At 30.6% G+C, this 71,623-nt stretch overlaps 7 protein-coding genes, 1 non-coding gene and 2 pseudogenes across 13 annotated transcripts; 4 read left to right on the forward strand and 6 right to left on the reverse strand.

Annotated features, from left to right (window-relative positions):
• Positions 1-6,819: 6,819 nt before the first annotated feature.
• On the reverse strand, positions 6,820-10,665 carry LOC114408964. Of its 4 annotated transcripts, none has more exons than XM_028372207.1 (6): positions 10,458-10,663; positions 10,120-10,268; positions 8,627-8,829; positions 7,926-8,013; positions 7,518-7,584; positions 6,820-7,216 (listed from the first exon to the last, which is right to left on the reverse strand). In XM_028372207.1, exons 2-6 carry the CDS (start codon positions 10,173-10,175, stop codon positions 7,163-7,165), a joined length of 468 nt encoding a protein of 155 aa, XP_028228008.1. In that variant the 5' UTR covers positions 10,176-10,268; positions 10,458-10,663; the 3' UTR covers positions 6,820-7,162. The 4 variants fall into 4 exon arrangements, with proteins under 4 accessions (XP_028228008.1, XP_028228011.1, XP_028228009.1 ...); XM_028372210.1 differs by having other exon boundaries at positions 6,824-7,216; positions 10,120-10,242; positions 10,458-10,665; XM_028372208.1 differs by having other exon boundaries at positions 6,824-7,216; positions 10,120-10,265.
• Positions 10,666-11,922: 1,257 nt separating this feature from the next.
• On the reverse strand, positions 11,923-13,003 carry LOC114408966 (annotated as a pseudogene).
• LOC114408965 lies at positions 12,942-14,955 on the reverse strand (annotated as a pseudogene).
• Positions 14,956-22,218: 7,263 nt separating this feature from the next.
• On the forward strand, positions 22,219-23,760 carry LOC114408967 (ethylene-responsive transcription factor SHINE 2-like). Its single transcript, XM_028372212.1, has 2 exons — positions 22,219-22,466; positions 22,598-23,760. Exons 1-2 carry the CDS (start codon positions 22,387-22,389, stop codon positions 23,094-23,096), a joined length of 579 nt encoding a protein of 192 aa, XP_028228013.1. The 5' UTR covers positions 22,219-22,386; the 3' UTR covers positions 23,097-23,760.
• Positions 23,761-32,315: 8,555 nt separating this feature from the next.
• LOC114408968 (RNA-dependent RNA polymerase 6-like) lies at positions 32,316-38,343 on the reverse strand. Of its 2 annotated transcripts, none has more exons than XM_028372214.1 (3): positions 37,922-38,343; positions 33,979-36,705; positions 32,316-33,591 (listed from the first exon to the last, which is right to left on the reverse strand). In XM_028372214.1, exons 2-3 carry the CDS (start codon positions 36,691-36,693, stop codon positions 32,692-32,694), a joined length of 3,615 nt encoding a protein of 1,204 aa, XP_028228015.1. In that variant the 5' UTR covers positions 36,694-36,705; positions 37,922-38,343; the 3' UTR covers positions 32,316-32,691. The 2 variants fall into 2 exon arrangements, with proteins under 2 accessions (XP_028228015.1, XP_028228014.1); XM_028372213.1 differs by having other exon boundaries at positions 33,979-36,714.
• A 1,413-nt stretch (positions 38,344-39,756) lies between these two features.
• On the reverse strand, positions 39,757-39,861 carry LOC114410982. The gene has a single exon (XR_003666371.1). It is a non-coding gene; the product is annotated as a small nucleolar RNA Z279/snoR105/snoR108 (small nucleolar RNA).
• Positions 39,862-39,901: 40 nt separating this feature from the next.
• LOC114408969 (SPX domain-containing protein 2-like) lies at positions 39,902-42,366 on the forward strand. 2 transcript variants are annotated; one of them, XM_028372216.1, is made up of 4 exons: positions 39,902-40,095; positions 40,770-41,034; positions 41,123-41,249; positions 41,738-42,366. In XM_028372216.1, the coding sequence occupies exons 2-4, from the start codon at positions 40,792-40,794 to the stop codon at positions 42,118-42,120; spliced, it is 753 nt and encodes a 250-aa protein (XP_028228017.1). In that variant the 5' UTR covers positions 39,902-40,095; positions 40,770-40,791; the 3' UTR covers positions 42,121-42,366. The 2 variants fall into 2 exon arrangements, with proteins under 2 accessions (XP_028228017.1, XP_028228016.1); XM_028372215.1 differs by lacking the exon at positions 39,902-40,095 and having other exon boundaries at positions 40,743-41,034.
• A 317-nt stretch (positions 42,367-42,683) lies between these two features.
• On the reverse strand, positions 42,684-44,408 carry LOC114408971. Its single transcript, XM_028372217.1, has 5 exons — positions 44,216-44,408; positions 44,012-44,109; positions 43,811-43,886; positions 43,246-43,342; positions 42,684-42,948 (listed from the first exon to the last, which is right to left on the reverse strand). Exons 1-5 carry the CDS (start codon positions 44,262-44,264, stop codon positions 42,870-42,872), a joined length of 399 nt encoding a protein of 132 aa, XP_028228018.1. The 5' UTR covers positions 44,265-44,408; the 3' UTR covers positions 42,684-42,869.
• Positions 44,409-48,750: 4,342 nt separating this feature from the next.
• LOC114408972 (DEAD-box ATP-dependent RNA helicase 56-like) lies at positions 48,751-53,689 on the forward strand. The gene is made up of 12 exons (XM_028372218.1): positions 48,751-48,908; positions 49,045-49,160; positions 49,248-49,348; positions 49,779-49,951; positions 50,040-50,271; positions 50,366-50,484; positions 51,108-51,164; positions 51,259-51,443; positions 52,100-52,244; positions 52,336-52,419; positions 52,499-52,562; positions 53,342-53,689. The coding sequence occupies exons 2-12, from the start codon at positions 49,048-49,050 to the stop codon at positions 53,350-53,352; spliced, it is 1,284 nt and encodes a 427-aa protein (XP_028228019.1). The 5' UTR covers positions 48,751-48,908; positions 49,045-49,047; the 3' UTR covers positions 53,353-53,689.
• A 13,359-nt stretch (positions 53,690-67,048) lies between these two features.
• LOC114408973 (probable sugar phosphate/phosphate translocator At5g25400) lies at positions 67,049-68,617 on the forward strand. The gene has a single exon (XM_028372220.1). It carries the CDS (start codon positions 67,129-67,131, stop codon positions 68,167-68,169), a length of 1,041 nt encoding a protein of 346 aa, XP_028228021.1. The 5' UTR covers positions 67,049-67,128; the 3' UTR covers positions 68,170-68,617.
• Positions 68,618-71,623: the final 3,006 nt, after the last annotated feature.

The following is a 71,623-nucleotide window of genomic DNA, read 5'->3' on the forward strand; positions in this document are numbered from 1 at the left end:
AATGTGTTTTATGTTTATATACACTTAAAATTAAATAAGCATGATTAAAATTAATAAAAATATGTGTATAATATGCTTTTTGAAATAGAACCACTCCTTTTTACAAAACATTAAAATTGAATAGAATAGATAATAAAAGTATTAAATTAGAACAAACATTAAATATAAATGTATCTAAATTAAAAAGTATAAATAAGAAAAATAATAAACATATGCATGATAATCAAACACATGTAATTTTTTTTTTATTATTTCTCCTTATTGCTTCAATTTTATCATTGATTTTTTTCATCAAAATTAATTCTACCAAGATAATCAAACACATGTAAAATTTTGGCCAAAATTAAGTTCGACCCATTTGATCTTGTTTCACCTTGATTTTAAAGTCAATCAAAATACTTTTTTTTTTTACTGCAATCCAAACACACACTTAATATTTGAATTCTTGTTTATCCATTAATATAATTTTAGGTAAATGTTTATTTATTTTATTCAATTTTTTTTTCAAAACTAGTTATGCATTTAATTTGTATTCATGTTTTTCTAAAAGAAAAATTAACCAAAATACACACTTAATATTGCTATATTACTTTTTCTAAACTTATATATATAAAAATGTCTGAATTTAGTGGAGTAAAATATAAGCAATTTTTTAACTAATTTAATTTTATTTAATTTCATTATTCTAAAAATACCTTTAAGAGTTAATTTTTTTATATAAGTAGGAATTTGTATTAAATTTATATATTTTGTTCAACCAACTGAACTAAACTTTTTTATCCTTTAAGTTAATTCAAATGTGTGGTGAGGCTATCTCCAATAGATATGATTAAGGATAGTTTATAAAATATATTTTTTTCACGTGAGATTAAGAAAATTAAACAAATTTAACTAATATGCTTAATCATTGCAAAATTAACTATGTTTGCTTGAAAGGTGTACTGTGTTTTTATATATCATAATTGGTACGCATTAAGTTTGTAAGAGAGGTTTAACTTAATTAGTTCAACATGATCCCTGAGTTATCGGTTGAATCAAAATGATATTCATTCAAAATTTATTTTTTTGGATTTAAAAACTATCAAAAGAGAGGACTTTTTTTATAAAAAAAAGTAAAACCAGAGAAGAAAACATTATTATAATTTTGATTACAAATTTATTGTGTTAATCCACCCTAATATTTCCTCCGTGACTTTCAAATTTAATCCCAAAAGGCCAAAACATAAAAACTTTGGATTTCATGCCTTCCAAAATAAGTTTTGATACTGAAATTACATAATGGTATGGATTCTATACCAGAAAACAATAAATAAAAATGTTAAAAAAATAAAGTAAATTATACTTGGACTTCCTAAAATTTTGTGAAATTACACAATTTTTCTTATTTTTTTAATATTTACAATTCCCTGGAAACATGCTATAATGTTTTATTAAACAATTAAGATGGATTATAGTAATATATAAGGAGTGCTTGTGTAATGTTTTTCAACCAGTTAAAGGAATCAGTGTGAGGGTAAAAAAAAGCAGAACAAATTTATATAAATTCACTAAATCTCATGAATATTTAATGTAATTTACTAAAAAATCCTTCAATATGCATGTTATAAGTTCATGATTTCATTCATTTTTAGCGGTATTTATTTACAAGGCAGGTCCAATGAACATGGAGACATAAAGGAAATATTAAAATTATATATTTTAATGAAATAAATTAATGAAGTTAATTCATTCATTTTTACAAGTTTTTATTTACAGAGTAGGTTCAACGAACATGGAGACATAAAGGAAAATTTAGAAATGAGATATGATTTATAGTTTTAATATAAATTTAATGAAATGAATTTATTATTTATTCTAGTTTTAACGAAGTTAATTAATTAATTAATTAATTCATTTATTTAATAAATATTTTAAGAATAAAAAAATATAAAAGATACTTAAATTAGAAGTTAGTATTTTAAAAATATTATAAATTACTAAATAAATTTATTTAATGAACAATAAAAAACCTTTTCGACTAAAAAAAAGCTAAAAACTAATTAGATAGCTTGTCAAACATAACCTTACTTAATTCCAAAACATGTGAACTTTGGATTTCTTGCCATACAAAATAAGTTTTGATACTGAAGTTAAATAATGGTATGGATTCTATATAAAAAAAAACAAAAATAAAGTAAATATACTAACATCTCTTGAAATTTTGTGAAAACACTAATTATTCCAACACTCCTTATATATTATACTAATTCATCTTAATTGTTTAAAAAATATTACAACAACGAATGATTTAGTTAACTTCATTAATCTATTTTATTAAAAGATATCATTTTAAATTTTTCCTTTATGTCTCCATGTTCATTGAACCTACCTTGTAAATAAATACCGGTAAAAATGAATGAAATCATGAACATCTTATTTTTAGTAAATTACATTAAGCATTAATGAGATTTCATGAAATTATATAATTTTTTTAAAAGTAACTATTATAAAATTATTTTTTATACATGTCAATTTATGATTAGACAAGAGTAAAAAAAATTACTGTTTTCAATATATTTAAATTAAATTCTTGGTATACCTATTAATTTAAAAGTTTCGTTTAAAAAATAATTTAATTAAAAAATTAGAATGCAATGTATCGCAAATTAGGGGACAACTCTTATTTTCTATAGGTTAATTTTTAGGGTTAAGTTAGACACAAATTTAAAGTTTAAGATTATTAGCCAACTTAACTTAATTAGTATAGTTTAGCTAATTAGAGTTACTAAACTCAGTTTAGTTAGTTATACCAAGTTAGTTAGAGTTGGTTGGTTAGTTGAGCTATAGTATATAAACTCTTGTATCAACTTCTCTCACAATTAATCAATAATAGCAAGTTGATCGATTCTGCTAACTCATCTTCTGTCCTCTTCTTTACACTGCAAGCTACTGTAGTTTTTCTCCTCCATGTTCATGGTGATATTTGTGAAAGATTATATCATAATATCTGTTAGGACAAAAGATAAATGATGTATTCTTAATTGTTTTGATTTAACAAATAAAATGCCTTATGTAATAAGATATATTCTATGATCAACAAATCAAGTGTTTTGATTAATATACCTAAAATCAAAATGTCTTTTATAAGGAGTTATGAAATAAGACTCATAATTTAGATGAAGTACTATGATCATTACATATCCATGTCTTTTATTGTATGTATGTATATCGTCTGTCTTAGATGCATGATTTTTTTGAAGCACACAATTAGTTGTATTCTGATCGAGTATCTTATACGAGAAAGTGCAAAACTGTAAATAGGAAGGTCAACAAAGTATATTACATATCAAAAGGCTTGCTTATGAATAAGAAAGAGAATGTCAATATACTTTCTTATTCAAAAGGAAACATCGTCTCTACCACAAGATTTCGTGGATGAGAAATAAGAGATAACACATGATGCCTTATCTTATTAAAATAACTAATTGGTAAAAAAATAACATTAAATGCTATGTTAAATGCTTTAACCACCATTTTTCTCATCTTTTTAAAGACAGACAAAAAAGATGAAGGAAACTCTCTGAAAAAGCTCATAAGAAATATATTTCAAGAAGTTCCTATAAATACAAAAGAATATTAATTTGTACAAGATATACATAAAAGAGTTGGCATTGTTGAAGAGTCTCAGTGATTGCTTTTTTAAGCTCTATAGACCTTGTAAAGTTTCCTTGTAGTTAGTTGTAAATCTAAGAGAGAAAATACTAGTGCTTACAGTACTTGTAATATAAGTTATTCATTGATTGTTCTCTCTCGGGTTCGCACGTATTCTTTAGTATGTCCAAATTCCAGGTTCGTTGCTTGGAGGTAAATATCACCACACCATCCTTTGTTTATATACGAGTCTTTTGCCTGCCAACTAATTTTGACCCAAACTAGGGACTTTCCTGTAATTATAATACCAATCATGCTCTTTCACCCCACAAACATGCAATGTACTTGGATTATTATTATTAACATAGCATAACATAATATAAACAGAAAGTGATCGCCTTTGCCCTTATTCTCGAATATTGTCGTCCACTTGGGTTAATATATAGTGATAGTTTGCAAGTCAATTCCCTTCTTGAAATCGCAACCTTGGACCTAGCTAGGGCTGAAAAATCAATATTCCAATATCTTTCGTGCGATATGATGTTGCCAACTCATCCAAGATTCGCAAGTGTGGTGCTGCGTACCTGCTGTATTTGACTATTCTAAGGTATCATCCCTTGCTTCTTTGCAATGCTTTTTTTATCCTCCATATTTTTCTTTTAATTTGTTACGTTTCCCCCCTTTTAGGTTAATGATAATAATGATTAAAACAGTCAACTTGGAATAGAAGTTTATTTACGCTGATGATTGTATATTTGAATAGTGAATAAATAAAAATTAATTTAAAAATTTATAAAAGTTAATTTCTGAGAAAATAATTAACTAATTTATTTATTTTTATATTGCGATTCTGAGATTTTGTTCTTAAACATGGGCTATTTTCTGTTTAATTTTTTTACACATGATTTTATAATTATTTAATAGTATTTGTGTTTTTTAATTTTAAATTTAACAATTTCATCATGACTGTCTCACATTGTCAGTATTCTCATGATCAACTATATCGTTGTTGTTGTTGTTGTCATTTTTACTGTTCTTACTGTGACATTTTTTTCTATCATGATTACATTGTTGCGAAGGATACATCTTATGTATACAAAAGAGTGTTGATTACATAGTAATGGATTTGGCTTCTCAGCTGTCCCTTTAAAATTATATAATTTTCATGATTTTTAAAATTAAATGTCACCATTAAATATTAATACAGTTGTTATGCAGTCAAATTGATGAGGCAACACGAGAACAATATACAAAGGGACAACAAAGAAGTCAAATCCCCATTACTATATATCAACTTTAGTTCTTGAGCACTTATATTACCATACTAGTAATTATTAAGACACGTTTAAATCAAGAATCAAGAAACATGTTAACCAGCCTTTAGGTCCAATTTGGAGGCTACAGGCTCACGATTATTTATTCTGCAGTTCTCTCTTTCACACCCCTCTTGCTGATTTTTTTTCTTCTTGTTTTACAAAATCACATGCAACGTAACTACATGCTAAAAACTGAAATTCAAGACTATTAATGAAGTTATAATAACTTGGTCTTAATCTATTCACATGCATGTTATAAAACCCTTTAGGTGTTTTGTCACTCGCTGCCGTATATTTTGTCTCACTCTCCTTATTATCTTTGACTCAATGTTACAAATGCTGCCTATGAAGCAACATCACCATGGTGCTGTACGTCTGTGACACACAAAATAAAATAAAGAAGCGTGCCGTTTCTTCTTATTTCTCATGCCATCACATTCACAACATCATGCCACTATAAGTCACTATCGGAAGCACACAGAATTTCTTCTTTCAAAACTGCTATAACAAATAAAAAAGTTTTGCAGAAGTTAGCATTTCATTTCTTTAAAACCATACATTATAATTTATTAATGAATAAGATTTTGGCTTCACATTTTAATTTATATGTGTATATTTTTATTATAATTTCAGATATTAATTTTTTCTAATAAATAATTATAAGTGTAACACTGTACTTTATTTTTCAATTAATATACACATTTTCATTTAATAGAATGATAGAACACAAACTCTTAATATTTATCGCACCACCAATAAAATATTATTAACATGCATGACAAAATTTATTATATTTATGCCATTTGATTTTATTATTTAAACTGATTTTCTATGTAAAACATTTTTAATTTAAAAATCGTCATTAACCCCAGATGTTATAGACTTCGTCTTGGCAAAGTTTGAATTTACCATCCTGGGAGCTTTTAGAATTTGATGCAGTTCCTGAAGTTTATTTTCTTCATTTTGTCAACTGACAGTGCTTGTGTTTGTTTTCCCCTAAATTCTATTTAATTTGGGCAGGTTGTCCATCACGATCTTTTTATGTGGAAATTAATCTCCTCTTGCGTGAAACTATGACTACGCCACTTTAACAACTAAATCAAATTAAAACAAGATGAAACGTCAGAATTTAAAAGTGACACTCCTAGTCCTAAGTTAGAACGCATATAGATTCTGCTTCTGCTTGAGGTGGAATTTGACAGTATCCTTATTCCTTGGAACTTTGTTTTCTGAAATCTATACAAAATTAGAAAAGAGATGGTAGTCTTCTACTGAGGCAAGAAACAGATCCGTGTTCGCATGTTTTTTATGGTAGAATTTTACTTTCATGCTAATAAATTCATTTTCTCGTCTGTTATTATAAGTTTTTATTTATTGAATTGTTGCAAGCTCCTTTCATGACAAAAGCTGAAACCATAATACAAACTGCTATTACTTAATGTTTTTAGTTAATGTACAATTGAGAGTACTGTTTTTGCAGCATTCTCTAATTCCACTCAAATCGGATAAGAAATAACAAATGGCTCAAGAACATAAACAAGTCCTTCTGCTGATAAAACCTCTCGTGTTAGTTCTCAATATCAGCACTTAGGACAGAAGCTTGCATCAGGTGAAGCATGAAATTAACATGACATATATTTTTAATTTCCGTAATGATTTTAGTCATCTATTTTTTTTTATTGGTTTTAATTTTCATAATTTTTTTTTAAATAGTTCTACTTACCATTTATTAATGACGTGACATGTATCCAAACACGTCACCTTAAAATGGTTATTGACACGACACAATTAGATACATACCACTTCATCATTAGGTGATGATAAGGACCTTTTTTTTTATAAAAAATATGAGGACCTAACTCAATAAAACAAATTGGAGAACTAGAACTACGCTTAAATATATTTACAATAACTATAAACATATTCATATGTCCATGAATCACCTTAATCAGAGAATTACACAATTGATTACTCCCCAGGAATATATTTTTTATCAAAACACAAATTGGTGTAATATACTTAACGTAGAAATGACGCCCCAGAAAGAATAAATAAAACAAATTAGTTAAGAGTTTCCCCATTTAGCTTTAAAAATAAAATAAAGTTTCCCCATGTATGTACAACTATCCAGTGGGGATATAGTAGGAAGAACAAATTCTACCTCCCTCTCCCTCTCCCCTAAGAAATCTAAGAAGAAAAAAACCTGATTTGTCTGCTTAGTCATATAGGCCTTCCATCTCCCAAATATCAACAAGAAAATCAACCATTTCCTGTCAGGTATGATATTATAATCAGTTAGGGCTTAGGGGGCATGCATTTACTGATTCCCTTGTACATGAATATCAACAAAAAATAACCAAGTTATAATGCAAGAAAGAGAATAAATCTTCTCATGTTCAAATTTTATAAAACAAAGTCATGTGTTTGTCTCTAATATTTCTTTCTTGATAAACATTAAATGAGTGGGGCTTTATAAAAATTATTAAAGAGAGAAATAGATGCAAAACTTGTACATGACCTGTCATGTACATGGACACGAGAGGAGACATTCCAATGAATGCAAGAACTTACTCCAAGAGGAATTGGCCGGGGAAAAGGCTTGTTGGTCCCCATTAGACTCTCATAGGTGGCATTCCAACTGTAAAGCAAAAACTATAGAATTAGAACTTGACAAACATTTTGAAAAGTGACTTTGATCCCTGGATTGAATGCTATAGCTATAGACCAATTCCCTATTTGTATTGAAATTTGAAAATGCTCTTGCACCTGATCCGTGCATATCTTACTTACTGTGGAAGATTTTTATGGTCAAAACAATAAAATTCCCACTAATCAATGAAATAACAAGCACAGACCAAGGAACAACTGACCAAAGGAAAAAATCATGCAATACTATCAATCTGCCTTGCGAAATGTTCATTTTAGATTCTACAGCTCAATAGTTAAGACTCCCCGAAGAAAGCTTATATATTTATTTACCTTATTATAGGTTCTCCAACTTGTTTCTTATTCTCATGCCTTCTGTTTCCAACCCACTGTCGTCTCATCTGGTTCCAGAGAAGAAGACCTGCATACATTGCAATAATAATCAGCTGGAGATATGCAAGAAAATGTAAAAAATGCAAGAATGAAAGAAATATTCTAGAATAGATGCAGATCAAGGAAAATACTGGAAAGTAGTTTTTAACTTCAAGTTCCATAAATGGAAATTACACATGTAATTAAAGAGATTACATCAAGATGAAAGAAAACACAGTTTACAAGGTACAAAGAGAAAGGAGTAATATAACAAGACAATATGACAATCAGTGTCTGTGTAACCAACTTGCCTGAGGGAGAGACAAGAGAATGAAAGGAAAAAGAAAAGCATAAAGTGGCTGCTGCATTGCAGAACCAGTGTTAAAAGTGTGGAATTCAAGCTATTTCAGGGCAGTGGGATTGTAACTGTCCCTCCAGGGTCAAGATGTTGAATATGAAAAATCTATGACAATATTAAGATACCTGACAGTTAGCAAATAAGTCTGGCATGATTCTATTAACAGTTTGAGCAAGATTGTTTCCACATCAGAGAAAATGGCTACCAGGATGATACAAGATTACAAGCACCCTTTGATAACGTATGAGACTAACTAATAAGCCAACAGAGATAATAGATAAGCAGACTATAACAGAATACTTGCCATGATTGACATATTCAGAAGAATCAATCTGAATGTCAGCACTACTTTGAGGATCAGAAGGTATGCCAATTGATGAGATGCTTTTCTGGGACTGAAGTGCACTCTGATCTATTTCAAATGCGCTGCTGCTCCAAAAATCTTCTGATCTGTTGTCTTTATTTGTTGCATGGCCTTTTGGATTTGGGAAGCATCCCAGACAACCTCTGCTCTGTTGCAAAGCAGGTTTAACCACAAGCTTGATTAACACAAATTATTAACTATAATTAGCCTATGAGCTTGGATTAAAAGAAGACGATGTTGTGACAAAGAATTGCAGGAACCAGCAGTTCTTTTATAAGTTTGTTTTTAAATTATAAACTCTCTATGATAACTATTTCCTGCACATATAGATAAAAAGAAACAACCTCTCCCTACAGAATTTTAGGGTAAGAAATATGGAAAATGATAAAGGGACCTGCTATATATTGGAATGAACAAAAAGTTCACATGGGCAGCAAGAGAGAATAATCAAGGGGTTATCAATTAAGATAGAATCAATAAGCAAAGATAGAACAAAAAGCCAACCCAGGCTTATGATAAGAGGCCAGGAATATAACATCAGGTTCACCTTTAAAACCTTCAGAGATGCTCAGAAACAACTTCTTTGTCTTTTATTTCTATTTTATCCACCAAAATCCATGATATTTAGCAGAAAGATACATCTTATAAAATGGTAAGAAGATGTCTTCAATTTGAGCAACAATAAATTTCCTGAAACTAATTTCTCCTAATACTGAAAAGGTCCCAGTAATTGGGGCCTTATCTGTTCCATGGCAGAAAGCAGAAGAACAAAAGCAAGCATGGCAAAACAGTAAAAATGAACAACAAATTTCTTCGTGGAGCATCTTCTCGATTGAGTTAACAAGCAGCACCTAGAATACTATGAAACCCTATAGGGACAGAGAAATTCTATGCTTCATATTACCAGCATCAGAGGAATACAAGAGTAACAAACTGTAAAGCCCCATCAAGTTTCCCTGATCTCCAGATCTCACACTTGCTTAGAAAGCAAGCAAGTACAAACAAAGATTCCCATATATAATTTAAATAATTACTAAAAACTAGAGAGAAAGATCTAAAACTAAATTACCCAGAAGAGGCAAAACAGTATAAAAACATCAAACTTTCAGTTTCATATAATTAGAGAAGTATAAAATCAGCAACACCCCATCAACCAAGTGAAGCAACCATTTCAATGCTTTCCTTTGAGGCAAAGGCAAGTGATCTTACATCCCAATTTCTAAGTTCATTTTCTTCCCTTAAATTGTTCCAAAACCAAAGACCCAAAACTCACCGAGGAATCTGAGCAAACTACATATTTATTGAAGGGATCTCCTCACGGTTTAGTCAAATTGGGAAGAACATACAAGTATATTGATGTGAAAAATTCAATCTTTTATAATTTTTCTTTTCTGGGACCAATGAAACAAGGAGAGAGAGAACAAATAAGTTACCCCATGCAAGCGAGAATCTGACAGAACCAAGGTGGAACATATCCACAGATATGCATTTATGGAAGTCCGAGCAGAGATCTGTCACCTAAAATTCTGAATCCAGGACGAAGATCACTCAGGAACCTGCATGCACAATTTCATTCTTTCTTCTTTTTTAAAATGAAAATTGAAAAAGCAGAGAATCTCTTATCAGAATTTAATAAAGCAAAATAGTACTAACAAATAATAAACGGGGGGACAAAAGCCTTTATTCTAGTTGTTTGGTTCTTTGAATTAAGATAATAAATCAATAGTAAAAGATAAATATTGGAACAGAATCAACAAATTCAGTAAGAAACCTCAAATTCTGCCAGTTTGGTTACACAAGCGAACCATGGAGTGATTCAGAAAAGAAGCCTCAAAGATGACAATGACATGCACGAAGGGAAATTTCAGTGCCCCTTCCTGAAATCAAGGGTTTATTTTCAAATGCTTAGATAAGATGAATGGAATTTTGTGCTCTAGAATGGGAAATAGAGACGGTAAGCCAACAACATTCTTTTCTTTTCTTCAATTTTTCTTTCAGAATGTTTACGAGAATCTTTAAATCCATAATTAATTAGTTAAAGGCATTTTTTTATATAAAAAGTTATGAAAATCATAAATTTTTATATATTTTTTAAATTTATTTATCGACTTCTTAACTACTATCTTAAAATATTCATTAAAATATTTTTAATAAGAAATTTTGCGTTTTACTTTTCAATTCATTTTCATGAGACAATTCTGTGTACCCCTATTAGACCAAAATCTACTTGATTATGATATTATATAAATAAAAAATAAAAAATGTAAAATAACGCTTCCTACTCATAGGTAGTCAAGCTTTAAAATGAAAGAAATTAAGGAGGAAAGTTTAAATGGTATATGTTTAATTTTTATTTAAGTTTCGTTTAAAATTTGAGTATTATATATAAAAAATTCACTAAAAAACTATATATGATAAAACATATCTATGATCTAAAAAGAATACATTCTCATTGTAAAGTATTTGAAGTTTTCGTTAAGAGAGAAATTAAAAAAATAAATGTTAGTAAAATATTTAAAATAAATAAAAGAAAAAGAGAACTCTCTCAATATATGAATACATGGTTTTGATGATGTCAAAAAATAATCAAACAAAGTTACTTTCAATATTACTTAACAAACATTTAAAGGTTAAGCATTACTTCAAGATTAATACAAGTTGTTTCAACAAACAAACATTATTTCAAGATTAATTCAAGATCAAACTTTTGCCTCAAAATAAAGTGTTTCCAAGATACAAGGTTTTGGTAATCGATTACTAAAAGACAATTTTGAAAAACAATTTTTTAAAAGAATTTTAAATTTGAATTTTGAATCATGTAATCGATTACCAGATGTTTGTAATTGATTACCAGCAACAACACTTCAGAAAAACACTTTGAAAAGTCATGACCCTTCAAAATATAATCGTGTAATCAATTAGGATCTTCAATTTGTATCATGCACTCTAAAGGGGTGAAATCTTTCTGTTCATCTCACAAAGTGAGTTATAATCAAGAGATTGGTTGTCTTTTGAATTGAGAGAATTCAAAGTCTGTAAAGGGGATTTAAAGAGATAGTGAAAAATCTCAAGTGAGTTGTTTGAGGACTAGACATAGACATGAGAAGTGGCTGAACCAGTATAAATCGAGTTTGCATTTTATGTTTAAAAAACATAAGACGTTACATTTATTATTGTACCAATGGTAAGGATCCTTTTAAATAAGTTCTGATATCATCTTATGGATGTGCATTTGGACCTAACTCAATTCTAAAAACTAACTAATCTCTCACTTATATATTCTATCTTGATTTTATCTTTAATCAAAGTGGGGTTTGGGTTTTTTCGAATATCAATCCCAATTTCATATGCTTGCCAACCATGTGAACTCCTTACGAAATGGTTTTCAGTGTAGATAAAGTTTTTGGCACGTCGAATAGCATTTATATAAGCATCATGAATGCTTCTATCAGTGATGTTATCTTTCCCACTAACAAGGCCTAATTCAGCCGCGTCTTCGGGATCTTGGGGGAAGCCAGAAGCAGCACCACCATCAATGGATCTGAACAACTGAACATTCCATGTCTCATTTTCATTTGTTGTTGCCACCGTGGATCGAGGGACAAAGTACTCATCAAGCTTGCTTGAAGAGAATAGGAGCTGATTCCCAACCTGCTTCTCCCACCTTTGTTGAAAATTGAGCAAAACATCCCAAGCAACAGACCCTTCTAACATGCAATGAATGTCATGTCATGGCTCTCTTGGACTACCTTTCTTGATGGAAGCACCAGAGAAATTTGGCTGATGGAAATCATCTTTATGCACTGTATCCAAAGTTGAAAATAGAGGATGTTCCTGAATATCATATCTCCCATCACAAAGATCAATGCCACCTACAAAACTTAATATTGTTCTCTTTTGTCCTTGTTGTCCCGTAGCAGCACCAGCAACTTGGCTGTCAACAACTAGTCTTTTGGTGATGAGTGAACATTGTTGAAGTTTCAAAACCTTGCACTATGCTTTTCCCATCATCCGGGTTCCGTGGACACAAAACACAATTCACCTTTTTGTTTTTGAAGTAATCAGCAGTTTCTTGATCATGAGCTGCCATCAAGCCATTTTTCTTGAAATCTAGCACAGAGGTTCTGTCATCCCAAACAAGCATAAGAACCTTAACACCTTCCTCAGCTTTCATCTTGGGCAGTTCCCCAAGGGTGATTCTTGTTCTAGGCTTCATTGGGTCCCTAATCAAGGTTATTTCAGTGTACACAGACCAACCAGTTATATGTAAATAAAGTTCCTAGCACCCATAATGGCATTGTAAATATCCTCCCAACATTTCCTATATTACAAGGTTTTCCACTTGACAAGGAGATCCATGGCACAAAACCATCTAAGATTCTCGTCTAAAATCTGGAACCATCTGTCCACTAGGGCACGCAAAACTTGCTCAACTGGGACATAAGCTCTTCCAATTAGAGTTGCATCAATTGGATCTTTTTGTTTGACAGTGAATATAACATAGGAGATCAAATGGGCACAATATATGTGAAAGGTCTCATTCCATGTGGGATTGGAGGATTGATCATTTAACAGTTTAGTCCTTCCAACCCTTGCCTCATCTAAATCAACTGTTGCATAGAGACCCGTCTCGACAAACTGTGAAACATTATTACAAATTGAGATTTAGACTAATTAGCTAGAAGGAAATGTAATTAAGTATGGTGCTTAAAATAAAATGTCAAATAGCTTAAAGCAAAGTATGTCCAGAATATGAAGATACCTCGGGCTGGCATTAGCATTGACAGAGCAAACAACTCTTGAGTTGGGAAAGAAATCTCTTCCTCACGCTTCTACTTGTACCCTTGTTTACAAAATTTGAAACCAGACATGATCAAAAACGCAAATAAAACTTCAGATAATCCTCTTCACTAGAACAGATACTAGACTATATATTTGACACATACTGAAGTAGTTCATATTATGATGACGAATTTTTTAGAAATGAATTGTAACAACAAATTAATAAATATCAAACAACTATGCACGTACTTGGAATGCAAAGCTTATTGCTAAAGAAGCTTTAATCCATCTACATTAATTAAACCGGAAATAATTAAGTTGAGTTATTGTATATACAAGCATATAAGCATATAACTAGTTGAGTTTTTTTTTTTCAAAAAAAATTTAAAATTTATTGAATTTTAAAATAATTTAAATGTTAATTTATGATTGAATAATAATGTAAAATTATTTTATTAGCACATAGACATTAAACTTTTTTTTAATGGTTGAAATTAACTCTAAATTTTTTACAGACTAAATTCCACAAAGGAGGAATATAACCCGTAATTTCTGTTACAGATTGTTATTGAGTGTAAGTAAAGAGGAAGGAAAGGAAAATGACGAATATATACAATAAAAATACTAAATTTTCATTTTTTATTTGTGAGAAAAAAATAGGAAAAAGAATTTTTTTAAGACCTACAAGAAAAAAACTTACCTCCAAAGTGACATGAAATTGAGTGGTAGAAGATCTCTCTCTTTTTCATTTTTTTTCTAGTTTCATAAAAAATAATAGATTTTTGTAATATATCATATAAAGAATTCAAAAATACAGTAATAAATAATTTAATGTTAAGAAAAAATATTGAAGTAAAATTTTTATTTTTTAGACTAAATTTAATTTTTTAAAATTAGTATAAAAAAAATTCATGCCATTTTTCTTACTACTTCTATTAGGGAAAATTTTGTACTTTTTTCTTTCTTAATTATTTTCATACATTGAAATTACAGATTTTATTTTATTTTTATCCTCCTTATTTAATTTTTCCTTTTCACTTCTAATCTAAGCAGAGCATTAATATATATACTAGTCTGTAACTATATTGATAAAAGAATTGAACAGGAGAGGGAGTTTTTCAATTGAGGCACCTTGCAGCAGAGATTGAAATTCCACTCGTTAAGACTTGGTAATGTGTCGATCTCACGTATGATCACATCGAGCCTCCCGTGCAGCAAATGCCGCATTATGTTATTTACTATTAAGTTTGATCTCCCTTTCTGTTTTGTGGGAAAAAAGGAGTGCAATATATAATAAGCCAAGAGAAGAAGGATGCGACCATATCAACAGAATACATGCATGTTACAGATTTTATGAAATAGCTAAAATCAATGACACGCAACAATGCAAAAGAGAAATTAAAAATGTTCTTACATGGAAATGGAGGTTAAGGAGTGGAAAATGTAGACGATGGTACGGTCCTTAATCATAATGAAGGGCTCTTAATATAATGCATTTATATGCAGAGTATTGGAGATGATGGGTACTGAAAAGGAGGATATGATACATATTGTGTCTTAATTCTCAAGCAAGAGATATATACTGTGTATAAACATAACTTTGAAGAATAGAGATATTCTTTTGCGATTTCTCAACTTGGAATTAGTTCCCGCCTTAACATCCAAGGAATGAAGGAGGCTTAGGTTTCCATTGGACTATGATACACTATTCTAATGGGACCTGGATGGGTTGGAAACTTAGAATGTCTCAAACGTTGGATTTGGATGGATGTGTTGGAAATATATATTCCTAAGTCAAAAAGTATTTCAAGCATTGTAGCAAAAAGTTGACAACAGAGCATAACAGGCTGTGATTTTGCCATGCGTCTAACGTATTGAAACTCGAAAGGAGTCACAGTCACGAAAAGATCACACAAAATCTAGGCAGTGTCCTGCGTGAGAATGGGGAGCATCTGCAGCAAAACGATGTTAGTATTTACAAATGGCAACTAATGTTTGAATCATATTAATTGACTTGTAATTATTTTAACTTAATTAGTAGTTTTTTATTTAATTATATTAAATATTTGGAGGGAAAATTTTGTTATTTGTAATAGTCTCATGAACTTGGACATGATTGCTTTCCATTAAAAAAAAAAAAAAAAGAAGAACCACCCTGAATTCTCACGGAAATAATAACTTACCAGTAATTAAAAAGTAAGAACCAAAAAATAAGAAAGCTATGTGTAACTTGTAAGAGCATGCCATGTGAGAGCTTTTATAATGACCTTATAATACTTCACAGTTTTATCATCTTCATATTTCTTTTTTATTTACGACATTTTGTTTGGTTTGATTGAATTTGAACATAAAATTTAAAAATAAAAATACAAATAATTTGTTATTGGTTAAAAATCCAACTAAAACCACGTTGTTAAAATCACAATAATGGAAATATTTTATAATCGGTAAATAGTTAATTTATAATTATAAGTGCCTTTAAGTTTCTAGTATATACTTTTAATTTATACAGAGTGAACAAAAGACGAGCATGGCATAGAAAAAATTGATGCTCAATTTTGTAATCAATCATTAAAGACTTTGATAAATTAATTATTAGTTTTTAAATATTTTTTTTGTGAAAACAACTTGTTAGTTTTTATTTTTTACCAATTCATTGTTGTCCCAAGAAGTACGTATCGACAATTCTCAACATGATCGAGTAAGATGGGCTTAAAAAAGGTAAGTGCAAGCCCTAGAATATTGAAACTGTTTCTCAGATCTTAGATGAGGCCCCTCCTTCCTGCACCCAAAATCAAACCCCCATCCCATTAGCTAAGGCCAAGAACATTCTAATGTGTAGTTTTAAGACTCAAATTCCTGGTATTACAAGTAAGTTTCTGATGAAACCCCCAAATTATGGATCAATTTTTGGCATCTTTCAAAATTTAGGAATACGAAAAGGTGAAAAAAAAATATAAAATGGAATATGTTGCCACTATCAAAGCCCAAGTGATAAGTCAAGGAGGAAAGATTTATTTGATAAGAATCAAAATATTCAAATCAAGAACCAAAAGAGAACTTTTCTCACTTAACACAAACTAACTTCAAAATTAATCAAAAGTTCCTTACAAATGTGTTTAAGGTCTATTTATAATATCACTAATATTTAGTTTATCAACTTCAAATATAGCTACCTTAAGAGTCCCGTGTAGCAGCTGAGGCCTTTTGTTTTTATGCTATGATCTGTATCATAATAATCACACAGGGTAATCAAATTGAGTGAAATAAATTAAAATTCGAATTTTCACAAATTGTAGGAAACTTTTGAGGAATGGCTAAATAAAGCAGGGATGGCTTTGTTAAATGTGATGAAAATAATAAAGGGTCACATTTAAGTTGATAATGATGCATAGGGAGACATGGAAAGAGAATCTAGGGAGGGTTCTGTTTCAAGAAAGAGAAATGTGTTTTCAGAACATAAAACAAAATCCAGAATCAGTTCCCTTCTTGGCTTCTAAGGAGCACTTGCCTACTTGAAACGGAGAGTCCGTTTTGCCAAGGTAGGTGGCTTGTCCACGACCCAAGTAACCATTTTTTGCGTACGGAAGAATGCAGTTATTTGCGATTAATTGCAATTTCTTTCAATAATATACGGTCTTACTCAACTTAATTTTTTTAAAAAAGTAATATTTGTATTTAGTGGGTTACCTGTTTCACAAATATCTCTACAAACATATATATGAAATTAACCCTTCTAAGTAAAAGAGCTTAATTTATATGTAATTTGAGTGGAAAGATTTTTGTTAATTAATTAGAAATTATTTAATGTGCTTTTGAACATGTTATTATAAAATTAATAAGGATTAAATATGTTTTTTGTTCTTTAAAAATTTCGCAAAATTTACTTATTATCTTTTTAAAAAAATAGTATTTTTGTTCTTACATTTTTCTTCGTTAACATTATTGAAATATGATCATTAAAAAATAGCATAACTTATCACGTCATTAGCTAGCTTGATGTAGCAATCAAGTGTAAAGTTTTGCTTTTTTTTTTAACTACCATTTTAGGGCTTTTATCTTTTCATGAAATTCACTTTTAATTCTTCAACAACAATTTTTTTATTGGCTTTAGACCCTTGTCTTTTATGACCTGTTTGGAACAATGAAAAAAAATGAGGGAGTAAAAAAAAGTTTGAAATGTGAATTAGAGGAAAAGTAAAAGAAAAGAAAAAATTTAATTTTATTTCTAGCGGTCAACAGTCAACTGAGCAAATCTAGGAAGTTTTGCTTGGGCCTTATAAGCTTCCAAAATTGTTCCTTTCATTCTTCGATTCCTACACCAAAAAGCTTAAAACATCAAAATGAAATCCAAAACTAGCAAATTATCCTAATTCCATTTTTAGATTTCTATCTAAAAATGGCTTTAAATAAAAGAAAATTAAGATGATCACTTCTATATGTTCATGAAAATAGACTAAACTTTTTTTTCACTTTAAAAAAGATGTCCCTAAAAAGGTAAGCATAGAAGATGGTTATCAATTTTTAATGTAAAATAATTTTATATTATCATTTAATCATAAATTATTATATATGATAATTTCTATTCTAATTATTTTAAAAATTATATCAACAATAATTTTTTGTGACTTTACTACACTAACCATGTCATTAAACTCTTCAAATAAACTATTTCAATATCTAAAAATTTTAAACTGTTATTATTCTTCCTTGTAAAAAATTAAAGCTGTGATTAAAAAAATTGAAAAATTAATTTAGTAACAAATTATTTTTTTAAAAGATAAGTTTAGCATAACTGTTCACAAAAACAATAATTTTTTTTTTATGAATTTGATTGATGGCTAAAAATTTTAAATGACCAATAACGAACTGGGACTTTTCTCGAATATTAAAATGATAACATCCTACTCCAAATTTATTATTCTTGGCCCATATGCATTTTGTACGTCTCTACCGTCATTATCACATTATTTCAACAACAGTAAGTGAAATGGACTTCACATTAATAGAGGTTGAGACAAGATATATTTTTTTTTATAAATTTAAAATAAATAAAAAAACTAATGGAATTAAATTTCCATTTTTTAATAACATAGGGGAAAAAAGGGCCGGGCATTGAGGAAAAGTCCAAAATTTTGGCCCACCAATAAATTGACTGACCAATAGCTCCAATGATAAAGAGACATTTGGTTTTGTGTAAATAAATAGTCAACAATCATCAATAACCTTAGACTAGACCTATTCCTTTGCTAACTAACGCCAAAAAATGAAAATGACGAATTCAATTTCCATATTAATCACACTACCCTCACTCACGCTTCCGTTGCACATGATTATACCCATAAATGGTTCATTATGCCTTAAGCCACACGTATAGAGGAGGGTAAAAAGGGAAAAGCAAATAAACTCGTACAATTAATTTATGTCCTTTGACAGTACTCCAGTCTTAACGACTTTGAAAAAATAATCAGCTAATTGTTTTAGGGTTCCTTTTTTTTACCTTAAAAATCTATGCTTTTATCGAAAGGTCTTTTTTAAAAGCTATAATAATAATGTATTTTTTTAAGTTAAAAAACTCAAGAAAAAAACTGTTTTCCCTACTTTTCTTCATAAGTTAAAGAATAATATCTTTAAAATAATAAATCATAACTTTTTTTTTTATAATTTAAACAAAATGAATCTTTAATCATGTAATTAAGGAATATTGTAGCAAAAAAAATTGATTGTGACAAAACAAAATTATGTGAAAAATCAGCATTTTTTTTTATAAAGCATTTGTTAAAGTGTCGTTGCTAGCTAATTGACGATTTGATTTGTCTACAAAAGCTATTAAATTCAAAGGTTCATACCACATGGTTTATAAATAAAGATTGGCTTTTATATAACTCGGTTTTTTTACTTTTAGAATTAAAATTGAAGAAATAAAAAAAATGAGAGCATATAATGTGAAAACTCTTAATTATTGTAAGAAATCAAAATAATAAATGCACATATTTAAATTGTCAAGAATAAAATACATGTTTTTTTAAGTGATCACATTAACGTGATTAATAACTCACTTTTAATTTTAACTACTTATACATAATTATATAACTCAAATAATTAACATTTTTGTATCCTATGATAATTGTCATAAGACATATCTTATAAGAGATTGAGTTTGAATTTGATCGACCGATATAACATAAAACAAAAAGTATAACTCAAATATATTTCCTAAAGACATGGCCGGTTAAGAAAGTTACGAGAGCATTTCTTTTTATTAATTTTAACCATTCAATTATAATTTACTGGTTTATATTGATTTATAACTCATTTTTTTACAATAATCAATTGTCTTCAAAGTATATATAACTTTCATCTTAAATGTGAATCCTCCAATCCCATGGTTCAGAAAGTTTAATTCTATTGTTAATATTTAGAAGCCAGATGCCAATTTTTCTAATTTTTTTTTTATAATATATTATACAGAAGTTGAAAGTGATAGAAAAAGAGTGAGAAAGAAACATGTCATAAGACGAGTACTATAATATAAAAATAGAGAGAAAATTAAGCATTTATGTTGTAAAAGTTGTATATATGAAACTAGTATGGTACTCGTGCTATTGCACAAGGCTGCATTGATTTTTATATAAATTTTAAAATTATTTATTTATATAATATAATTCAAAAGGAATATTATTACATTTTTATAAATGTTTTGTAATATTATTTTGGCTAAACATAATTATTCTATATATAATAATAAAACAACCGAATAGTTTAATATAAAATATTGGATAGTTTTTATGCAAAATACTAAAGTAAGAAAAAAAATTAAAAGATAAGTAATTTTCAAGATAAAATACATGTTTAAGATAATAAAAAAACTAAGGAACTAAAATTAGTATAAAAAAAAGTTTAAGAACTAAAAATAAAAATCCTAAAAAAATTTTGGGATTAAAAAGACAATAAATCCATATTAATTTCTGTAAGACATAGTTGTAAAAATTAGGGATTAAAAACTAGTTTATTTATGATGATATTGAAGAAATAATTTAAAATTATTTTCCAATAAAAATATATTTATTATGTATTTATGTATACTTTTTTAAATTTCATATAAATTAATAGAATTATTTTATATTAAATTATTAAAAATAGAAACAAGATATTACTCTTCTAGTACATAAATTAATAGATATGTAAACTCTTTTTATTTATGGAATTATTAAAAAAATAGTTACATTTAATTTCACAATGCATACTTTTAAATAAAATATTAGTATTTGTTTATATAAATAATAATATATTTTACTCACTGCCACAGAACCAGGCACATTAGTATATTAATTTTTTTTAACACAATTTATACAGCTTAATTAGTTTTTTTAGTTTTATCATTATATATATATATATATATATATATATATATATATATATATATATATATATATATATATATATGTATGTATACATTACTATGCATATAAATAAAATATTATTCAGTAGTGTAAACACTATAGAATGTATTTAACGCAACTAGTATTCAAATGAAAGTTTCCCTCACATTGCTTTCACATTTTTGCCTTGGAACGCATGAAATGTCTGTCAAACGTGATACAAACGACTATCCAAACAGAGACTTGTTAAGAAGGTGAAAAAATGGTAAATTGGTTGACCGGGAAAACTTATCATCATGAAACTATACGTAGCAATTAACTAGCTAAACTTTCTATTTATTCTTATTCTTATAGTAATAAAAGTAGTAAATAGAATATAAGAAGTTTAGTTTAATCGTTTAAGCACTGTGGTGGGGATAAATGTTAAAAAAACAATAAAAGTTATTTGTTAAAGCATAAAAGCTTTAAACATGATATAGATAAATATAAATATATTATTTATAATGAATTTGACCGTGTTACTTTGTCTTAGACATGACAAAGAAGTCACATCTCCAATGATGTGAAATATTTATTTTCATCAAGTACGAATATGAATATAGATATTAAAAAAAAACTTTAAGAACCAAAATTAGCCTTTTTTAGAGAATGAAGAGATCAAATTGAAAGAAAAATATTTTAAAAGAATTAAAACTAATCATTTTAAATGTTAAAGGATGAAAAACAATAAATAAATAAATTATGAAGTCTAAAATCAAAACAAACTTATTCTATAAAGAAAAAATAATTATGTATGAACAGCATAAAAATTTACATAATTATTTTATTATAATTTATATAATAAATTTATTGATTTATAAAATAATTATTTTAAAATAATTTAAATAAATAATAATTTGTGATGATTAAAAACATTTTCCACTTAGATAGAATTCACGTGATGAGTAGGGACTTTTGATCGCTTTCACAGTTTCACGTAAACCGCTCCCCTTGCTAGCTCTAGACTTAATATGGAAGATGTCCGCAGGTTAGTCTTAGCTGAAAAGGTGAAATTACAGTCTTTTTTTGGGTTTATTTTTTTCACATTCCGTGTTGCAAAAGAAGCTAACCACTCTCTCCAAGTTTTTCAACGTGTGGATGGAAAGAAAATTGTAGAGAAAAAGAATGGAGCACAGCTTGTGATGCTGTAATATTTGTGGGCAGAAGGAGCCCTACCCGCTTCTCATCATTTATTTCAGTTGTTAAGAAGCCATGGATTGATTTATCAAACTTGTGCAGGTAGAAACTTTTATTGCATGTGTACTGTTTTCACTTCCACTTTCCGTCCATTCCTCACCGACAACCCATATAAATTTCGTTATGCAAACACTTTCACTTGCACACACTTGACGTTTGTACCTCAAATACCCCCTATTAATTCCCTTCACCCTCCCCCTCGTACTTCTCCAACTCTCTTCTTTTTTATTTTACACACTTCTCTCTCTCTCTCTCTAATCAACATTATTCACTAATTTCTCACGCGCCATTAACAAAGATATGGTACAAGCAAAGAAGTTCAGAGGAGTCAGGCAACGCCAGTGGGGCTCCTGGGTGTCAGAAATTCGCCACCCTTTACTGTAATCATCTCATTAACTAATGCAACTCACACAATGCTGCTTCTTTCATACATCATTGTTGCATTACATACACATATATATAAATTAACTTTTCCTTTTTTTTTTTATTTACTTTTGTTGGGTACATGCAGGAAGAGAAGGGTGTGGCTAGGGACATTTGAGACAGCTGAGGCAGCAGCAAGGGCATATGACCAAGCAGCCATTTTGATGAATGGTCAGAATGCAAAGACCAATTTCCCCACCTCAAAGAACCAAGCTGAAGCTGATCATGACAACAACAACACTTTCTTATCTCCAAAAGCTCTTTCAGAACTACTCAGCACAAAGCTGAGAAAGTACTGCAAAGACCCTGCTCCTTCCCTCACTTGCCTGAGGCTAGATGCTGATAATTCCCACATTGGAGTGTGGCAAAAAGGGGCAGGACCACATTCTGGCTCCAACTGGGTCATGAGGGTAGAGCTTGGAAAGAAACAAATTATAACCGAGGGTGAGTCAACGGGGTCACCCCAAAGTACTAATATTGGTGCTGTTGAAAATAATGAAGTAGAAGTAGAAGTAGAAGTAGAAGAAGAAGAAGAAGAGGATAGAGTGGCTTTGCAGATGATTGAAGAACTACTCAATTGGAACTAGAAGAAGAAATTAAAAAGGCGAATCTTAATCCCTGTCATATATAGTTCTTGAATAGTAATCCCTTTTTCATGCTATATATATATATCCTTTTCAATTCGTTTACTTTTGTGTTTTCTGTAAAAATATATGTTTGTCAAAGTGCTGATATCTATATATGTGATGATGGCCAGTTTGATAGTTACTTATATAATACACTTTTTTAAAAATATTGTGATTGGTGGTAATTAAGCATCAGAAGTTGGATCAAACTAGGAACAAGGAAAAGGAAATTTGTATGTCAACTTTTATTATTCCTTCCAAGTAAAGCAACGCCGGGGAAAGAATCAGCCACAGGTTACTTCCAAACCATATATATATATATATATATATTCCTGTAGACATGCATGGCTTAACAGGTTACTTCCCATTCATAATTGAAGCAATTATTGTAAGAATTCTACTTTCAAAACCGCAACATATATATCTCTCTTCTGAGTCCTGATCCTTCAGCACCGCCTATGTTTTTTCCTCTTTGAGCTTAGTAGATATATATGTCTGCCTCTTTCCTAAACCCATCATGTTACTGTACCCTGTATCTTATATTATCTGTAGGTGTTTATACTAAGTGATGAAATATAGATACAGCTGTATTATCAGACATTAATATGTAATATTTCTTTTTATCTTTTTTCTTTCTATCACAGTTCACATCGTCTCATATATTCATCTATTATATTATCTATTCAGCAAAAAAAAAAAATTATTTACACTTACCATCTTTATTCTTTTTCTTTTCTTCTCTAAGTTTTCGAACAGAATTCAGTGTTCATCAATTTTTTTTCATGATTTAACTATTTAAGTGTTAATAAAGCTTTTATATATAGAAGTATTTTTTATATCATCACTCATTATACTTCGGGTTTAATGTTTAGTGTACCCTGAATGTAGATAAATAGACAATTAGCGTGGTTTCTTCTACGAAGTTATTTTAAGAAGTGATGAAATAGTACTGTCCGATTGGATATTCGTTTTGAACGAACTTTTGGGTGTTGAACATATTTTTAGAAATGATAATAAGTGATTTTCGTCTTCAAAAATGAAATTCGTTGTCACTAATTAAAGTTTTTGAAAATATTAATAAAATTTCAAAAAGGCTCAGAAAGTATATTTTATTTATTACTTTAGTATTGTCATTGAAAGACTCTCGTTAGAATTAACATTTGTGCCAATACGGGATGCTATTTAGTTACGTGTATAGTCGTAACGATCCACACATGACACATGACATACTATAACTAATGATGTACACATAGATGACATGTAATGTTTAATTATTGTCATTTTGATCCTTAAGCCAACTATCACTTGTATAATGTTAACTGTTAGATAGGTGTTTCATATAAGTATAAACATTAATTTTAATAAAATTCTTTTAACAAGAACTAAAGTGACATATGAATTGCACTTTCAATTTTTTTTTTAATATTTTCAAGAACCTAAATGACAATGAATTATATATTGAAGATTAAAGTGTGATTGTTTATCCTTTTAGATACATACAATAAATTTATTGATTTTTATAATAATTATTTTAAAAACTATATCAATGATAATTTTTTATGATAATGTAAATTTGTTTTATTGACATCAAAAATGTATATTATCAAGTTGAAAAAAATAGACTTGATTATTATAGAAACTTAATACCTATTTTTCATAAAAAAGTAATAAAAATAAATTTAAATAATTTCTAATATATTATAAATTGTTAAAATATTCTAATATAATTTTCACCATATAGATAAATTATTGGCATCTAAATTATTTTTAATTTGGTCTATAGACTATAATTTTTTCTATATTCTTCTACTTTAAGCTATAAAGTCGCCCTCCATGTTATCTATTCCTTCTTGAGGTTCTCTATGTGTTCCCTACAGGTACACGAACTATCTAAACCTAGATTTTTTTTTTCTACAATAGATGTTATGTCAACTTTCTTTCAAACACATTTATTTCTAATGTTATCAAATATATCTAATTATCCCATGTAACATTCTCATATATATCAAATACATTAAATTTACTTCACCAAAAAAGTATACTTTAAATTTATTCTCTTGTTGATTTTTTACCTACGTACTAACACATAGTTTTATACAACACATTTGTACAGAAAATTTATTTCCTTCCTTGAGTGGTACCACTTTTGCACATATAACACTAGGAACGTACCCTCCTTGATTGATTTCATCTGCACCTTACTTAAATTTTGTATTTTATATTGCCATCAATTAATTTTCCTTCATTCTAAAATTTATAGAAGAGTCATAAACTATATTAACTAAAACTCAGATAAATAAATACTCCCTCCATTAGAAAATTATTATTATTTTAGTAAAAAAAAAGTATTTCAATTTATTTATTGATATAAAAAATTAACTTTTTCCTTCTTTTTCTTTAAGAAGTGCTTGTTGAAGGGAAATTTTGCACACACTATATGCACCATTGAATATGAGGAGGGGGGAAAGGCCAAAAAGGGAAGCGAGGCAGAACTGCATACAAATCATATATATATATATATATAATAGCAAGGTATGATGGTCCATAATCTAAGGCTACAAATATTTTCAAGTTTATATTTTATTAACTTATTATGAAAATAAAGTTAATAATAAAAAACTTACACACATAGAACTCACCAAGCGGAAATATACACACCAGGACAATCAGTTCTCAATCTCAATGTACTTTAAAACTTGGTATAGTTTGGTCGTTTTGCATGTTACTTTCCCCTGTCCAGCCCTTTCAAATAATAACTATTGCCTTTTTCTTCATCCATGGTAGATAAACTTCCCTCAAAATTGCTAAACCAAACCTCGGAGATAAGGAATGTTGAACACAATTGGATACCCTAAGCATAGGCATGCTGATGTATTTTATCATACATATATAGCTCTAATGTAGAGTGAAGAAGATTATTGCCGCAAAAATATCTACTCTTTAATTAACCGTGTATATGCTAGTATGAAAAAAAAAATTAAGGACTTGATATTCTGTGAGGACTAAGCTACGGCCTCATCTGATCTCAAAATATGACAATTAAATGAAAATTTCCACAAACAACATTAGGGATTTTACTAATTTAACTTGAAATCAATGATCACATTATCAAATTTGCATTGAGATAGGATATAGATGATGTGATCAAAAAAGAAAAGTGAAATAAAAAAAAAAGTTAAGGTAAAAATAGGTTGAATGGTAAATATTTTCCATTTGCAAACCTGTCCTCATGTCACTAGATTTAGAAGAAAAAAGATTAAGTCATTCACCTATACTTGATCTGTAATCACATGCATAGATTGTACATGTTTATGAATGAAAGTTCGTACGACAACAATAAAAATTCGACTATGAAAATAATAGAAAACTTTTCAACTATAAAATCGCATGCCAGACTCCATTTTTGTCTAAAGTAACTGTGAGACCGATTACATTATTGTATCTTAACTTCCAAGTTGAGCTATAATGGAATGGCTGTGGAGCTTTGCAAATTATGAGTATTGGTCACTCAACTTATGTTAGAACAAAGGAGAATGTGGATGAAAGTTTAAAAAAAAGAAAAAAAAAAAAAGACTTTAAATCCCACATCGTTCAGGATAAACACTTGAATATTATTTCACTCCCTATATATAGAGAGTTTTTTTCTTCATTTTTCTTTGCCCCAGTTGAAAAGCATTTCCTCAACTTTACTTTCTCCCTCTCATATTTATTTCACCCGATGCATTTCCGGCAAACTTCTCCCTCTTTCTTTCTGTCGCTCTAAAAATTTTGGTTGACTATAAGAGTGACTTTTTAAGTCATAATTTCGGTAATAGTGACTTTTCAAGTCATACTTTTCGGTTGACTATTAGAGTGACTTTTCAAGTCATATTTTCGGTTGGCTGTTAGAGTGACTTTTCAAGTCATATTTTCGGGTGGCTTTAGAGTGACTTTTCAAGTCATACAAGAGGGTGTAATTTTAGAAAAGGTCCCCTCAGTTCAGTGGGAATCTTATACAGTGATCTGGACTGTTTTATCTTGGGGATGTCGTGGTTGATAGTCTGCTTGCACAATTTTTTTGGCAGTGCCACGAAACGTCTTAAAGAAAGCGACATTGTCCGTGACTCAGCCAGTAATTTTTTCGGTTTACCATAAATTATTGTTACAACAACTTATATAAAATTGTCATTTAATTTTTAAAATGATCAAACCTTTATCATTTTAATCTATACTTATAATTTTAGAAACTAAAATAAATATTATTTAATAATGCCAATAGTTAACATGACAGTTATTTAATAACTTCACGTATCAAAACGATTTTTATATTTTCAAAGATTAAATTAATCGATGTTCATCATTTTGTTGAACACTAATTTGATTTGATATATTATATCACTTTTTTAAGTAACATGAATGGAAGCTACTGGCTAGCCAGCATCTAATTTCTGTGGCCTACATCTGGTAGAAGTTAGCAACGATAGATGACACGAATTCTACTATGTCATAAAGAAGAAATTGACATAAAGGAAGAGATGACACAAGTTGCTGGTTGATTAATAAATGCTCCATGCATCAAGGAGCAAAGTAGCAAGCGTACTGTTGTCATTAGTAGGATATAAGAACCTTTTTTATTATTTGGGGTTAAATTCCAAGGCACAAATGCGTTCAACACGACAAATAAAAATAAATAAATACTAATAAGTGTTCTGATGGTATTAGTAAAAAAATTAAAAGTAGAAATATTTTTATTAGAATATAAAAAAATTACATTATTTATAATATTTTTTTATATTTTTCTATGATTTGCAATTAATTTTGTTAAAAAAAATTTAACTAATAACTTAAAAATACCGATTATGAAGATGCTAAAAAATAGAAAGAAAGAGTTGAAGATGGCTTGAATAGTCATCATGCTACAGTGTATAGTAATGTCCTTAATTTATGGTTGTGGAAATGAAGATACACCTCACCTCAACAATGTGTTCATGCACTTTTGTGGGGAAATATCTTGAAAACACCGATTATGAAGATGCTAAAAAAAATAGGAAAAACAAAAGAAAGAAAAAGAGTTGAAGACGCCTTGAATAGTCATCATGCTATAGTGTATAGTAATGTCCTTAATTTATGGTTGTGGAAATGAAGATACACGTCACCTCAACAATGTGTTCATGTACTTTTGTGGGGGAACTCTTGAAGAATTAATTTCGCACAAGTTTAGTAGGTGACCGTACAACACAGTTTTGGAGGCCCCTTTCAATTTGCAAATTGAACAGGGATGATGTTTGTCAACTGAAAGTGGTGGCTTTTCTTCTCAAGAACACAAGCTGCCAAAACCACACATAGGCTTTCGCTAATTAATCTATTTTCCCATAAATAAGAGACTAATCAATACCGTTCTCTAATATGTGCTCATATAACTTTATAGTAGGCTTTGTCACCCATTGTTCAGTATTAATAAATTAATTTCCAATAGTTTTGTTTAATCTGGAATATTTCTTTAATCAAAAGTTGAAGATTAATCTTTTGGCATGTCATAGTTCATTTAAGAAATTAATTTATCTAAACATATATCTTTCAAATATACGAATCTAAAGATAAGATTTCTGACCATGTGCATGAATGTCAATCATATCACACAGTTAATTTCCAAGATAAATGAATCTACAAATAGAAGGAGGTTCCGCAGCAACCAGTTGTACTATGATATATATTTTTATAGATAAAATGTAAAGTTCTTATATTTGTATCAATATTTGTGCAGATACATTCAAATATGGTCGGACACAATATTAAAGTCAAGTCGAAATATAGAAGGAGCAAGTTAAACTAAAAATTTCTCAAGTAAATTTTCCTCCGGATGAAGGGCTCTAGATTCTAGAGTGTTTCTGAACTACAGAGCAAGAATCAAACACCTCTGATTCAGCTACAACGTGTGTCTGTGTTTTGATTCAAAGTGCCTACCTCTGTAAACGCTAATGTTACCCAACGATTATTGGAGACATTTTTTAACATAATAATTAGATAGTGTATGAATTTTATTAAGGTTAAATTAATGTGTAAGTTTCTATAATCTATCTCATCAAACTTTTAAATAGGTCCCTCTAATTTAAAATATTTATGTAAGTTCTTGTATTTTTAAAATAAACTTAATTATAACATACTAACAGTATAATTTTTTTTTACTCCATCATTCAATCATACATTATCATAAAAAGAAAGATTATTAGCTTTGGTAGGATTTACTTTAAAAAATCATATTTATGTTGATTTTTATTTGATTAGTTGTATAGAAAAATTTACACTACAATGCATCAAAATTATTATTATTAATTTTTTAAATTCGATCTTAGGCACTCCTTGTGCTAGTAGAGGCATCTTTCAATAAAAAAAATTGCTTATAAAAAAATCTTTTAAAACTTTGTAATTAAGTTCTTGAAAACTAACTGTTAAAAACATTAGATGATACTAATTGGCTTTTTCTGATGTTTATGTTGATTAGAGATCTGTCAGAGAAAGATAACTTAAGGATCTATGGCTTGTATTTCTTGCCAAGCTTTACATTTGGTCTACTATCTTTCCACAGCCCTACAAAGGTTTTGCACGTAAACATAGGAACACATATTATGGTTGTTTTGAATGGACACGCATTCTAATGTACATTTTGTGAGAAATTTCTATTTGAAGTTTTTGCATCAAAGGCCGTCTAAGAACACCTCAACCAACAAATAAACATACACTAATTGATGTCATTTCCAACTAATCTATTATTCTATCTTAAACTTAGTCTAAAAACTTTTGAGCCTTAACGATTCAAGAAAATATTTTTTAGCTTTGTTTCCTAATTTTATTTTTAATTACAAAAGTGTCACTTTATCTTTTTATTTTTTGAAGAAAAAAAAATTGTATAGAAAAGGCTAAAACTAGGGGTGTTTGTGGGCTGATTCGGATCAATTTTGATCAAATTCAAGATCCAACCCAATCAAATTTGATTGGTTTGGTTCGGTTAGATTTTCAGAATTTTTTGAAATCCAACCCAATTTATTCATGAACGATTTGGTTCGGTCCAGACTAACGCATTACCCATTTAAATTTGATTTTTTTTTTCTTAAAACTACTATTTTATATCATGATTAATTCAAATATCCAATACAATTAACACAATATTATCAAATGAAAGTAGTAAAATTGATTCATTTAATACCATCAACATAATATTCTAAAATAAACTAATACAAATTAAAACAAAATATTCTTCAACGAGATTTATTATAATAGTCTGAATCACAATTATTTCCTATAAGTTAATTTATTGCCGTAAGTTTTGTTGTAACCATATTTGCTACAACCAGATTTGTTACAATTAAATTTGCTGAAACAAATGAACAAAACATGATCTATTAATATCATAAACATAACATAAAAAATAAATATGAAAAAAAAGTGAAACAAATAACAATGTATCTGAAAGTAATCTTAAGAAGTTTCAACATGAATAGTCCTAACACTTAGAATTTCAATATTAGCCGCATTTAAAGTCAAACCAAACAACTCTAAAAAATTTGACTAGTTTTGACCGATTTGGTTCAATTTTGATCAGACATATTAATCTAAACCCATGACCCAACCCACACATGAATAATTTTGATCAGTTTCATTCGATTCTGATCCAAATATATAAATGATCAAACCTAAATTATTTATATGGATTTGGATTAATTTAAATTCACATATAAGATAACCTGTACCATGAATACCATTAGCTAAAATAGAAAAAAGAATTCAAAATCTAAACCACTTGGCACCGGCTACAAGCCATCTTTTCAATCCTTCAATGTGCATTGTTCATAATCTTTTATTTATGTTTGAAGCTTATAGTTAAAATAAAAAACAAACAAAAAAATATTTTTTTTATCAAATCAAGAAATCCCAAAATTTTCAATGTAAAAAATGTATTCATGACAACCAACCTTTTGACGTTGCCAGAAAATCTAAACCGCATGGTACCAACTATAGGTCATCTTTTCAGTCCTTCTATGTGCTCTGTCCACAATCTTCTAATTATGTTTGAGGCTTAGAGTTAAAATAAAAATATTTTCTTAAATCAAAGAATTCTTAAATTTTCGATGTAAAAATGTTGTATTAATGAGAACTAACCTTTTTTGCCTTTGCCAGAAAATCTAAACCATATTGCACCAACTATGAACCATCTTTTCAGTTCAACGAGCACTGTCTATAACTTTTATTTATGTTTGAGGCTTAGAGCCCAAAACAATAAATTGACTTGTGTATATTAATTTATTTAGTTTGGATAATTTTTGTTAACAAATATTTGTGAGAAAAAAATGAAAGTAGTAAAATAAGTCAAACTTCTCTCATAAATTAAAATCAACTTACGTACCTCAATTTTGTTAAAAGTTTCCTCTTTTAACCTTTTTTTTCTCCATAAAATGCATAAAAATTATTAACATATATTAAATTAAAGTATTATTGTAAAGACTAAGAAACAAATTCTAACTAAATCAAACATGTAAAATCAATGTAGCCATCACCTAATTAGAGATAAAATTAGACCTAAATTTAATGGATAATTACAAAAAAAAATCACAAAATTAGATATCAAATATAATGGATAATATCAATGTTGCCATCATCTAATTAGATACAACTATCGCATAACCTTTTACTAGAATTTGATAAATCCAACAATTGAGTTATGTGATATCTTGGTGATCATGATGTTAAATTTTAGATAAATCAAACATCCACAAATATACAATTTTATAGTTCAAAAATTAGAATAAAACATCATTCAGGTCCCTGAAAGTATATAATATTATCAAATTAATTTCTGAAAATAAGAAAATTCAAATCCCAAAAGTGTAATCTACCTATCACTTTAATCCAAAATTCAAAAGTTGAAAAATGAAAATGTTGAATGGTAAAATTATTTTTTTATCCTTATTATGAACTGCAGTAAAACGCAAATTGAAACATATATGTACCCTTGTCAAATATAAATGACTTTTTAATTTGTATGCCTCTTCCACCGACATACCACAGGCACCTCAGCTGCGAACTCATCATCTGCTTCAACTTATTGCCACACCCAAAAAGAGCCCACTTCTTATAAGTTGACAATATCTACTTCGCCAAGACATTTAATTCCACGAGCTTTAACAGTACTATAAGCCGAAGATCTCAATAATAACTTCACTATTGTTTGAAATAACTTATGAATGCTGCACACAAAGATCTCAACAATAGTTTCACCTTTGTTCAAAGTATGCTTAGAAAGCTCAAAAAAACATAATCTAATCACAATCACAATCATATACAAATAACCGCAGCACAACAAGACTACTACTATAACATACGGTCAATGTATCAAATGTAACTAGACTAGATACAGTCTTAAGCCCCAAAGGCAAAGGAATTCCCTGGCTTGGGAACAAACCTAGTTACAATCAAAGCAGCTAAAGTGAAGACACATTATAAGGCGTATACAACACAGGTTCACTGTAATATTATAGAATGGCAGAGTGGCCTTGTAGCCAAGAGCAAGCTCTCAATGGAATTATAACCTTTCAGATAGATACTTTGCCAGATAATCAACTGGCTTAGTTGAGTCAAAATTTCCACTCCTCTGATGTCGTTGCCTTATCTTTGTGCGAGCTAGGTAATCAACTGCAATCCAAGGAAAACTCAACATCACCGTACTTCCCAAACTATCAGCCTCTTGGTTCTCTGAGGATTTATCTTGCAGATCAAGGGATTTTTTCACCCATTCAGGATGATATGTCACTTGATACCAGGCCGAAGCTTTCTGCTCATACAACAAATTTTTTTCTTCCTCGCTTAATTCTCCAACATCCGAATTCAACTTCTCGAAAGTGTATCTAAATTCTTTTTTCAGGGCACTGTAAGAGTGCTTCAGCCTCTCCTTAAGCTCCCCTTGCTTCCTACTGTTGTATTTTGGCATGGACCAAATCTGTCCAGTAACAACTTCCTCTTCTCTTTTCACTTTGTATTGACCAATTAGCCCACTCAACTGGCCATCATATGAGCATTTTTGCTCCCACGCATCAGCAATAAAATCAGCAGATCCTGGAACCTCAAGATCTTTATCATATGGTATATCGCCAGTCACAAAGTTCAAATACGGAGCTTCAATATCTTCATCATAAGCATCTTTGATATGCCGGTAAAGTCTACCCAGGATTTTATTTGACCTGTAAGACTGGTGCCGCTCTTTCCCCATGAAATCAGGGTACAATTTTGGCTTCAGATGAGGAGGCATAGTGACAAGCTTCCCGGTCTTTGGAAAATCGACAGCAGTGGCTGCTAGCTCGGCCAAGTGTATGCATTTTTCATCCAAGGCACCATAGTCACTGGAATCAGCATGTACCACATGTGCATTGCAGATTGCACCCAAATGTTCATTTACCATGTTTCTGACAAAAAATTCTATGATGTCCTGCAGTGTGGAAGACAAAACAACTTTAAATTGCTGACTCATTTTCGCAATATATAGTCAACAAGAAAAATCACACCATATGTACAACAAGACAAATTAGAGGACAATGTGCAAGTCCCTATGATTGAATGTGACTGTAGAATTAGTTCCAGCACACTCAAAATTTTATGTTAGAGATCAGATGAAATATTTCCCAAATATGAAATGTTATTACTATACACAAGTCCCTGTAGTGAATATGTCATTTGAATTACTAATCAAATGCATGAGGCTATGAATAATTCATGTGAAAAACAACAATCATATTTTAATGTTCCCATGTATAGCACAAAGCACACAGCTAGCTAACTATGGAACTTCATAGAATGAAATTCAAAAAGCACATACTCGGGTCATCACTTGACGTGTCAGAAGTTTGCTTTCTTGAGGGGCATACTCCATAGGTATCCAGCTCCTCTTACTTGGTGGAATGAGATTTTCATCCCATGTGACAAAATATAGATCCCCATCAAGGTCACTTCCAGAAGCTTCATTTGTATGGGGTCTGTCACCCTTTTGAGGGAAAACAAGACAATCGTTTAAATGATGTAAATCGGGGGCATCAACTGCCTCCAAAACTCTTACATCTCCTGGATGAAGGCAAGGATTTTTGGCTATAACCACAAAACCTTTAACTACATGCAGGTTCTTTGTCTCTGAAAATCTTGACCCATGCTTTGAGAAACAATTTTCAAGAGAAGGTGTAGACACTTGAACAAAGCACTGCCCTTGTTCAAGCACACCCAACTCATCTAAGACACCCATCAACCATCGCCCAGATGATACAAAAATCCTGGACTTTTCTCTAAGTCCCCAAAGCTGCGCAGCACGTGTAGAAGTTAACATACCTCTAAGATGAGGTTCTGTTAGGGGACTGAAGCCACAACTTAACATTATTGCTGCAGCATTCCCATGCTCAGCACATGATTTGGTCAGAACATCAAAAGCGATATCTGCATCCACAAGCATTTGATTTAACTTCAAAAGCATTGCCTCCTGCATTTGCCAAAATATTTCATCAGGCACACCCAGTGCCGAAAGCAATGTTATAATCTGCCGATTAAGAAAACCAGGCTGAAACCTGGTCCACGCACAGATCTCCAAGATATTATGAGTAGATTGAAACTTGTTCATACTAGGCCTCAAAGAAAGTCTGACCCCATCCCCTTTAGCCGGCCAAGAGGCCACGACCCCTTTAAAACCAGCATATCTGATCTGGTAAGCAGAGGGTACATTGTCCAATTTCAACTTTTCTGCAACTTCCCTTGCAAGATCATGAGTGATAACACCAATACCATCAGAGAAAATGTAATTGTTCCTCTCAACATCGGGTAGCATGGAGTTAACTTCATTTGCAGCAACTTCAACTGTTGCATAAGTAGATGAGAAGCATTGTCCCATCCTAGCAGCACATTTTGCAACATTCCTCTGATTAAACTTGCCCATCCAATTTCGTATATCATCACATCTTATTTTGTCCTCAGCAAAAAACCAAGCAGATCTATCTCTAAGTTGATTGGATGAAAAGGCTAAAAATGAATATTTTCGGCCACAAAAGTAAAATCCCTCTTCCAAGATAGTTTTCACCCTTTTATATATTTTTGTCTTTTGAGAGAAAGAGTTTGATGTGATTTCCTTCACTATAGGAGCAACATAATAGTTAAGAGCATTCACATTAATTGTCTGCATGCCTTCATCCATAAAGGTGACTCTCAAGAAACAATCTGAAACTTCTCTGAATTTTCTGAGAACCCTGTTGGACAATTCAACTTCAGGTGGTATACAATAGGCTTTTGATGGAGTAACAACCAATCTTCTAACCTCAACAATATCATCCAACTGTTTAGAGATCTGATACAGTTTTGGATTTCTGAGCAACCATTCTTGGACTATTTTTAGCCTCTTAGTTGCATCAAATACTGGGCGCTTGTACGAACATAAATGCTTCAGGGCAGCCACATTAAGCTCCTTAGGTTGATTTCTCAGCAATTCAAAAAACCTATCCGACAACCTGTGCTGATTGAATATGCCTTTATGTACAATAGCATTGACCAAAAACATTATGTCAAAAGCAATGTCCTTCTGAAAATGTACATAGAAGAAAGCATCTGACATTGGCATGCCAAAATCAGGTTCATTCTGTGTCCTAAGTGTCTGTTTGAGTGGAAGTTCTTGTATTTGCACTCTTTGACCTTTTAGATAAAGCATGGCCTTCATCAATTTCGCACCATGGCGAGGTGGGATTGAAATTCTATAAAAATTGCATCGACCAATTGCCCCACTAGGAGTAAAATCAGTGGTTCTGATCCAAGGATCATCATCATCCAGCAAATCAAATGGTACTGATTCTTCAATGTCATCATCGGCAGTTCTGTACCAAACCCAAGGCGAAGAAGCTAGGTGTAATAAAACAACGAGATATGATGTATCATTATATCTCCTGATCTCATTAATGTCTCTAACCAGGAATCCCACCTGAAAATCACACTTTATAACTGCTTTTTTGTCTATCCCTTTGAATGAGAATGCAGTATCTCTACTGAAACAAAACCTGCACATGCCATCAAAGGGATCCACAAGAAATTTTACACCTTTATCAGGTCCTCTCCAAGAAACGAAAAACTCCCCTGGACTAACCAAAGTCCCAATTTCAACAAGTACATCAGACATCTTAAAAGGAGTTGTAGTTCTCCTCCTTTGGTTCAGGAAGTATGGATTTTTGGGCCCACAGCTGACCTTTAACGGTTGATTCTTCAAAAATAGATCACAACAACCTGAAGCATTCAGGGCTGCAGTCACAGATTCCGGAGATGCAAAATGCACAAAGGCATGGGGCTCCACCTTCTTGTAGTCTTCCGTTCTTCTAATCTTTGCAGTATCAATGATTTTAAATTCTGGATATGACTCTGGAGGGGTCCAAGAAGTCTTCAACCTACACCTGTACACAAGTCCAATTTTATCCTCCAAGTAATTCAGGAGATCACTTGCTTTGACCTCACTGCCAAATCCACCAATGCTAATCTGAGTAACCACTGAACCCTTTTCACTTCCTTCTAAGTCCATGTTCTTAGTAGTCTGTAAATTCTAAACCACACAAATTTGCAACATTAACCTTTTGAAATTGACAACATAAATCAATATTTGAGAATAGAGAAAAAAAATAAAGTACAGTGTGGGAAAGGGAAGCCTTCAATATTAGCCAAAAAAATACCCATCTAATGAAGATTCAGAGTGGGGGGTTTATGAGCATAAAGAGAAAGCTAGCCCAAGGTATCATCAGCTCTAGATTAACTTTGGTTACAAAAATATAATTAAAGATAACTCAATAAATCAGTCATCAAAAACAGCAAATTCAATGAGTATAGAAAGAACGAGATACAGGGAGAGACAGCTGCACATAGAGAGACAGATTTGAACTCTGAGCATGGTTTTTATATTTAGTAAATTATGAGAGAATTTCCACAAACTAATTGTTTTTTTTCAAAGAATTCTATCAATAAGAACCTTCTTCTTCAGAGACAGACAGAACATATCCTACCCTGCCCCTTCATTTTTTCGTTGCTCCAAAAATATGTGCACTAAGAAAACTAACGATACAGAAACAAAATGCACCAAGAACAGACCCCAAGGCTTCACTAAAACATGAGACAAATTTCCCACATATCAATTTATGGAGCAGCCGAAGAATGAAACAATTTGACACACAAATCAAGAAGAATATGATAATAAATCAGAGAAATATTATTCAGATTAAGATTGCTGCAAAACAAATACAAATCAGAGGCTTTAAGTATGTGTTTGGGTGAGCGTCTACACTTTTTGAATGCAAGGTTTTAAAAAACAGTCCAACATCAAGGTTTTTGGAGTCACTGCGGCTGGAATTTAAGTAGAATTCATAAGAACAAGGAAACTACGAGAACTAATTTCAAAACGGAAACCAAAAATAAATAAAAACTCCTAACAAAACAGAAATTTATCATTTGATTTCAAACTGGTTGACTCACTTTCTTGACTCAAGAGTTCATGCGAATTTACACGAGTTTATCGAGTTTACCTGAGTTCATCCCAAAAAAAAAAGGAGTTAAACAGCTAGTTAATTCGTTTTTACTACCTAGAATCATAAAGTCCAGAGAGCGTACGAGTTAACTCAAAAATTTGACAACAATGGCTTCCAAGCATTTTAGAATACCCACGATCCAAAACACAACCAAGTACTAAATCCAATGTCGAAAAATAAAAATCTTGGGGCAAAAGAAGAAGAAGCAGAACCCACTAAATGCGAAAAGCTTACCCAGTAACCAAACTAAAAACGCAGGATAGCGTTGTGATCAAATCATGAAAGTATCAGCAACCGCAGAGTCTCGCTCGCAATACCCTTTGATAAGAAATGGTTGAAAACTTAAGGTTCACATTACATTATAAGCATATAAGAATTAGAAAAGAGTAATAGAAAGTGATGTAGCTGTGTATGAGAGTGTGGAGGAATTGCGATTGAAGAGTGGAAGATAAAGTGAGAGAGAGTTGCAGCATGACGAGTCAAGTCAAGTCTGATTGATTCGGTTTGCGATGCCTTCTCCACGAAGTTTACATTTTACAATACACAAAGATAGTGTGACTGAGTGAATGAGTGTGCGTGTCCTTTGTCTTGTCGCTATTTGCTATCAAGTCGCTCTGTAATCAGTTTCGCCATTTTCATTTGTTAGGGCTGGAAAACAAAAATTAAACAGTTTTAAATCATTTGTTTCATGTGTGTACGAAAAATATCTGTTGGCAGATTTTCGTTCCTTAAAATAATCTTCCTATTTCGATAAATTAGTCATTATCTTTGGGTTCAAAAAAAAAAATCGCATGTAGGTTTGGATTGGTTTTGAGTAAAAAAAAAAGGAAAAATCATTAGATCCAAAAAGAAAAAAATAATAAGACAATTGGTGGCTTAGTTTGATTAGACTTGCTAAAGTGAGAATGAGATTTACAAAATTAGACCCCTTCACACCCAATCTAATTTATTGAACTAAATAATTAAATTTTTATTGACATAATTTTATATATTATTTTGGTCTTTTTTTTAACCTAGGTATTCAATAAAAGTTAAAGACTAATCCTCAAAATATTAAGAACATGGGTTGATCTCTTTTAATAGATACTTTTCATACATACGAATCAAAAATTAAATTTATGATGACATGTTTAAAAAGTAAAATTATACTATTTTGGTCTAAATAAGGTAACATTTTTTTATATATTTTAATTTTAAATATAAGTAAACTTTAACTAATTTTATTATATTAATAATATTATCTCTAAAATACTTTTCGTCTAATTGAAATTAAAATTTATCCACACAAATCTAAAATAAAATAACATTTCTTTTTATATATTTTAATTTTAAATATAAGTAAACTTTAACTAATTTTATTATATTAATGATGTTATCTCTAAAATATTTTTCGTTTAATAGAAATTAAAATTTATCCACATGAAGTTCTTATTTAATGTCTTATTCATAATTTTATAATTTTAAATAATTCATGTGGTAAAATTCGTTATTTTTCTTTCCTATAAACTAAACTACTCTAAAACAAAATATTGAACCATAGGTCTTCTTTTGGATGATTTTTTCTTTGAGTTTTGAAATTTTTAAAAATAACAATTAGTTTTTAATTTTAGTTTCAATAAAATTTCAAATTAATTTTTAAAATATAATTAGATTCATATTATATTAAAATTAGTTTAAAAATATTTTGGGTGATTGTAACGCAATAATAATGATGATAATGTATATAGCACAGTGATAGGTGCTAATAACAGAAGTTGATAACAATATAGTGATCATAGCAAATATGTATTCTTTTTTAAACTAAAAACAAAATTCACAAAAAAAAACTTAAAAATAAGTATAAAAATAATTTCAGCTCTATTTTTTCTCAAACAACCCATCAAGGAGCAAATGGTTGTCAGTTTTCAATTTCCATTTTAAAATGCATTCTGGAAACAAGAAAGGGGTGGACTGATTTGCTTTGTTATATAATTTTTAAATTGTTTTTACCCATTTTTATAAACAACAAAAGTTTTTATAGTTTGTTGTTTATAGATTTTAGTTACTAAAAATAATCGTACTTCAGGTTAGGGATCAGATTGGTTCAAGGGAGAGTGCCCAGTTGTCGTAACCAGGCTGGGGCGGACACCCCACTCGCATATTTCGTGCGAGATTTTTACCACTCCTCATATCCCATTAACTGCCTGAAGGATCATGACTTTTAAGAGCCAAAGCTTTTTCCTCTTATAGAAGCTAATTTAGCTCCTTTGTAATATCGTTCGATGTGGGACTATAACATAAATCCCCACACCGCCTATTACCACCCACTGCTTAAGACTTGATAGACAACACTTATTTCATTATACCACCTGCTCCAACCTCTTGGGAATCAAAGTTAAACATGATCCAATTTATGGGTGCAAATCAAGGTTCATTTTATTGTGCTTCAGAATTTTGCAATAACTTGGCTCAAATCCATGAGCCCAATTGTGTGTGTTTTCCTTTCATTTCAATTTCTTGCTTGTTGTCGCTTTGAAATGTAAACACGGTTCTATAAATGAAAATCCTTAGTCACTAGAAGGTAGCAAAATTGTGCCAGAAAATTTTCAATTATATTTAGAATTCCTTTTTGCATCACATAAACTTCATTGAATCAAGGTTGAGTTGGGTTTACTGCTCTGCGCTAAGCCATCAAGTTATTAGCATCGAGATTATTGTTTAATGGATTAGCATAGAATTATTGGATGCTATGTGATCCGTCAATTACAAACCCACAACATTCTGGTCCATTCACTAAAGTGCACTTTATGACTTGGGCATCAAGTGAATTTTGATCAATCCTAAGCATCGTGTAGTAATGGTAAGTTGGACCAAGAGAATATTCTAACAAGGCAACTAAAGGAACAGAATAGAATTATACTGCTATCACTTACATAAAACCGGTGAAACCTATGCATATTGCGTGTAGAACATTAAGTATATTCTTACTTCAGCATTAATATTCTAATTCCAGAACCTGAAGAATAGCATTTCTTTCCCTTTATTTACTTTTAATCTAATCCACTCAACTCCACTAATATCCTTGTGCAAAACTGAGTAACAGATCGATCATTAGTGTTGTTGCCATGAAGTTCTGGAAGATCCTGAAGAGCCAGATCGAGCAGACCCTGCCCGAGTGGCGTGACCAGTTCTTGTCCTACAAAGACTTAAAGAAACAGTTGAAGGTTATGTGTCCCAAAGATGCTCTAACTCCACCCTGTTTGGATGCTGACGAGCTTAACCACTTCCTTGGCCTCTTGGAGCTTGAGATAGATAAGTTTAACGGTTTCTTTGTGGACAAGGAAGAAGAATACATCATCAAATGGAAGGTAACTATATATATATATCACAATTTCCTTCCCTTTCTTTTTTCTGGTTTTATGAATTTAAGAGCAGTGGTTTGTATTTGTGTTGCAGGAGTTGCAAGACAGGGTTGCTAGAGCCATTGATTCAAACGCGGAGTTGATGTCACTAGGGAGGGAAATAGTGGATTTTCACGGGGAGATGGTTTTGTTAGAGAACTATACCGCACTCAACTACACAGGCATGTTCTAAGAGCTCATGCACTAATGATAATTGTTGACTAGTGTGTTTTCTTGAGGAGTGGTAGATCATACTTTTTAACACTGTCTTTCTATCACACTTTCTCAGTTTCTCTTAGTAGAAAAAAGAGTGTTAACAACACACTCTCTAATATACTTCTTACTAATGAATAAAATCTTCTAACAAATACAAAATCATAAATGAAACAAATTAAATAAGTAATGATTTTCAATAAATTTCAACCAATAACAAAGAATGTATTCAAAAAGCGTGTATCAAAATGTGTCATTAGCATTTCTTAGTTAAAGTTTCATTTAATGCAACCTATATGAATTTAATCCAACAATAGTAGAGAGTGAGTTAAAAAGAGAATATCGTGAATGTATTACTAGCATCTGTCATGTTTTCTTTCCTTTAAATATATTTACACACAGAGAGATAGAGTTATGAGATTATGAGGGGGGGGTTTGATGATGAATGTTTGTGCAGGTCTAGTGAAGATAATAAAGAAATATGATAAGCGAACCGGTGCACTGCTTCGCTTGCCTTTTATCCAAGAGGTGCTGAACCAGCCCTTCTTCAAAATTGATGTGCTTAACAAGCTTGTAAAGGAGTGCGAGGTGATACTGAGTATTCTTTTCACCAACGACTGGTCTTCAATTAGTGAGGATTTTGAGGAAGACGAGTGTGGCTCCATGTCTGGAAATGAAAACAAAGAGACGCTGATGCACGTTCCAAAAGAACTTGATGAAATTGAAAACATGGAGAACACGTTCACCAAACTAACTTTATCAGCACTGCGTAGCTTGGAAGAAATTAGGGGTAGAAGCTCAACTGTTAGCATTTTCTCATTGCCTCCTTTGCATAACTAGGCTTTGCGATTGCAAGAGGATTGAAAAATAAAATAACTGCACTAGCCAATGCAACCAGAATAACATAGATCTTCTCGTGTTTATCTTCAAATCTCGTGTACTTAATGTTTATTAGAAAAGAAATAAACATAGAATTTAGACATGATTTGTCATTTATACAAGAGGATCCATTTCCCTGTCTCAATGGTAGATTTTCATATGAATCAAAAGAAGGATATCAATGCATACTAATCTATATTACCTTCATATATGGCTATTTCTTACTAGTATTGTTTAGTTTCTTAGGTATCCCCGTATCTATTGGGATAACTACGTTTGTTTATTCTATTTTTGTTTTTTGTTTTCATCCTTCTTGTTATTCGTTGCTTTGACCCGAATCAACTTTCCTTCTTTGTCCAAGTATTTTCTTGTATCTTTCTTTCCCTATTTGGTTTTCTCTGCAGACTTTGTTTCCAAGCTTCCTTATCTATCGGCTGCTATTGTCATCTCACTAATCCCCTCTATCAAATTCTCAAGGGAACAACAAAAAGTTGAGTGTTGTGACAGCTAACCACAGTTCAGAATGGGGGCAAATATGTTACTACATATTTCTGTTTGTTGATTTATTCATTTTTAAACAACCACTATGGCACTATGTCTACAAGTGAACTAAGAATTTCCAAATATAAAATCAACATAGTGAAAGTATTTAAAGAGACACAATATACATGTGTGTGTGAGCCTCCATATGGCTACAAGGACTTTTTATCCTACTGATCATAAGTGCTCAAGAAGCCACCAACAAAGCCTGTTCCATTGCAATTCCCGCATAACATCTCCTTCCTGCCTCTATAAAGAGGGGGCAAAAAAGATTGTATAAGTCATGAAATCCAATATAGAAAACAAAGGTTTTTATTACACCGTTGCCAAAATTCCCTCTTTCAAGAAGTCTTGCATTAAGAATTGAAATAACAAAAAAAGTTTTATCTTATCCGATTATCCCACTAGGTGGTTGTAGACTTGTAGTATGAATTCAAGAAGTGTAATTTTTTTAGAATACAACTAGAATAGAAAGTAGGGTTTTCTGTATCAGATAGAACACATAAATAAAATTATACAATAGAATGGAATGGTTTGTTTAGGTACCCGCAAAGCCAGCACGTGTCACCGGCTTTAAACTGTCCATTGAAAATATCAACAGAGTTCACCCCACTGCCTTTGCATTGAGAGCATAGAACAGCTCCTGTTAATCAAACATGACACAACAAAACCAAAATTTCAAATTGTAGATACTTTCTGTCGTTTTTGTCTTCTTCATCGTACGATGTAGAAGGTGTTTGAATAAGAGACATTCACTTCTCATATAAGTATATAACCACTGCCTACTTCAACTTGACAAAGCATGACACTTATGTGTTTTGGTTAGATCAGCATGTGTTCAACACCAGTTTGAAATTCACATTGCTTTTAATTTTATTTTTGTGCATTGAAAAGTTTAAAACCTCCGTTCAACGTCAAATCAACCTCCTTTCTGTAAAACCTCCAAACACAACCTTAACGTATCTAAAAGTGATGAAGAACAAAACCTCGTGATTAACACAAATACAAAAGGCATAGTCCAAAATCAATAATTTGCTTATACAGTTGCCGAAAAAGGAACAAGAAAAATTACTTTGCATCTACTAGCCACGTAAAATCAGAAGACAATTATCATTTCCATCACAATCAGCACAAATCACACTATTCGGTTTTGTATTTCGGTTGGTGTTTTGGTTGCCTTTTGCAGCCTACATGAATAGAAACAGATAACTACGTTAGCTAATACAAACACAACTACCTACCTCAAGAAAGACTTTTTTTTTAGGATAAGGAAGACACATTTTAAACTAGTTATGAGCATGTAAAAATGTACCTTTGCAATGACAAAGCGATATTTGGTAGCAATAGGGCCTTGAAACACATAATTGACTCCAATATGCTTTGGGTTTGTATTACTTTCTTTACCAATACCTAAGCATTATAAAGTTTGAAAACAAAGATAGCTTAGCACCAAACCACGAATATAATAAGATAGCACAACATACAAACACAGGCACACACAAGGCAGCACGTCAACCTGGTGCTGGTGTAGTTCTGGGAGAACTTAGGCACAGGACAGGGAACATTGGAAGATTTAAAGTATAATTAGACTATAATTTGTATAAGTTGGCTGAGTAATGAGAAATTGAAGTGGTGAGGATTAGATAATCTGGTGTGGTGTTCCACACTCAAATTGAGGGACGGAATAATGGATTGAGATATTAATCAGATTTTTTTCTATGGTAAGAACGAGGGTCATTTTTTAAAAAAAATTATGTCCAAGGCATTTTGTTATCTGGCATCATTTTCTGTCCCATAGGGCCCGCTTTGAATGCGATATGGTATCAAGCTTTAAAATTTGAAGCCCAGTTACCTTTAAATTTACAAGGGCATTCGACGGAAACTAACCAATAAACTGTTTAATTTCCCTATGAATATAGGGGCACTGCTACGCGCACCCACCAATTTTGCAAATTTTCCATTTTGTCCTTTCATAAAAGGATCCATATGAGACTTAAAGATCAACTTATCCGTATGAACTCTGATCCGTCCGTATAAGGCTTACAGATCAAGATCAGGTGATCCGTATAAGTCCAATCTAAAACTTTCAAGTTAGTAGCACAACGCTCTAACGAATTAAGCTAATAGATCAATTATGTTATAAAATAAATAATATTGTTATATATAACAGTAAACTTTCTTATATATATTTAATGCACATGTAAATTTAAATAATAAATTTTGTGACAATTAGTTTTGATATAACTCATACGAATTATTTAATCTGTTAATTTTTTATAAATAAAAAATATTTACTATTAAAAATTTTAATATGTTAATAAATTAAAAAAAAACATATTTTTGAAAAAAAAATTAAAAAAAACACTTACGGATTGCATGATCCGTATGAGTCATATGAATTAACTCATACGAATTACGTAATCCGTACAAGTCATACGAATTATGTATGGATTACATAATTCGTAAGAGGCATACGAATTATGTAATCTGTATAAGTTAATTTGTATAACTCATACGGATTACATGATCTGTAAGTGTTGTTTTTTTAATTTTTTTTCAAAAATATGTTTTTAATAGTAAATATTTTTTATTTATAAAAAAATATACAGATTAAATAATTTCTATGAGTTATATCAAAATTAATTGTCACAAAATTTATTATTTAAATTTACATGTGCATTAGATATACATTAGAAATTTTAGTGTTATGTATAACAATATTATTTATTTATAACATAATTGGCCTATTAGCTTAGTTGGTTAGAGTGTTGCGTTAATTCGTATCATTTTATGAAAGGGTAAAATGGAAAATTTGCCGCATTACAGTGCCCTGGATATAGAAGGCAAAACGGATTATCTGGACCAATGTGAGCCGACCCGATATGAGTTGGATGCTATAATGAACCCAGTCAAAAAAGCCCAAACCTAATTTGTACCTAAATGAAGTTTAAATCTAGTAAAAATCTGGTTTTTGTAGGCTTTCATTAGATGATGATTAGGTTAGACTAAAAAAACTAACTGCATTTAATTTGAGCTAAAAAAATATAAGTTCAAATCTTATATTTTATCGGACGAATTTAGATTGACCTAACTAATTCGGCTCATTTTGTCACCTGTCTATGATGTCTTGTGCAAATTTATTTCAACATAAACAATAGATGAAATGTATTTTTTATTCTATATTTTGGTTTAATATGATTTTAAAGATTAATTTTTTTTAGTTCGTCACTTCAAATATATCTATTTGATCCAAATGCTCTTTCTGTTAGTGCGCGCATCCATAACTCCTCTTACATTTTTATATAATTTTGTTGTTATAATTTTAAAAATATAAATTAAATAATTGAAATAATAATAAAATAACAGACTTAATATTATATATTTGCCTAAAATTTTAATTTAATTCTTAATTTTATTTTTAATTTCTTTGTTATTTATTGTTTTCATGTATTATTTGAACTATAATATAATTAGTAACTCAATAAAAATATCTAACTCAGTCGGTTAAGAAAAATGTATGAATTATTGTAATTTTTTTGGTATTTGTTTTTAATTTCTATGGATAAAAAATAACTTAATATATAATTTCTTTAAAAATATATAAGTAAATAAAAATTCTAAAAAAAGACGTGGTGGGTTGTCTATAGGTTTCCCTACACTACTCAATAAGTATGGCGATGAGTAATAAAATTTTAAAGTTAGTTCTTTAATTATGAATCTGCCCCATCTTTTTGTGGGACAATAAGGGGTATGGTCAAATCCATCCCTAACTCGTCATGTTATCATGCCTAGTTGTATTTCATATCTGATAAGTGTTATGCATGCATACGTTATTTGTATATTGAAATCACATAGGAATTATTTAACTTTCTTCTCTTTTATTGCTTATTTTGTGTTAAAACAACAAAACTTAACTTCTTCTTAGTTTTTATCTAGAATATGCTAAAGTTAATGATTTTATACTAAGTTTGGTTGTATTTTTGTAGAGATGTAACAGAGGTATAGAAGAGGATTGAAGAATTGAAGTAACATGCTCAATGCGGCATCCTTGCTTAGCGAGTCAGAACCGCTCAACCCAAGCAAGTCCACTCAGTGCAATAAGCTACATTGGAAAATAGTTGTCACGTGCAAGCGTGCTAAGTGTGCATCCTGCAATTTAGTGTGTGGCCACTTAATCTAGTTGGACATGTGCACTCAACGCAAGCATCGTGCTAAGCATACAAAAAAGTTTTGATTGGCCAATCAAGTGGTGAAGATATTTAAAAATAACGAAACATTAATTCATTCTGAAGAAACCACAAAACAAATAAGGAAGTTGAGGAAAGTAAAGAAGCCATAGTCATTGTTGAAGGAAATTCAATTTTCGAAGCTTTAGCTGATCCATTTCACTCAAATTCTCTTCCATTTTCTTCTATTTCATTCCACCTTTTATACTTGTAAGCTTTTCATGACAGTAAGAGGCTAAAACCACCTATTTGTTGGAAACTCTGCAAACCAAACTCTTTTTGATGTAATGATTCTAAACTATCTATTTAATATGATATTGATATTATTATTCTTTTCTATGCTTATTTACATGTTTGTGGTTTGATCATCCATTTTCATGTAAAGTTTTAGGATTTAGGCATTGGAAAATGTTTATATGCTAAAAACTTAGGAAAGACATCTAGGTGATATATGTCTAGGGATAGAGTTATATTATTTAATCTTTTTATGCATCTCTATTGTAATGCAAATTATTTAATATAATTTTTAAGGGATTAAGAGTGATATTAAGTTATTTAGACTCTTTCACTTGAAGGATCATGGTTAGAGTAGGTTAGTAGATGTAAGTAATAATCATATTCATGTTAAATAGAGAAAAATCAATTATGATTCTATCAAGAGTAGTTATAGTAAGTTGAGCCTCCAATACGTTGGATAACTCATCATCAACGTCATCTCACAACTCTAAGCGTTTGTTTTCTTACTCTTTCATGTTCCTTGCTTTGTAGTTAATTTACATTAATTCATATTTATAATTAATCAATGAATAAGATTCAATTTGATCCACAAATTACTTAAACATTAGGTATATATAACGTTTAGTACAAGCAAAATTTTTGTGGACTCAATACTTAGTCTTATCATTTTATTTCTATTTGTACGAATTGATATGCTTGCAAAGGAGTCAATAATATCATTCATGAATAGCATTTTACTTAAGATAAAATTGCATTTTCTGACATTTGGGATTCAATAACCTTGTATTTGCATTATTTTATTTCATTGTGGAACTAGCCACATAGAAGAAAGAAGTATAATGACCTCAAAGATTGAAACTAGAAGCATAAAGACACATGAAGAATAGAAGAAAAGTAGTGCCTAGCAAAAATGGTCACAACCATGATATTTTGTGTACGGGAAGATTTCTTTTAACTCGCCCATAATTTTCTTGATAGTAAAGATTACACTCATAAATGATACCAGACATTGTTATCTTATCATTTTGCATTTTAATTGTAATTTAGGCCCGAAACTTTTTATCATATTGTGTTTTTCAATAACATTTTACACTTAGGACTAAGCATTTTAGCTTTGATTAGCATACACCTTGAAGACATATTTGAGAGTCATCTTCAACTTTTTTTAAAGTTGTTATGCTTTCTTTTATTTTTTGTTTGCTTTTATGATTACAAGTATAATCTCTTCATTTTATGATAGAGGCTTAGTCATTGTATTGATGCTTAATTTAAGTATTTTTATGTTATGTTGACTTTTCTTCTATTATTTTTAATTATGCGACATGTTTGACCATCATTTTTCATAATTATAGACGCTTAAGAAAAACTTAAGAGATGAACCCAATTATTAAACCTATAAGAAAGGGCCTAAAAATTAAATCACAAAATAAGTTTAATCCTTCCATAATCAAATGAATTAACACAAAACTTTACAATATACACCATAAACAATAAATATACATTCTACCAAATAATAATATACAAATTTATAAACATTTAATATGAAAAAAAACAAGGCGGTGGCGGCTTTCTATAAAATGGCCTCGTGCCCTTGAACCCTATCGTCACTCGCTCATCCACTGGAGGTTTCGCTCTCTCAGTTTCTTTTCCCCAAATTGTTTTTCATCTAACAATTTACTTTGCAGAACCCTAACCCTAGCCCCTTCGCCTACCTTGTAACCTTCCTTTCGATCCTTCATCTCGCAGGTATTTCCATCTTCCAAAACCCTAGATTCCCTTCCTCTCATTCTCTCTCTAGGGCAAAACCCTAGCTCAATTTATCGGCTCTGTTTCCATAATACTTTGTTTCATGTTCTGATTTAGTTGATTCGGTGATTTGCAGACAATGGGTGAAACTAAGGACGAAGCATACGAGGAAGAGCTTCTCGATTACGAGGAGGAAGACGACAAGGCCCCCGACTCCGCCGGAGCTAAAGTCAACGGCGAAGCTACCAAGAAGTATGTGCACGATGTGTTGTTGTGTCAAGACATAATAAATCTACGATTTTGTAATGTTACTAATTTTTTTTTGTTTTTATCTTGCAGGGGCTATGTTGGAATTCACAGTTCGGGATTTAGGGACTTCCTTCTGAAGCCAGAGCTTCTTCGGGCTATTGTGGACTCGGGATTTGAGCATCCATCTGAAGGCAAACTATCTATTTATCTGAATCTTTTATTTAATTTGCAGTTGTTGCTCTTGGCCGTGGTTGCTGTTTGTGATGATTTTGAGGATTTTAGATTTGTAATGGTTATTGTAATTATTGTTTTGAAATATTTACTGGGTTTTTTCATCTGTAGTGAAATTGTTTGACGCCCTTTGTTTTCCGTTACCATACTTTGAAAATTTTGGATTTTGTGGGGTTTCAACTTTCAACAGAAGAGTTTGATACATGTTACATGTCTGTCTATCGTATCATCCTTATGTGATTTTCTAATTTTTATTTTTCAGGTAATACTTGTATCACAATCTTGTTTTGGAGAACTAAATTGCTTTGGTAACGCTTGAAAGCGTCAGAAAAAGGTTTATTTTACTTACACTCGGTTCCTTGGGCCCTGTTTTATTTGCTTCATCACCAGTGCAACATGAGTGCATACCTCAAGCAATTCTCGGGATGGATGTAATTTGTCAAGCAAAATCTGGGATGGGAAAGACTGCTGTTTTTGTTCTGTCGACTCTGCAGCAGATTGATCCTGTTCCTGGCCAAGTTTCTGCACTTGTTCTTTGTCATACAAGAGAATTAGCATACCAGGTACTCATGGGCGACTTGATACATTAAAGTTATGTATATTTGTATTCTAGTTGGTTCTGATTTAAGATTTGCAACATCTTTCATGCAGATATGCCATGAGTTCGAGAGGTTTAGCACCTACTTGCCAGATCTCAAGGTTGCTGTCTTTTATGGTGGGGTCAACATCAAAGTTCACAAGGATCTGCTGAAAAATGAGTGCCCTCATATTGTTGTTGGAACACCGGGAAGAATACTGGCATTGACCAGGGATAAGGACCTTTCTTTAAAGAATGTTAGACATTTCATATTGGATGAATGCGACAAGATGCTGGAATCATTGGGTATGTTTCATTGCTAAATAGTCACTACTGATTTGAATTTTACTTTTGATTTTTTTATAGTATGGTTTTAACTGTTCCTATCATGCCTCTGCAGATATGAGGAAAGATGTTCAAGACATTTTCAAGATGACTCCCCATGATAAGCAAGTTATGATGTTCTCAGCAACACTCAGCAAGGAAATTCGCCCAGTCTGCAAGAAATTTATGCAAGATGTAATGTCTCATGGCCAGTACTACTTGAAATTAGAAGTCTCTTTTTCATACTGCTCAAAATCTCTGAGAGTTATCTAGATATTTAGAATGCTGTGGTATCATCAATTTTTTTTCTTCTGATTGGGGTTTTGCTTGTATAGTGCCCTTTTATTCATACTTTTACTGAAACACCCAGCTGGTAGGGTGGAGTGTGAGGTGGGCTGGTGGCTGGAGAGATTGGGCTAGAAAGAAGCTTTGGATGGGATGCTTAAGTATTGGTCCTGTTTGTGGCTGTATGTATTTTTTTGTTCTCCTTTGGTTGATGTTGGAAGTTTGTTTCATCTCTAATAACATGGTGTGTGTCAGGTATGGGCTTTTTGCTAGGTTTGGTATTCATTTTCTTTAATTAGGGGGAAGGGTGTGAGGGCATTTTGGGTTTGTTTCTGCCATTTTTCTTAGGGCGTGAGTGTCAAGTGTCATGGCACTTGCTTGGCGTGACTAAAAAAAAGTTTCTGCAAGGAGACAAAACAGATGGACAAGAACTGTCGTTCAAGGGATCTGCATCCATCATTCATTTCGTTGTGGATTCCATTAGCTTGAGGAAGGACCCTAATATGATTTACTGTGAAATTTGTTCCTTTCAGCCTATGGAAATTTATGTTGATGATGAGGCCAAGTTGACACTTCACGGGCTTGTGCAGGTGGGTTTTTTTGCAATTTTTTAACTAAAGTTTCCTTCCTTCAAGATAATTTGTGATATGTATGGCTGGCTAACATTGTTGACTGACATGGCAGCACTACATCAAATTGAAAGAGGAGGAAAAGAATCGGAAGTTGAATGATCTTCTTGATGCACTGGACTTTAATCAAGTTGTGATCTTCGTGAAAAGTGTTAGCAGAGCAGCTGAGCTGGACAAACTACTTGTGGAGTGCAACTTTCCATCTATATGCATTCACTCTGGCATGTCCCAGGAAGAAAGGTTTGTTTTATAGATGTCAACGGATCATGAGGAACACAGTTTCCAGTCTTTTTTTCTATTGATGATTCAATTTTTTTTCTTGACTTATTTTGTTATGTTATTCGGTCTAAACTTCCAATCTAATAATATTAACTTTTATTGGAAAAATTATGTATATTTCATGTGGGATATGATGTGGTTTTAACGATACTTGAAATGGGTCTTGCTTTTTGCCGTGGACCTTAAATAAAAGGTAACAATGAACAGCATCTCTTTTCATTAAGAGGGTAACGTGTGTGTGCAGAGAAGTGTTGATGTTACCTTGCCCTAATCTTATGCATAGGACATGCCACTTTCTGCATTCAGTGTGTATGGATTGTATTTTGAGTGATTGAGAGAGGGAGGAGACTCTGTTAGGACCCGGGCCTGTGTATTCTTTGATGAGATTTTATATGCATTAAGAAAATAGCACATTTGTGTAATACTACGAAAGATTGATGAGTCTGTAAGTTGTGATTTTCTGAATGGAATTATTGGAGTAGCCGGATGAATTTGTCAATTATCACCATTAAAATGTCATACAAGGTGCTGCTTACTTGTTTTTTATTCTGATTGCACCGTTTATATATATTGCAGTGATGTGATTTGCGAATGATCATTACTTATGTATTTTGTAGGTTAAAGCGCTATAAAGGTTTCAAGGAGGGGCATACAAGGATTCTTGTTGCAACAGATTTGGTTGGAAGAGGGATTGATATTGAACGTGTCAACATTGTTATAAACTATGACATGCCTGATTCCGCAGACACATACTTGCACAGGGTCTGCTATTAGTTTCCTCTCAGTTAGTTTTTTTCTGTCAATAAAACCTAGTATAGGGTGGGCTGACTAATTTTGGAGGGATTGTGCACAGGTTGGTCGAGCTGGAAGATTTGGCACCAAAGGCCTTGCAATCACATTTGTTTCTTGTTCTACTGATGTCGATGTTCTCAACAATGTAGGGAATTAATTTTGTTAACTTTTTTTTAATGTTATACCCATTTGCATTTCTAATTTGTGTTTGATGGATTTCACAGGTTCAGTCTAGGTTTGAGGTGGATATAAAGCAGCTTCCTGAGCAGATTGATACCTCTACCTATAGTACGTATTTTTTCATCCATTAATACCTCTACCTATAGTTCATATAGAGTTTAATTAGTTGACTGAAAATTATAATTTAGAATTTTAATTTTGTTTCCAATTCTTCCAAAATTGAAATTGAATTAGAACTATAAATTCTATGTTTGTATTGTGTGCTTAGGACATATAATTGAATTTTAAATTGATTGAATACTGATGCATTATTAAAATTGATTATAGTCCTTATTAAAAAATGCATTTAATTATCAAATAACTGTTTAGAAATTATTTTTGTGCATTTCTATTGCTGAGTCTCATAATATTAGTTGAGCGCATAATTAGCAGTTTTTTTGGAGTGTTACATATAGGCTTAACCTGGTTTTGAAATGGCTTCCTATGATATTTATTGTGACATCACGATTGTTATTTTGAATTGGCTTCTAAGCATAAAAATTTATATCAATGTTTGCACTTGATTCATTGTTCTTCTTTGCAACTATTTATTTCTGAATTGCATGTGATGTATGTTTCATGTATATATGAAAACAATAATTTATTTTTAGTACTATGAAATACCGACATTTCTCGTCCATTAAAATTTTACTATTTTGCCGTCGTAAATCTATACCAATTTGTGTAAAGAATCTATATGCCAATTTCTGCATCTTCTGTTTTTTTTTTACTGTCGTGAGATTCTTTTCCTTCTCAGTGGTTTTTTTATCTCTTCTTTTTATAATATAATTCAGTTTACTGATACGCGAAACATTCTTCTGACTTCATCTCCTTTACATTTTGTGCAGTGCCATCGTAGATTTTTTTGGGAGCAATGTTAGATGCTTGGTGGCATGAGTAATAGTGACGCATGGTAATTTGAACGGTGCAGCTGGATGATTAACCGGTGCTGATAGACACCAGAGTCTGTCTACAGACTGCCATTTTACCATTGGATATTTATCGGTATTATTAGATAGCAGCAGTGTAATGGCTTATGCATTTATGTGGTTTCACTTACTGTATCCTGTGTGGCAGCTACGCTGTTTTCATGAACGTCATGTTTTGAGTTAGTCTTACTGCGACTTTGATACTTGATACTTCTGTTGAATTCGATACGTGGTCTTCGATTTAAATTTCATAGTTTTTACTTCTCAGTCTATTCTTTCATTTAGCTATGAATTAATTTTGGCTTAAATATTTTTTTCCTGTAATTTAGTATTTTTTATATTTGTTTTTGGAAAATGCTTTAAAAATGAAAAACAAAATATGTATTATTTATACAAGGGTGAAAATGAAAAAAATCTTAAAATGTAGGGATGAAAAAATGTATTTAAGCCATCAATTTGCAGCCAATTAGAAGAAAAAAAAAATGACTCTAAGCTAGATCAATTCATAGTTAAATGGGTTCTATTCTATGATCTCTATTTACAAGCCTTGGCACTCCGGCGTTCAATTATGGTTGTCGCTAGTAGTAGTAGTACGCATTGTCTGTAACTTCTTTGCAATAGAATCAATCTCATTGTAGGCTAAGACAACTGCGAAGCGCTGACCTCTTATAATTGATTGATAGCAGTGGCACTTCTTCACTTAGTTTGCCAAATAAATCCAAGCAAGAATGGAGTGCTGGAAAAGCATAAGGCTAAAGAAGCAGTTATAAGATGTTAGCGAATTGATGAATTTTTATTTGTTTTTAGATAACAAAATTATATTATGTATTTCTTATTATACAAAGGCTAAAGAAGCATCTATGAAATGTTTTTATTGATTTAAAACTCGGGGCGGGGGAAAATTTTACAAGATTAAATAAATCAGGATTTCTTAAAATTTGATACTTTTCCAAAACTATCCTTATTCAATTTTGAGGAAAAAATGGTAAAAATACCATGGATGTGTTTTTTTTTTATATAGAACTTCACTCTTTTATAACGGAGCTATCAACTGCAAAGTTTGTAATAGTGTAACTCACGTCTAAGTTCATCATTCGCATACAAAAGATATTTGATTAAAAATGAATTTCTAATAAACTAATTTTGAGAAATATATTTTAAGAATTTAACATTAAAATTTATATTCAGAAAGAGTTTCAAATGTTAGGTAAAAATACAATTATTAAATTAATAAATAAAATATTTTTTTTCTTTTTCTTTTTCACCACAAGAATTGCAACCTAAACATTATTAAAAAGGGTGAGAATTCGATTAAAAAGGGACAAAATTCAATAGCTAGTGGGATACCGATTAGATAGATAAAATTATAGACTCCGCAGTTTTGCCTAGCAGCTATAGCTACATGCGTGCATGGTGGGAATTTGCTAATTACATTTACAACACGATGGTGAATGGTGTAAAGATATGAAAGAGAGGAGAGAGAAGCTAATGTTTAAAAATAGTGGTGAAATATTGTTTAATAAGCCAAAAGCCAGCATGAAATTTTGTTTTTCCTAGCATGGATGTAAAGAGAAGAATCCTTAAGTATATATTATAGTCCCCTCTTTCTCTGGAGCAAAAATAAACGATCACCAGACATACCTAACATTTGCACAACGTATAATGGATTAGTGAAAGAAAGGGAGAAGAGCCTTTTTCTTTTAACAATTTCTTTGTATTTAGAACAAAATATTTTTAACACTTCAACGACATAACTATAGTAATAAGCGTCTAGAAACAGGATACCAAGTCATGTCATACTACATGGACCATTTGAACCCATTTCTTCACAATCCTGCACATGAAAACCTCCATAGGACGGACATTTGAGTCTAACAAATTTACATTTTCCTTGCCGGTTGTAAAATTGGTCACGCAACTCTTCTTCTAAGGCAACATTTGGAATACCTATCTTGTTTTCAAGGACAAGGAAAGAGACACCAGTCAAAGACTCACCAGAGAACAGAGCACGGACCCAACATACACTGAGTGTGCACTTGTACTCCCTGAATTGGTGTTATTGTTTTTTTATCTCCTAGTTTTTATAATTTGACGTTGCTGTTTTTAATTTTTTAGTTGTCTTCCGTTTCTCTCTTATTGACTAGTTTTTCTTTATATTTTGTTCTTTTTACGCTTTATTCGGTTGGATATTTTATTTTATCTTATATTTTTTGCTTAAATAACTTGTGAGAATCCAATCGATTAAAATAATGTCATGTCATCACTCAACCGATATCAATAGTAGAGATTTATAATAAAACTTTTAATATACCAAAAATCTAAAATAAAAAATTTTATCATGTACTTAAAATAAAAATTAAATATATATTAAAGACCTCAAACATATTTAACCTTATATTTTTTTCATATATGTATGATAATAAATGTTATTTAAAAAAAAATGTCCCCACTGACTCTGGTCTTAGGTTCGCCACTTGAACACAGCTTCCAACTCTTTTAGACTCGACAAATGTTTCCTTTCCTTGTCATGCATCAACCAAGTGGACCACTGCATCTACCTGAATCAAAGAAGGATGATGCTTACTCTAGATTCTCTAAAAGTAACTTCTTAAAAGTCATGATTCACGTACCAAAGTCCGGACATGCTTAATGCTTGAGAATAATAATGCAAGCAGCAATTTAAAAACCAAAAAAAAAGAAGCTGACTTCTAAGAATTCTAGATCTTGCTCTGTTGGTTGAGCAGAGATAAAAAAAAAAGGTATACTATTATCAGTCATAATTATGAAGACATTAGTATTTATATATTCCTTAATTTAAGTATATATTATGCTCAACAAGATAGACTCCATAAGAAAAATTGTATCAGCAGAAGTTTTTTTTTAACAGCTGTATCAGCAAAAGATATGTCTGATAAAATGCTATTAGCAACCTTCTAATGAGAAATGGCGCTATCAGAGAATTAGCGTGTATAATTTATGCCTCCCGTGAATCGGATAAACATTATGAAGGCATATATCCTTTAACTAAGCTCTACCATCTAAGCTACATCCCCATGTTAACATGAAATAAATAAATGAGACTTTTAGAAAGTGTAAACTTCAAATGTAAAATAAACCATGGTCACACCACGAATAGTAATCAAGTTCTAACATGATGAAATGACATGTAATTTTGTGAAAATCACGCATTTTTTCATGCCAAAATAAATCTTAACTTCTGAGCTCGTGCGTTTGCTTCCGGTACCATTGGTCCAAATAATAAATTAGTACTAAGTAAAAAAAAAAATCAATGCATGTTGAATTAAAATATAAGTAAATTTTAATTAATTTTTTATTTATTTAATGATAATATCTTTAAAATATTTTTCATTTAATTAGAATTTTATTTTTAACAATCTTTTTCTCTCCTATGCAATTAATGTAAATAGTACTTTAAGAAATAAGTTAACTTTTTTTATGGAGACTATTAAAATGAAATGATCTTGATTAATTTTCTTGATATGTATGAGTTAATCTTTTCTTCTTATATTTCAATCCAGAGGAAAAATTTGCTTTTGATAGCCAGCAATATCCAAGATATTATTGTTAATAAAATTTGGAAATAAGTTTTACCTTGTGTATAGCAATGCAAGAACAAGCTTATTAACTACAACTTGTACATGTTCAGTGAATTTTAATTTGCATCCAAGTCAAGGAATTGACTCAGAATAGTCCTGAAAAAGGATGATCGAGGTGAGATTCAGCATTTTTAAACCAAAATATGCTGGTCATTACTTCAAGGTGAGGAAGGCCTTATTATTTAATTAGCAAAACAAAATCGTAATATAAGTACCTTATACAACAAAATAGAAGAGTAAATTAACAACATCACCAGTGAATCTCTTATTATTAAAGCAAAAAAATTCTACAATTTTTTTTTCATTTTTTTACATGCAAATTCCACTAAAAAATTCACGTAAATCACATAACATTAATATTATTAAAGATATTATTAAAGAAATTTAAATTAATTATTGTCTTATTGATATTAAAAATGCATATAAGGTGAAAAACAATGAATAATAAAGGCATGACTCAATACACCCCAAGTTTTGTATCGAATTAATCCCCTTATACTATTATATAATATTATTTGTTACATCTTATCTTAATGGATGAAGTCACACATATAAACATAGAAAGCTTTTATGTGTTGCTTCGTAATCTTGCATTTGCAGTTGCTACTTAATATTTTTAATATTCATTTTCAAGGTTGTCTTTAAAAGTTGAACCATTTTAGATTTTTGCCAATTAGTATTTTTGACTATATTCAGCATATAATCGTAATATAAATCTTTTACAGATCAATATTTTAATGTATTATCTTTTACAAAATTTACTACATAATTATAAGACATAAAATATTCTAGAGGATAATTATAAGACTATATCTTGTGAAAGATGTACGGCACTATTGCAGGAAGATATTACGTGGTTTCAGAAGTCTAGATTCAAACGAATGACTTTTTAAGACAAAAATATATACCAGATACTTTTATGCCATTACTACCCCAGAGAATAAGGAAGGAAATTAAGTTTCTGATAAAGAAAAACTAGAATCTAAGGTCTCTCTACTATAAATTCATAATTGTGCACATTATAATATGTGTGTCCAGATTAAATTAATCTGAATATATATAGAAACTTCCTTCATATTTTGCCTTAATATTTTTGTGTACGGACTTTACATAATATGTATATGTATTGATAACATTAATGAATAAAAAAATACAAAGAAAACGTAGAAAGAATTATTGAAAATTATTAAGTTTTAACAATGGAGAAATTTATTTTTATGTAATTAAATATAGCGCATTAAATTCAAGTATCATTCATCCAAAAAAACTGTGTTTTTCTTTTTTTAAGTAAAATTTCAGGTAAGAGAAATCCTATTAAAAATAGTAAGTTAAATTCTCCCGTACATATTATTTAACAATAAAATAAAACTAATAAATATTTGCATATGTTACGTTAAAAAGAAAAAGAAAAAAAAAACAGTGCATTAACTTTTTCCTATTCCCACTTCTCTGACTAACGAGGGCTGCGTCCAAGTGAGATTGACCCAACTCATGATATGATATAACAGTCCAACAGCACTTTACATTAGAAAGTCTTGTAATAATTCAGACTTCACGATGGATTTGATTGTGAAGAAACAGGTAAATTTTTTTTTTTAAAAAAAAAATATGCTGGTGTTATATTTCTGTCACACTACTTTAATTTAAGGTAAATATAAAGATATTGATTAAAAAATTAAGAGAATACAAAATGTCCATGACTATTTCTATAGATTTTTTTATGATTTTTATAATAAATATTTTTTTTAATTCCTTAATCAATAACCTAAAAATATTAGTTAACAAGATTTTTCATTTTTTTTTAATTTTATTTGATTTTCATTCACTCTATTAAACCAGTCTGAGATGGAGTGTCCGGATAGATGAATTATGATACACCAAGGAAAGGAGAGATGAATTATAAAGTAATTCTTTAACAAAAAACTTTATACTAAGTTACGTTGTTTTTTATTTTGCAGATCTCTTCCGATTGTCCTATTATGTGATTTTTTCACAAGCCCCGAGTCCTCAATAACAAGGATTATTTTAAAATTATTATAATAAATTATTCAATAAAAACTTAATCATGCAAATTATTGATATTAAATCAATAAAATATGATTTTAACTTTTAACATTTAATTATTAAAAAATAAATTCTTATTCCATCTTATACTTTTGAATAAGTTTCTATTACTTTTTTTTTTATCAAAAAATAAATTATATTATTTATTTTGAAGATGGAAGGATATGATTTTATTATTTATTTTTATGTCACTATAATTTTATTCTAAATCTTTTTTCTTTTAAAAATTAATTAATTTTAAATTCTTACTATAACAGAGGAATTTAGTTGTAGTGTATTTATATAAAGTAGAAATTTAGTGTAATGTTTTACAAATAAATGGAGATTTCTGTATTGAGACAAAATCTATAAGAATTAATAAGAATATTTTTTGTCAATTTTATATAAAAAAATAGAATTTAAGTTTAAATGTAACATCTTTTTGTTTTTGCCCATAAAAAAACTTATCATATTTTTTATCCTTGGTTTTCGTGCTTCCTAAACAAATTGTTAGTGTGTGCATTTCACATTATATAGCAACTTAGCATTGTTTTTGAGGATTATTCGAATTTGTTATTCTCTAGCTTCGGAATTAAAAAGATAAAACAATCTAAACCCCATGAGGTCATATGAGTAGTAGTAGTTCTAACAAAGTTGAGCAGATAGTTTGCCACTATATTACAAATAAAATAATTACAATCGAATCACAAAATCCAAAATGTATATTATAATATGTCAAAATTCAAATGTGAATATGAATCACACTGTTAGAATTATCCTCCGAATCCATGAATAGACATTCTAAGCATCTTCTTGTGGATATTCTTAATTGCCAAGCTTTCTAATTTCTTTGTCGCTATTGTCTCCCGTGTGCCAATCTACATATAGTTATTGAACCAGGATTTCGCTCTTTAGAGTAAGCAATTTATTTTAGAAGATAGAATTAAATGAGTGATTTTAGTTATGGATGAGAAAATTAATGATTTATACTTTAATATATTTATGAATATATATATATATATATATATATATATATATATATATATATATAGTATTAAAAAGTGTTATAAAGCATTTAACTGTTAGAAGATATAAAGCAATGAATGGCGGAAAATTACATAAGCAATTGATTCGTATTCGAACTTGGACAGGTTGAACAGATGAGATCTCATTCTTCGTTTAGAGCTTTCTTAGTATTGTTACTACTCTAAATTCATTTTTTATAATATTGTATTGTGTGATTAAAAAATTGTATAGTATGTAGTTTATAAACATATAATGATAAAACTAGAGAACCATTGTCTGTATTAACCATCCTAACCAAGTTTTAACCAAGTTTTAGTTAGTAGTGTCATCCTAATAAATTTGTGTTATAGTTAGTTAGAGGTGGTTAGTTATAGAGTGTATACTTTATATTCTGTTTTTGTATTCTTTTTTTTTTTAATAATAATTCAAAATTCTCTGTAATCAAGCATTCTCTTAATTTTCCTTCACAAGCTATCTCTTCCTCTTCTTTATGACATTTCTTTACCGTTTCTATAGTGTGTGCGATATTTAGAAATATAAAAAATATTATTTATATTTAAATAAGAATATAATTTTATGCGTAAAATTGAAAATAAGGAAATACATTCATAAATCATAATAGTTGTCTATTATTGTTCAATGTCTTTTTTTTAATCTTTTTTTATGATGTACGAACTATGTTTTGTAGGTTGGGAACTCGAGTTCTGCTTAACTCAAACATTTTTAATAAAATTGAAATTTTGCTTATAAAAATAAGAATTTTTATCTTTTTCTAATCTAAGAACCTCAATGTAATCATTTTATATCTGAATTAAACTTAATCTAATTACATGAAATAAAATACTTTTAAGTTTTAAGATCTATTTTTTTTATTTATAAAACAAAATTGAAATTAAGTATACAAGGTAAAATTTAATTTCTCATTGCTTAAACTAATTAACGTTGATCTCTCCACAATCCGCATAAAGATGCCCACTATCACAAAGTTTAGTTGATAGATAAATGAGGCTAAATAATCATTTCTTTTCATAAATGTTCATAAATGTGCAGAAGAATGATAAATTTGTTTTAAAAAATAAAAATTTAAATTTTAGTTTTCAAAAGTAAAAAAAAGAGTAACATCTATCCGTTAATTTTCGTCCATTATTTTTAATATAAAAATTTATGTAATATAAATGGACGAAAATATCACAAAAATGATTGTCAACATGATTATTGAATAGATTAGACTAAAATGTCAATAAGTTTTTATTGGACTAATTTGTCATACTTCACATTTCATTTCATTTAAGGATAAAATATAATCTAATTTTAATCTTTTTTTCTTTTTTTTTTATCGTTGTAAGCATAAAATTACAATAAACACTTTAAAAAACATGAAAATAGGTATAAGTTAGAACAAACATAATAATAAGCATAATATTGATTAATAAGTATAATAACGAAATATTGACAATAATTTTTGTGACATTTTTGTCCTTTTGTGTTATATAAGATTTTTTATTAATAATAATGAACAGAAATTAACAGATGAATAAATTTATTATATTTTTTTTATTTCAAAAATTAAAAACTGAATTTTATTTTCCAGGAACAAATTTATTAATATTATATATATTGAAAGATGAAAATCCCTATTTAGCCAAGGACTAATTACTCGAAATTTACCTAGCTATGGAAATAAGTTATTGAGAACTGTGATTCCTTGTGACCCCAAGACACGTTATTAGGGGGGAAAGTGTTATTTAACAGTGCAGGTGTCTAAACTATGTCACTTGGCATCACCCTGGCAACTATGTTAACAGGTTGACCTGGATAGGGAAAAGTTAAACATTAGGTGCTGCCCTTGCTCGGCTCCCTTTCTTCTCTATCTAAGGAACCTCAATGGAATCAAATGGCACTTGCTCTTGCCTTGCATTTGCATGCAAAAGCACTAAAGATCCTCTTTGCAAGTTTTCAAAATCTGGTTAAAAAAATTAATGTAGAAGAAAAATATTTACAAATTTAAGGTCGTAAATATAAAAAAATAAAAAATTTACGACTTCAAAGTCATAAATATAAAAAAAAAACTTTACAACTTTAAAGTTAAATTAAAAATAAAAATAATTATTATAATTTTAGTTAAAAATAATAAAAAAAAGATGCATAAGTAATAATACTATGACTTATCTTAAAATAAATAATAATTTATCCAACATGTAAATTCGAAAGAAAATTATATCCAAACGGTATTAAAGGGAGGTAAATGATGATGCATTGCAAATTTGCAATTAATGAGTGCAATTAAGAAGCTACGTGTCACACTTGAGTTGAACTCAATATTTGCGCCAAAGAACTCGAAATGGCCAACACGTTCGCCATCTTTGAGGGTTTTGATGACAAAATCATTCAGTCAACAATGGCTTTCCACAAACTTATGACTTGGACGACTTGAGTTTGTTTGTGCATTCTTGTCATATCATATCCCGTGCTTTTACACCTCATTATGTTTTGGTTCATTAGTTTAAGTTAGCTACTTTGCAGTTTTTTCCTTGAGAATTTGCATTTGTATCATATTTTATATTTATATAATGAAAATAGGATAAAATAATTACTGTGATGAACAAAATAAAGAGACTTACTGTTATACAAATATTATAGATTGCTTTTTATCATTTGTTCAAACTTGAAATTAACTAATATATTGAGCGAGTTGTTTAATAGCTTATGCCATTATGTACACGCCATAAATATTTAAAAATTCAGCTGTGCCCGCGTATGCGTTGCTAGTTGCTACCGACACCTATGGATACCCACCAAATTATTTTATACAAAATTTAAAGATAATAATACAATTAATCAATAAATAATTGGTTCAGTCCAACTTTTTTTTTTTTTTTTTGTAGAATAGGAACCTCTTGTTCATCTGTCCAATATTTAAGATAAGTTTCAAGCTCACTTCTTGATTATATGCACTAACAACAATTGCTATAAAAAATGAAGATTTCAATCATTTCATTGATTAAAGAAAACCCTAAGACGCAAACAATTATTAAGGAAAGATTTTGGGTATGATACGATCAAATAAAAATTTAAATTTTTTAATTAGATAAATCCAAATATAGTCTTCACAAAAATATTGCCATGGATAGATATGTAAAATAATTCTTTCTTTTCGTTTTTGGATTCTGACTGTGCTCTAACTTACCTATACCTTGAACGGAATACATTGTGACTTGCAATGAACCCCTATAACTATCCATTGTTAACAATATTTGAACTTCGACAAAAGTTTCAAGTTCTATTGTCCAAAGTCTAATTTTCATATGCAAAAAAAAAAAAAAATCGTTTTATTTGATTCCGATTTTTTTTTTTTATAAAAATAAGTGTGGGAACAAATTTGGGATGTAACTATCTGAACCTGTCTCTCAACCCATCCTACAATAATCATAAAATTATATATGTGCATGGTTAGGCCTTTTTCTTCTCACGCTTTTTTTCTATAATTATTAAAAATATAAATAAATATTATAGTAATTAAATAATTTAAATAATAATGAAATAATATTAAAAGATATATTTTTGTAGTTGAATTTCTAATTTTTAAGATTTTGATTATTTATTACTATTATATATCATATAAATTAAAACATATTTAATATATAATTTATTATTTTCATTGTTCCAGAACTCACCGTGTTCTTGAGGATAAGGTGAGTGTGAAAGGACAAAAGACAATCTTAACTCACCTTATTGCCATGTTTGGACATGATACTGTAAGAAGTGGACTGAACTAACCGGTCAAATCATTTTAGCTAGGAATATAAATCAACTTAATCCATTTAATTACAAGAATCAATCTTGTGAAAATTTTTTGTTGTTTTCTTTTCTCGGGTTAAAAGTTATGAATATCTTACAATTTATTGAATAAAATATTAATTTCACTCATATAATGTGTAGTGGTTGTTAATTTAAGAAAATTTTGTAAATATTATATTATCTTCTGTTTAATATTATTTAATATATTATATTAAAAATTAAAGTAATAATTTATTATTATCAATTTAACTATAGTTAGAGCATTAAAACACTTTAATGAAGAATTAAGAATATCTGTAGTTTTGTAAATGACAGTTCTATTCCCTTCCCTTCAGTGACCAACTGCGCCGTCTCGGTTATCTCATGGTTTTTCACGGTTTGCGGAGGCCCACCAGATTTAGCCTAGCCACAGCCACACAATTAAATCACGTTGACATTAAAAAAAAAATCTCATTGAAGTGTGCAATTTGTAAGAAAAATGTGTAAAAGAGATTTGTAACTATTCAAACAAAAACAAAATCCGTGTAATAAACAACACATGCATTACTACCATATTAATAAAAAAAAATCGCACCATAATAAAGATATTTCTGGCCTGGTGCGAGGATTATGAGAAGTGAATTTCAGTTTTTCAATCCATTGTCTTTTAGTCTTATTAATAAGTATATTTTTCTTCCTAAAATATTGAGATTCAACATCCATGGTCGTGTCCCATATCGCACTCGATAAACGACTTTAAATGTCGCTGTAGTGGGTTTTCCTAACACTAAAATGACACATCACAAACCTACGAAATATGGGTTTGGTGTTGACTTAGTTTGGCTTTTGGAATTGACTTTAGCTTTTATTTTGCACCATAACTATCTTTTCCCGTATACTTCTTCCATTTCATATCATGGGTCAGATTATTTAATTTTATTTGTTGAAAAAATTATTTATTTTAATAAAATAATTTTTATTTTATTTTTTAGTGTATTTGTCTAAATCATCTTTACTTAAAAAATATTTTTTTAATTTTAAAAATAAATCTTATCTGTTTATTAAAAATGTAATTTTTTAAAAAGTGTTTATCTTATTTTTTTTATAATTTTAAACAGACTGACGTAATATGATATTTAAGATTTTGACATAAAAATTAAAAAAATATAATTAATTTGTTAAATTTCAAATAAAATATTAAGATAACTTTATAATATACCTTTTATTTGTCTAATTAATTACTCTTGTATTCTTATCCTACACTGCTTTCAATAAATATTGATTAAAGATAGTTTTGAAAAAATATTTAATGCAATATTAATTTTATAAAATGATATCTATTTTAAATTTTTTTTCTTCTAAAATGACATATAATCTAAAGCACAAGAGTACATATTACCATATTGCATAAATAAATAAATAAAAATTAATTTTCACTTATAAGAATAGAATAAAGGTTTTAATCACTTATTTAATTTTTATAATTATATAAACTTTTTTCCTGTAAAAAAACATTTTTTTGAAATCTCTATATTTAAAATCATCTCCTTCCTTTTAATGCTCACATTTAATATATTTTTAACCCATTTAATTCTCACTGCTATGATAAAAAGAGATTAAAATGATATTATAAAGATTACAACGGATTGCTATGATAAAAAGAGATTAAAATGATATTATAAAGATTACAACGGATTAAAATTACATGCATAGAGACCAAAAGAATATTTTTTGAGTATCTTTTGGCTCATTAAATTATTGGTGCGTGTGCATTCATAAAATATATTGATAATTAATTTTTATTAGAGGATATAACTGATCACTTTTAATAAAATATTATTTTTTTAATTTTTTTTTCATTCATAAGACTTAAATTTAAAATCTTATTTAACGAAAATTGAACTCATTATCACTCAAATTATTTATTTATTAATTATTAGTAAATATTTTTTACGTAAATATACCATCTTATTGAGAAAATTATGATTCGCTTTCATATGTCATTATTAGAATGAAATTCGACTACCAAATTTATCATATCTTTTCTATAATAATATCACAATTAGGATTGCCATAATCCTTATCTTTTTCCTTATCTTCACAAATCAAACGAATAAAACTTGTATCTTTTATAAAAGCAAACTAAAAAACAAATTCCAAATTCATATCTTTCGGTATAACTAAAAAAAATAATCCTTATCCACATCATGATTTTTCATTTTATATTTTTCACAAGTATATACATATATGTTAGAAAAATCCAATTGAGTTCAATTACAAGTGAAAATAATTTTTGTTTAAATTTTATTTATTTTTTAATCCAACTTGAAATAGATTTATTTCTCTTAATCAATAAGAGAATTAAAATAAAAAATATTAGAAAAATTAATTTTAATTTAAATTAACCAATAAAAGTATCCTAGCATGTTATCCTCTCATCTTATCATATCTTCAACACAGTATTCACCTAGTCAACATATTATTGTGGCATTCATAATCCGTAGATAATAAAAGAACATCACGCGAAGGAATCATTCTCTTGAAGTAAAGAATAAATACTTAATTTTGATTTTGTCATATCGTCATAAATTAGTAAAAAAAAAATGAAATATACAAATTTAAGTTACAAATGCCTAAAAAGTGTGCTAAATGAGTACTTTGTTAAAATTGTAAGATCTTTTATCATTAAATTGTAATATTTAATAACTAATTTCACAATAAATTTTATTTTTTAAAAATAAATTTAACATTGAATTACAAAATTTAGTATCAATTTATTATTAAATTATTTAAAAAAATAATTTACCATACCTTTTATATATTCAGAAATTAAATTTAAAATTTTTTATTTTTTAAAAACCAATTTATTAATATCTCACACGTTTTTGAGAGATGAATTTGACATTTACCTTCTCTGGTAGGTAAATCTTTCTATTGTAAGAAATTAATTTTTCTTATTCATTATTCATGATGAAATAATGGTTTTTTGTGTGTTAGAAAAAACAATAAATGTTTCACTGTTAACCGAAGAATACCTTAAACAAAAATAAAATAAGATAATACATATACATATACATATTCAATTTACAAAATACAATAGCTACTACCGATTATTTCTGTTTAAAAAATGGGAAATTACATAATGATATAATAATTATAGGAGCGTATAATATTTGATCTGTTTCCGTGAGAGTAAGTTGTTCTGTGGCTGAGGCAGTGCATCCGAAATTCTGATCTGTGAGAATGGGAAAAGGTGGATCTCTGAGCGACGGCGTGGTGAAGAAGATCGTTCTCTCCTACAGCTACGTGGCAATATGGATCTTCCTGAGCTTCACCGTCATCGTCTACAACAAGTACATCCTGGACAAGAAGATGTACAACTGGCCCTTCCCCATCTCCCTCACCATGATCCACATGTCCTTCTGCGCCACCCTGGCCCTCCTCCTCGTCCGCGTCTTCCGCCTCGTCGAGCCCGTCTCCATGTCCCGCGACGTCTACCTCTCCTCCGTCGTCCCCATCGGCGCCCTCTACTCCCTCTCCCTCTGGCTCTCCAACTCCGCCTACATCTACCTCTCCGTCTCCTTCATCCAGATGCTCAAGGCCCTCATGCCTGTCGCTGTTTACTCCATCGGCGTCATGCTCCGAAAAGAATCCTACAAAAACGACACCATGCTTAATATGCTCTCCATCTCCCTCGGCGTCGGCGTCGCCGCCTACGGCGAGGCCCGCTTCGACGCCTGGGGCGTCCTCCTCCAGCTCGGCGCCGTCGCCTTCGAGGCCACCCGCCTCGTCATGATCCAAATCCTCCTCACCTCCAAGGGGATCTCGCTTAACCCAATCACTTCTCTCTACTACGTCGCGCCGTGCTGCCTCGTGTTTCTCTCTATTCCGTGGATCTTTGTTGAGTATCCTGTTTTGAGAGACACTTCCAGCTTCCACTTCGATTTCGTCATCTTCGGGACCAACTCCTTCTGTGCATTCGCGCTGAATCTGGCCGTGTTTCTTCTTGTTGGGAAGACGTCTGCGTTGACCATGAATGTGGCCGGTGTTGTGAAGGATTGGTTGCTGATTGCGTTTTCGTGGTCGGTTATTAAGGACACCGTGACGCCGATAAATTTGTTCGGCTACGGGCTTGCGTTCCTCGGCGTGGCGTATTACAATCACTCGAAGCTGCAGGCGCTCAAGGCCAAGGAGGCGCAGAAGAAGACCGCGCAGGCAGATGAGGAGGAAGGGAGGTTGCTCGAGGACAGAGATGACAACAAGAGGAACGAACAGCAGACTTAACTTTTATTTATTTTTAATCGTTCCCTGTTTTATTTTACACAGATTCAAGAAAGGAAAAAAACAAACAAGAGGTTTGGTTTGGTTTTCGAGGCAAATATGGAAATGTCATCGTCCTCTCTGGGCATATTGCCGGTTCGGTATTGTTTTTTTAGTTGCTAGATCTTCTTCACGTTGCCAATGCGGTGGGTAGTTAATTAGTAGATATGGGTTTGAGATTTGAGAACAATTATGTGTTACTAGAGCTAGAGTCTCCAATCCTTTTATTATTATTATTATTATTATTTTCTTTTATCTCATTCCCGTTTTCGGTGGTTTTGTTTTATGTTATGTTATTGTAGGAACTCGATTTATGGAGTTTACATGCTTCTTATTAATTCATAGTACATTTCAATTCTGTGTAATGTGAATTTGGGATTTATCTTATAGCCAAGCTGTCTGACAAATTTCACTTGGCACTGTGTTCCGAATTACTCTGTTTCGGTTGTATGTGTTGTCCACTGTTCGTTCTGTGTTGGTTTTAAAGTTATGTTGAGGGTTTGAAAAACTAAACCATTGATGTCTTGCAACTATGGCGCTTTTGCTTGGTTGCGTATATACTCCTTGGCCCATAGATAGCGATACTGGGTGGTCTCCCCCCCCCCCCCCCCCCCCCCGCAAATCCAAGCCAGTGACTAGGTCAGATACGCTGTCGGTGGAAACATACATGGCCATATGAATATATTCTAATTCTGTCATTGGGGTATGGAGAGAGAGAGAGACAGAAATTTAATTAATCTGTCTTTGAATTTTGAACAATAATTCTTCAATACGTTGAGTGCAACTAGTTCAAAGCACGCAATTGAATTAACGATTATGAAATGGACATCTGATGTTGTGCTCGGTCCATGTTGGTTGATGATGGCTTTCTTTTGCTCTCTTTGCCGTTTTTCCCTCCTTCCGCCTAATTCCTCCTAGCAGGACAAAATTGCTACAGTCTTGTTAGATTAGATGGGGAAATGGCAGGCTCACCGATATTTCGCTGTCCATCACACTGAAAAAGGTTACATACTTTAGTGAATGTATACTGAATAGTGATCGAACTGTTAAAAATACCTTTTGTTTTGTTTATAATAGTGTCTGCCTTTAACGGCACGCAGTGCGATCTTTCCCAAGTTTGCTCTGTGTCTGTCTGGTTGTCTGTAAACCTGCAATCAGTACATGTAACTGAGAGTATTATATTTTGTTTCTCTACTGAAGTTTATCAGCTGAAACACTTGGATTCATGTACTCAATACTCTTGCTCTTGCTTTGGTTCGCTAATAGCCAACACTTTCGCTCACTTATGACTAGTTTGCGCTCATTCTCGATCCTAGAAGAGGGGGAATATTAAGTACTAGACAGCGGTTGGTAGCCATTAACACTGCATTACCATATATGGAAAGAAAACACATCTCCCATCAATGAATTCGTTTCAGTGGTGCTCAACAACCCATGTACGCTTGCACCATTTCAGACAAACACACTGAGCTAGTGTCAGGGGCGTGATTATCTCAAAAGTGAGAGTGATCATGGACCATGATCAACTCTAAGTTGGTGGCATTAACTTTGGTTTGGTGGTTAGGTTAGGTGCACCAGAAGATTCTGTCACCGACAAATAGGACTAGAAGTGAACTGAATTATAAAAATCCATGTGTGTATAACTTATTTTTATTAAGTTACGTATTAATCATAAAATATTTGATTAATCCAATGCCTGATGTTGACATAATTTGTGAACTTTAGAGTCAAGATAAACAAAAGAGGGAAAGCTCAATTTCTTATTTAGGTTGGCGGCCTAAGTTCGGCTTAGCCTGACTCGCCAGCGTTTTCAGCAGTTGTTTACTAGAATTAAATGTTTAGTATTCATGATTCAACAAGAAAAAAAAAAAGTACTAACGATTTTTGCTAAACAGAGAAATAGCTTTAGCTATCTGACTCTCAAGTATATATATTTTGGATAAATTTTGCAACAAACATCTATAAAAAAAAACTACGTTCTTCAACTTTTTATAAAACTCTCATGTAACTTCTGTATAAATACTTATTAGTTCTCGAACAGGATTGAGGGGATGATCGTACTTCCATCAAATACACATTTAATGCTCCATTTTTTTTCTCAAAAATGATTCATGAATACCCACGTATAAATCTACACTGAGAGATAGAGAAGCATATTTATGATAGGTGATTTAATATATAATAAGAAGAGAGATAGGAAGAAATAAAATGTTGTCAATTGGGTGTATCCATGTATCCTTACTTCAAAAATTTATCATTAGAAATCGTGTACATATATAATCGCGTGTTTGGTTTCCAACCTGTGCATTCATAGCTTTTACGCTTTTGAAGTGAAATTAAAGGTAGACGTGCGTAAGAAAATGCACAAGCAAACACACACTAATTAAAGAGTCCCTGAAATCCTTTACATCCTTTCATATCCATCTTCAATATGTAATGTTGGTGTCACGAACCATATAATCACGAGACATTTTGACCGCCATCACCATATCTGGAAAGAAAGGGCACTCTTCTCAACTGCAACCAAAGGAGGTCAGAATTTTGGGAGAGTAAGAAAAGTGTGGTAACAAATATTCCTTCTCTGGGTTCTGTAACTTCTGTTTCTCTTCTTTGCTGTATAATTATATTCTACTTTGCTTTTACTAACTGCTATGGACCTACTCGTGGATTTTGACTTTATCAGCTATTCCTACTCGTGAACTAAAATAAACTCTCCTTGTCTTTCTCCTAGCTCTCATATCTTTACATTTGAAACATGTGCTATTGTACTCTTCGATCTCGTTCACACACTTTGACCCGTGAATATTGTCTTGTTCTTTTACTCAAGTAGCTTCAATTAGTTTGTAACTTTCCTTTGTCTGAAACTTCCGAACAAAACATTTTGATCACCCAATTCACCCCTATGATGTATACAAATCGGAACAGTTATTGCTCTAATTCGATGATGATGAAAGCCCATCAGTGTCTTGCACCACGTAGCCGTAACATCGAGTTTTTGTTCTTCTTGGGTCCAATTCGTTTGCATTATTGCTCGTCTTTTCTCTACCTCCTGCTACAATTTCTGTCGCCATTTCTTGCCAGCTATATTCAATTTCAGACTTTATGATACGGACGAATTCCATTGCATTAAAAATTCAAAATGGTCCATCTTTCTTTTACTCGAGAAAAAATAATGCCTCTATCGTCATGCATTTTTAATTAGTTTGTCCCCTTTTGCATCATAGTGAAGACTAACCTCCCATTTCTCCATTTTTGCTCCTGAGGCAGGCTCTATGTGAAAGCTCGATGAAGAAAAGAAAAATGAACAAGACGACATAAATATTAGAATTATTAAAGATGATTTGTCTCGTTTCGAATTTTGCATCACTAGTTGGTATTGCTATGCTTTTAATTTTTATATATTACTCAGTGGCCCTCC

The sequence above is a fragment of the Glycine soja genome, chromosome 4 (genome assembly GCF_004193775.1).
Source record: "Glycine soja cultivar W05 chromosome 4, ASM419377v2, whole genome shotgun sequence".
Classification (NCBI taxonomy): Eukaryota; Viridiplantae; Streptophyta; class Magnoliopsida; order Fabales; family Fabaceae; genus Glycine; species Glycine soja.

Excerpts from the sequence above, each read along its gene's own strand:
- LOC114408967 (XM_028372212.1), top strand. The coding sequence starts at position 22,387 with ATGGTACAAGCAAAGAAGTTCAGAGGAGTCAGGCAACGCCAGTGGGGC. Across the intron at positions 22,467-22,597 it reads GAAATTCGCCACCCTTTACT|GAAGAGAAGGGTGTGGCTAG; the intron begins GTAATCATCTCA and ends GGGTACATGCAG.
- LOC114408973 (XM_028372220.1), top strand. The coding sequence starts at position 67,129 with ATGGGAAAAGGTGGATCTCTGAGCGACGGCGTGGTGAAGAAGATCGTT.
- LOC114408969 (XM_028372216.1), top strand. The coding sequence starts at position 40,792 with ATGAAGTTCTGGAAGATCCTGAAGAGCCAGATCGAGCAGACCCTGCCC. Across the intron at positions 41,035-41,122 it reads AATACATCATCAAATGGAAG|GAGTTGCAAGACAGGGTTGC; the intron begins GTAACTATATAT and ends TTTGTGTTGCAG. Across the intron at positions 41,250-41,737 it reads TACCGCACTCAACTACACAG|GTCTAGTGAAGATAATAAAG; the intron begins GCATGTTCTAAG and ends ATGTTTGTGCAG.
- LOC114408964 (XM_028372207.1), bottom strand. The coding sequence starts at position 10,175 with ATGCATATCTGTGGATATGTTCCACCTTGGTTCTGTCAGATTCTCGCT. Across the intron at positions 8,830-10,119 it reads CAGATTCTCGCTTGCATGGG|AGGTTGTCTGGGATGCTTCC; the intron begins GTAACTTATTTG and ends GCAACAGAGCAG. Across the intron at positions 7,217-7,517 it reads CCCGGCCAATTCCTCTTGGA|GAAATGGTTGATTTTCTTGT; the intron begins GTAAGTTCTTGC and ends CATACCTGACAG.
- LOC114408972 (XM_028372218.1), top strand. The coding sequence starts at position 49,048 with ATGGGTGAAACTAAGGACGAAGCATACGAGGAAGAGCTTCTCGATTAC. Across the intron at positions 49,952-50,039 it reads CAAGAGAATTAGCATACCAG|ATATGCCATGAGTTCGAGAG; the intron begins GTACTCATGGGC and ends TCTTTCATGCAG. Across the intron at positions 51,165-51,258 it reads CACTTCACGGGCTTGTGCAG|CACTACATCAAATTGAAAGA; the intron begins GTGGGTTTTTTT and ends CTGACATGGCAG.
- LOC114408968 (XM_028372214.1), bottom strand. The coding sequence starts at position 36,693 with ATGGACTTAGAAGGAAGTGAAAAGGGTTCAGTGGTTACTCAGATTAGC. Across the intron at positions 33,592-33,978 it reads CACGTCAAGTGATGACCCGA|GACATCATAGAATTTTTTGT; the intron begins GTATGTGCTTTT and ends TCCACACTGCAG.
- LOC114408971 (XM_028372217.1), bottom strand. The coding sequence starts at position 44,264 with ATGTTCCCTGTCCTGTGCCTAAGTTCTCCCAGAACTACACCAGCACCA. Across the intron at positions 43,887-44,011 it reads ATCGCTTTGTCATTGCAAAG|GCTGCAAAAGGCAACCAAAA; the intron begins GTACATTTTTAC and ends CTATTCATGTAG. Across the intron at positions 42,949-43,245 it reads GACACGTGCTGGCTTTGCGG|AGGCAGGAAGGAGATGTTAT; the intron begins GTACCTAAACAA and ends CCCTCTTTATAG.